At 36.6% G+C, this 72,089-nt stretch overlaps 4 protein-coding genes across 4 annotated transcripts in view; 2 read left to right on the top strand and 2 right to left on the bottom strand.

The window, feature by feature from the left end:
- The first annotated feature begins 808 nt into the window (after positions 1-808).
- Positions 809-15,825, top strand: LOC121427714 (monomeric sarcosine oxidase-like). The gene is made up of 8 exons (XM_041624244.1): positions 809-1,058; positions 5,229-5,298; positions 5,703-5,894; positions 6,467-6,677; positions 9,198-9,364; positions 12,939-13,128; positions 13,969-14,102; positions 14,771-15,825. Exons 1-8 carry the CDS (start codon positions 965-967, stop codon positions 14,943-14,945), a joined length of 1,233 nt encoding a protein of 410 aa, XP_041480178.1. The 5' UTR covers positions 809-964; the 3' UTR covers positions 14,946-15,825.
- Positions 15,826-22,536: 6,711 nt separating this feature from the next.
- LOC121427461 (delta-1-pyrroline-5-carboxylate dehydrogenase, mitochondrial-like) lies at positions 22,537-45,161 on the top strand. Its single transcript, XM_041623860.1, has 14 exons — positions 22,537-22,788; positions 25,663-25,771; positions 28,304-28,396; positions 29,295-29,342; positions 33,722-33,877; positions 34,376-34,603; positions 34,955-35,142; positions 35,397-35,470; positions 37,222-37,418; positions 38,971-39,015; positions 39,835-39,920; positions 41,192-41,380; positions 41,925-42,043; positions 43,233-45,161. Exons 1-14 carry the CDS (start codon positions 22,733-22,735, stop codon positions 43,346-43,348), a joined length of 1,704 nt encoding a protein of 567 aa, XP_041479794.1. The 5' UTR covers positions 22,537-22,732; the 3' UTR covers positions 43,349-45,161.
- Positions 45,162-50,312: 5,151 nt separating this feature from the next.
- On the bottom strand, positions 50,313-57,356 carry LOC121427675. The gene is made up of 5 exons (XM_041624194.1): positions 57,122-57,356; positions 55,615-55,779; positions 54,926-55,066; positions 52,114-52,215; positions 50,313-50,902 (listed from the first exon to the last, which is right to left on the bottom strand). The coding sequence occupies exons 1-5, from the start codon at positions 57,209-57,211 to the stop codon at positions 50,648-50,650; spliced, it is 753 nt and encodes a 250-aa protein (XP_041480128.1). The 5' UTR covers positions 57,212-57,356; the 3' UTR covers positions 50,313-50,647.
- Positions 57,357-64,735: 7,379 nt separating this feature from the next.
- Positions 64,736-72,089, bottom strand: part of LOC121427388 — a 10,745-nt gene continuing 3,391 nt past the window's right edge. Inside the window, exons 2-3 of the mRNA XM_041623755.1 lie at positions 68,001-68,199; positions 64,736-66,606 (exon numbers count right to left, since the gene is read on the bottom strand). Coding sequence (XP_041479689.1) covers positions 66,049-66,606; positions 68,001-68,199 — 757 coding nt within the window. The 3' untranslated portion in view covers positions 64,736-66,048. The remainder of the gene's footprint in view (positions 66,607-68,000; positions 68,200-72,089) is intronic.

Consider the following 72,089-nt stretch of genomic DNA (forward strand, 5'->3'; position numbering starts at 1 on the left):
GAATTTCGGTCAATGTAATGACGTGAAATTGTCCAAGCATGTCGCAAGCAAAGCGTTTGAAAACGTCTTTTATATATATATATAAAGTATGACCCAGCTAGGGATCATCCCCCAGGTCTAAGGACCTGTCTACGCCACTGATAAAAAACAATGAAAATCGAGGGAAGCAAACTGAAGATCTTGCGATCAAAATGACCTCGTGAGTTGCTATGTCAGTGTCTAAATGATCTTTTGTTCATATACAGACATTCTTGACGCCCTAACGAAACAGCTTCGAAACCGACTTGGCCTTTATAGTTTTCAACTCGCTGTCGGCTGTAATTAAACTGGAAAAAAATATGTACAGAATTTCAGCAGATGACGTAATGATAGAAGCATTGGTTCATGAACTACAACGTTGTCACGTGACAAATTCTTATATTCAGTACTTCTCTTGTTTCGCTGTCGACGAACACTTGTACAAGTATGCCATGAGTAAAAAAAGGAATGATTTTTGCCCACACCATTCCCCCTATACATGTCCCATTGGCGGTCTAAAACTTGGTCGGTCAGGGGGGGGGGGCACATTTTCCCTATGACAATTTGACAAGCAAAACAAAACAAAAATAAAAAAAGGTTCTCACCTAAAATTGAATATCATTTCATCCGCGAAAAAAAAATTGACAAGCAAAAAAAAAAAAAATCATTTTCAAAAGGGGGCAACTTGGGTAAAAATGGCATTAAAAATTTTGATAATGGCTCTCAAAAGGGGGCGCAGCCGCCACTGTGGTAAATGACTGTCTGTTAAGCTTCTTAGTTCGAACAAACAACTAGTTGAATGTGTTTGGATTTCATTATCATCAGTCGGCGGTGAAGGTCGGTAAGATACACAGTGGATTGATCTGATTGCAAAGTGGAGTGCTCTCTTTCAGTTTTATAAGCAATCATCTTGTGGTCGTAGATAATATATTTTTCAATTAAAAAAATGGATACAATTCAACAATTTGATTACATCGTTGTGGGATGCGGTGGTGTTGGAAGTGCCGCTGTATACTGGCTATCGAAGAGAGCTGGAAAACGTGAGTATTTTTTTTATTAAAAAATATCATGCTTTAATTCAGGATTGGCCTCGAGTTTCTTAGGGCCTTTTCACACGTGAATCTTGAATCGTCATTATAGTGATTAGTGTTCGTGATTCTAATCATGTTCTAGTTTGGTTTCACACGTGCTCAATATTCGTCATCATTTTTCACTGGAATCTTCATTCAAATTATGATTTTCTAATCGTGTGAAAGGAAGGAATATCTTGTAACCATTTTTTGTTTTGGTGAAGATCTTTATTTTGCGTTATCAATTATGATTTTTATGTTTACGCATTATGAAAAGCGTGCAATAATTATAAATATGAATATCGTTTGTATACTGATATAAAAAAAAAGATAATATGGTAATGAGTCCTTTGAAAAAAAAGCTGTACTTATGCATGCCAGAGCGATCCTTTCAAATTTCCAAAGCCCCCCTCCCCATATTAAATAAAATGAGGTGTGTGTATTTGAGTTTTGTCAGACGTGTATCAATCAGATATGATTATTTACGTCTGGGACCGACCTTTAACGTCACCATCCGAAAGACGTGACCAGGGCTCGAACCTCTGCATCAATTTGTAACTTCCCCACAGCTTGGATTACAGGCGCACGCCACAACGCCCAGTCAATATGTTAATATGCAACCCAGTCAATAGGTTAATATGCATAACAAAATAAATACTCATTGTAGCTTCTTAAGATACAGTTAATCGAAATTCATATTCTTTACTATCTTGCATCCATACCACAGAGGTGGATTATCGGATGGTCTAATACCACTTGGTCTACTTATCAGTTCATCCAACTTCACATAGTCTAAACCCATTTCGTCTACAACCAGTTCGTCTAATATCCAATTCGTCAAATTCTCACTTGGTCTAATATCCAATTCGTCTAATGAGCAGTTGGGCTAAAACCATTTAGTCTAAATTGCAGTTGGTCTAACGCCACTTGGTCTAATTTCCACTTCAGTCAATATTTACTTGGTCTAATTTTCATTTTGTCTAATTGTCACATGGTCTAATTGTCACTTGGTCTAATTTGCATTTAGTCTAATTTCCAACTGGTATAATATCCTCTTGGTATAATGACCAATTGGTCTACTAGCCAAATGGTCTAATGACCACTTGTTCTAATATCCAATTGGTCTAATGCCAACTTGGGCTAATCTTCACTTGTTCTAATAGCTAAATGGTCTAATGACCACTTGGTCTGATGTTAATTTATTCTAATATAACATCATTCATTATTTATTTTATCTAGAATTAACAAATATGGTAATGGATAAATAAATACACCACATCGGTTAATACATGTCGCCAGGATCCGTATAAGGGGTAGAGCCGGGGTAGGGCTGGTGGGCGCAAAACCTCACCATGAAGGACTATCGATGGGACATAATAAGCATTTTTTTCAATTATAATACGTATCTGTCTGGCTAAACAAACAATGCGAGCGCGAAGCGCGAGCTGAATTTTCATATTTATTGACCCCAATCACGGACAGTTTTAGGAACCAAATAAGAGAATACATATCTCACCATACTCATCTAATTTGAGTGCCAAGCGCTTGCTGATTTTGTTAGAATTATATCTAAACACATGAAACACTTTTTATAGTCATTGTAATCATGATTAACATACGCATCTCACTAATCAAATATTGCGAGCGCGAGCTGAAAATTTAGGAAATTCATACCTGAAGAAAAGCATTTTAAGGCTTATTTGTAGGAATTTACGAAAACCATACGTATTTCATTAACCCAATGATGTGAGCGCGAGCTGAAATTTTTGTATATATTGACCCCCAAAACTGGACATTTTAAGGACTTTTTTTTTAATCCATTAAGAATATACATATCTCTCCAGTCATCTAATGCGAGTGCCAAGCGATTGCTGATTTTTTTAGAATAACATCTAAACACATGAAACACTTTTTGTAGTCATAGTAATCTTGATTATCATAAAGCCTGAGCTGAAAATATAGGAAATTCAGAACTGAGGAGGGGCATTTTAAGGATTGTTTGTAGGAATCTAGTAAGACCATACGTATTTCACTAACCAAATGATGGGAGCGCGAAGCGCGAGCTGAAAACTTTTGATATTTAGATTAGAAAAACATACATTTTAAGGACTGATGTTAGGACTGATTTTAAGCATGGACAGGAAATGATTAATATGCAGACCTTAAAATGGGGAAATCACTTTAAGTAGTCATGAAAAAAAGCATATGTCACTACATAAAACAATGATAACTCGAATTGCGAGGAAGTATGTTTGGTGCATATTGCCTTAAAAACAGGACGTTTTAGTACAACATGATTTTATATATCGTTGAACAGATAATGTGAGTACCAGGAATTATGAACAAAATAGGCCCTGAGCAAACTATGTTTCATAAAGATATGAAAAAATAACATAACATATAATAATGTACAATAATTTCTTCTTTCCCACCACGTTTCACTTTCTTTCTCCCTCTTTCACTCTCTTTTCTCCGTTTTTTTTTCGCCAGCCGAATGGGGGGGGGGGGCACGTGCCCCCATGCCCCCTGTAGTTACGCGACTGTGACGACTAACTGTATATTGGCTTAAAGTACAGTAACTCCTTGCGTTTATCTAGCCTATAGTCGATAAGAGGCGCACAGACTAATTCAATATACTCATGATACTGAGATATATGATTACATAGCCTAATCCCCTCAAATTTACATGAAGGAGTTCAGTGGTCAAATTTTGAAATCCCAAGACCATGGAGGTATAACTATCCAGCAACGTTTGATATGAACTCATTTTACGATGCCATTGAATTCATGTCAGTGATTACCCAGTGGGGCACTTCAATTGACGAGTGGATACCATGCGCGACCATGGGGTCTCGAAAAACACCCTAAACACGTATTTTTCATATTCTGAAAATGCACCCCTTAACAATTATTGGAAACAAAACGATACTCTTGGCAAGTATTCCCTGAAATGAACCCCTAAACAAGTACAGCAATATTTTTTTGTTATGTCACGGGTCCGTCGGCTTTACATATCATTTGGTAAAGTACGGCCCCATTTTCCACATCTCGCGCAAATCGGACTCTAAACGCGTAGTGTTGGGGCAAAAAGGACATCCTTTATAAAACATTTTAATTTTGTTTTGTCATCCCCGCAAATTTAACCCTAAACACATAGCTTTCCTAGCGAAATAGATCCATTATTTTTGTGTTTTTGACACCCTTATCACGTTACGTACGTAACGTGCCCTATCTTGAAAAAGGCATCCTTTTACGTGTTTTTTTTTTGGTCGCGCATGGTATCCACTCGTCAATGTAAGTGGCCCCCGGGGTGGTTACAGAGTTGCAAAAGTTGCATTCCCGTAGAACTATCTCCACTTTCTCATCAATATAAGTGGAGGTGCCGTGGTCTTGTGGTCTAGGGCTCCATGGCTATGGCTTGCATGGAAGTCCGGGGTTCGATTCCCGGGCCACGGCCGGTACCTTTGCTCTTTTATCCTGCATCCAAATAAAATGGAATGCCTAACGCATTATTGGTAACTAGGTAAGCATTTGTTTTTTTAAATAAAGTTTTGTCCCTTTGTATAGTATAGGGTGGTATATGTGAAGCGGGGGGGGGGGGACGCCTCCTTATGATTTAAAAAAGGCCAAACAGAAAAAAAGGCCAGAAGAAATATATAGTGCAGCACCCGATTATGTCATGTGATATATGTCATGTGATATATCTTCCAAAATGCTAAAAAAAAAAAGTGATCTAATTTCTTGAGTTTATATATTATCAGGCTCATCAACTCATATCCCATCTTGTAAATAAGAAATGATTATATTCATCATGTTCATTAAAAAATGGATTTATGTATAATAGTCCTACAAGATATATGGGGGGGCTGCTGGCATATGACATCGTAAGTGAAAAACTTTAATTCTCTTATTTTTATGGATTTTCATTTAGCTTTGACCAATATTTTTTCCTGATTTCATTAAAAAAAAAACGACTTAAGTGTGAATTTCCCCGTTCAAATTTTAAGAGGAGGGCTTGTAAATATAACTGGAGAAGTAAAATGGTCGTTTTAGAAAGCCTGTGTCCCTTCTGCAAAATAAACTCTTTCATCACCTTTAATGTTATGTTTTAATTGTTTGTTTATTTGCTGGTTTGTTTAGGGGTTCTTGGATTGGAGCAGTTTAGGCTTGGGCATGGCAACGGCGGCTCACAAGATTGGACGAGGATTTTGTAAGAAATCATTGTACTTAAGATCAGTCATAACTAATGATCTTCGCCTTTAAATTCATTGATAGATTAACCGTTTTGTATCATAATAATTCAAGGATTTTGCAAATGCGGTTGTGCTTTTGATTTATATAATTTTTGCCTGTAAGAAATTATTATGTTCTTGATATATTAGTGGTTGATACTAGTGACAACAAAAACTCAGTTGGAAAGAAAATATCAGTCTCTTGATGGTTTATTCTCATAATTATCTTTGTCATGACAAGTCATATCATGATATCATTACTATGACAAGCCATCTGTGTCATACATTCTTTTTACAGGCCTACTATACATACAAATAACAATTATTCAATAAAATGATGTTTAGAGTGCCCTTTTCTATTTCAACCTCGTCCTATATGCAGACGAATGTCCTACAGCGCGCCAGAGTATATTCCCTTGGCGAGAGATAGCAAGGAAGGTTGGCTGGAAGCGGAGAGGGAATCTGGTATGAAGCTAGTCTATACAACGGGTGGGCTTGACATCGCTATGCGGGGCACCCCTGGCCATAATTGCCTGGAGAAATTCGCTAAATCTATGGAGGATAAAAACGTCGAGTAACAATCTCCACTTTTTTTTATCTAAACCAATCTTATGATATTTAAGGGCTCTCACCACTGGCGTAGAGATGGAAGGGGATTGGGGCAATGCCCCCCCCCCAAAAAAAAAAAAATCACGACCATGAAAAAAGGGGAGAGAAAAAAGCAAAGGAAAGTGAAAGAGTGAAAATATGATACTGTTATCATAATATTATGTAAAAATTATTTTAAAAATAAGTATTTGTAAAAAGGTAGAATTTTGTCATACGCAAGTATGGTGGCTATAAACGTAAAGAACTGATAGCCACGTATACTTAAATACGAATAGTTGGTTTCCATATTCACATCTTATCTCCAGTTAATCTTACATCCATTAATTGATCTTATTTTTAAAAATCATTAGATTGCGTTGAGTGGTAATTTTCTGCTCTTTTTGTCATGTTTGTTGTGTCAGTATCGTGTATGACAATAAATTCGAACCTATAAAAGGTATAAAGTATATCAATCAAATCTAAACATTGATAAATATTTTATTTGATATGTTTAAATCAGTTTCGAATCCCATTTATCTGATTATTTTTTTAAAACAGATTCGAGAGGTACGAAGGCAAGAGTATCAGAAACAAGTTCCCCCAGTTTGCAGCTACTTCCAAATGGATCTCCTTATTTCAGAAAGACGCGGGAATAATTGATGCCGCCTTGGCGAACGCAGTTCACATTCAGCTAGCCCAAAGACATGGAGCAACCGTCATTGAAAACGCGGCTGTTCTGTGCTTATCTAGGGATGGCGACCTAACAAAGGTATTATACATTACAGATTATAGAGAAGATTTGTACGGAGCCTTTAAAGTGCCATCGACTTGACGACTTGGCGAGATACTCTATTTTGCCATGTCGACATAATAACCTAATTTATGCCAAGTCGACTTATAAAAAGTTATATGCCAACATAGCGAGATATTTTATCTTGCCAAATCGACTTATAAAACATATGTCGACATGGCAAGATATGAAGTGTCCAAGGCCCGGCGAGAGTCCAAATATCTCTCCAAGTCATCATATAACCTTTTATAAGTCGACTTGGTGAGATAACGTATCTTGCCATGTCGACATATAACTTTTTATAAGTCGACTTGGCGAGATACCGTATCTTGCCACGTCGACATAATAAGGTTATTATGTCGACATGGCAAGATAAAGTACTTCGCCAAGTCGTCAAGTCCATGGTACTTTAATTAAGGCTCCCTAGATTTGTTGTAGTGATGAAACAAAATTTCCTAATGGTTAACCTAAACAACGTGTCAGAAATCCCGGGTCTAATTGACCCACAGAAACCGGGTCTGTTATATGCCTCATTCCTTTCAGGGTCAAAATGACCCGGAATAAGATCCTATGTGACCATTTCTAGGTCAGATCTGACTCCTTTTTTATCACATCGGACCTTATTCAGGCGATTTTTTTTTTATTTACCCGGAACGTAATGTTGTACCCACGCCCCAAAATTCCGGTCAACGGGATTTGTTATTATATGGGAAAGTAAATTGACGTTTGTGCCTATTGTTCATTTTCTTATCACATTTCAACAATATAATGATATTTTATTTTTTATTTTGATCATTCACTAAGTTAACATCTTCATTAGATTACACGATCCAAAGCTGTGTTCGATCTACTTTGTTAGAAATTTCTATCATTTTCCCCATTCAAATAGCGTAATTGAAATAATTGCAAATAAAGCGCAATAATATCATTCTGATCAGGGGCGGCGGAGCGAATGTGAAAGTGGGTGAGGGGGGGGGACACAGGCCGAAAAGGGGCAACTTTTCTTTTAAAAAAGGGGCGCTTAATGATTTACCTACAGCAATGAGCCAAAAATTTTGTGGGGGCTAGATATATAATAACAATTTACACTCATATCCAACAAGAACATGCAATAATATTCACTTAAACAATCCCAAGACACTATTTGCACATAAAACACTAAGACATCATGGACCTGATATTTGGAATGCATTGCCAGATTCACTCAGGCTGACAAGATCATTTTATTCCTTTAAACGAACTATAAAAGAATTGCAATTAAACCAATACCTAACAAATTGAAAAAAAGAAAATCATTACCATTGTTATCATTATTTTAATTATACATTGAATTTTATCTAGAACATGTATAAATTAAAAATCAAACAACAAAACGTGTTATATTCTAAAATTCCTTGCGAAGGACAAGCATTTCCCTTCCTCTTGCACCTGCACGTTTAATGACAGTAGACATTAATTATTTTGGCTATTTTCCAGGGTTGTTACCTTTTCAAGCTTTGCTTTTGTGATGACCCTTGCAACTACTCTACTTAATGTAACAGGAAATACCACTGAATGATTTTCATTTATGTAAGATATGTTTGAGGATTTATATACAAAACTATTGTTCATTATTTTGATGTCAAGTCTCAGATATGTATTTTCGTGTCCAGAATTTTGTTATGAAAAATGTTGCAAAAACCAATAAATGAAATGAAATGAAATATATCATGTCACGTAAAATCTATAAGAAGTTTTGAGCAAGCGAGCAAAAATTTTGACATTTTTATAACAGAAATCCAATTTTGTGATAGATTTTGACATAATATTCAGAGAATATTATCACATTTTACCCTTCTCTCTTTCCTTTTCTCTTTTTTTTCTTGGTCGTTGGGGGCGGGGGCAAGAGCCCCAAAGTCCCCAATCTGTACGCCATCTACCCCACTCGCATGACTCATGACTTATTTTTACAAGTATAGTAACCTATAATATTGGTAATATTGTTTTCTTGTTTTAAAGTGGCACTCGTTAACTCATAAAACAGGCCCTTCTCTTGTTTTTGCCTGCAAATTGCACTCTTCTAAATAAAAGAAAATGCTTAATTTTCAAAGTGAAATTAGATCGAAGTGGCAAGATTTGACGTAGAATTATGTACTCGCCTTTTTCCTGTTAACAGGCTAACATGATTTTTCTCTCTAAAGAAAACTGGAAGAGATTGTAAAACATGACCAGATCATAGAGCCGTGTATCTTTATAAGGCGAGGGGGCAAAACGACCTACTTCATTTATTTCTTAATGAATTACAGTCATACGACACCTATACCTTCTTTGTAAGCTCTTCTCGGCTTTCTCTTCCCTTTTCTTCCTTCTTTTCTCCCGTCTTCTCATCTCTTTTAACTTCCTGAAAAATCGCAAGGGGTGGCCATGGCATGCCGCCCCCCCCCTCCCCCGCCGCCGCACCGCCCCTTTATATGACGCATTCTAAACCACTTTTTTGGTTTGAATATCACTTTTCTAAAGGTGTGCACAACTCAAGGGGACTTCTTCTGTAAGAAGGTTATAGTCACCTCGGGAGCTTGGACCAATGATGTACTTTCATCGCTTGGGATGAAACTCCCTGTAACAGTCACACAAGAACAGGTCACATACTTCGCCACACCGCACATGAAAGAGTTCACCAAAGACAGGTTGGTGGTCATAAATCAATCTACATTACAATATAAACAATCATAATTCTTATTTTTTATTTTTATCCATGGTTGCCAATACAACTCTTATGACACGTACAAACCGTTCTCTGAGCGGGCCCTGCGTGTAACATACTAGTGATATGTTATCATCATTTCCCTTCTCCATTCTACATGTTCTTGAATTCTTAGAATCGCGAGTGAGCGAGTGAAAGTTTTACCTTTTTAAAGTTATGATATAATTTGGGATGTACATTGACATGATATTAAAAAAATTATATGTCTGTGCATGGGTGCGTCATGCTGTACTGACTCTTGTCTTTAGTGTCTTGGGTTCGAATCCTAGCCAGAACGTGCTTTTCGGCCGTCGGCAAGAAATATGTCCACAATATGCTACTCAACAAAGGTGAGGTGAATAGGTACGCAGCAGGATTAATTTCTTAAATGCACCAAGTGTCGTTGGAACTGGGTAGCTCTAGCTTTAAAGCTTGGGAAAATAAAAGTTGCGCTTTATATCCACCTGCAAATTCTAGCTATATACTATTATTATTTCAAACCTTTTCCCTTTCCTTTCCCCATTTTTTTTTGTCTTGGTCATGGAATTTTTGGAAGGTCCATTGTCCCCTCCATAAACGCCTGTCTATTATACACCAGCGCAAATCTTAGCACACATTAAATAGAGAAACGTGAATCCCCTAGAAAACTCACAAGTCTTGACAATCGGCTCACTGCGTTTGAAGATACCTAGGTTACATAATAAAGCTTGCGTCATATTCATTTTTCATTTCATTATCTCGCCTTCATGTGTAAAAACAAATATGTACAATGTGTATAATGAAATAAAACATAAGGTATGGGTCCCTTAAGAAGCACAAAGCTTGTCAACAGGGGCCCAAACGAATGATAAAGATATGTTTAAATTGAGAAAAATTTATTAGATACAATCATGGGTGTCGATCGGTATTCTTGGTTAGGGGGGATGATTGACACAAATGTTCTTGTGGATGGGGATATTTCAACATTACCCCTACTTAAATCACAAGTTAGGACATTTGGGAGTGGTTGATATGCATGGTGTTCTTGGAAATTCCTTCATTGTTGTAGTGTACTATACTTGTATAATTTTTTTTGAAAATTCAATTTGTGTTACAAATAAGCCTATTCTAAACTCATACCGAGAAAAAAATGACAAAAATCGACTGGACCATGTACATAGTGATCTGTTTATTGAGCATGATGTATACACAGGGGCGTCGATCCATTTTTCAGATGGGGGGGGCAAAATTATGAATCAACGTTCCAAAGGCGCTCGATCACAAATATATATATATATATATATATACATATATATATATATGTATATAACTCATGAGAAAGAGACACATATCTCACCTTCACCAACAATGCGAGCGCGAAGCGCGAGCTAAATTTTTTTAGTATGTCATGAAAACAGGAAACATGTAGCTGTTTAGGTTTGTTTGTAGTAACTCATGAGGAGGATAAATACATGTATCTCACTAGAGAGCGAGCTGAAATTTCTTTATATTCTGATCTGAAAGCTTGATATTCTAAGCATTTTTGGTACCAATGATTAAGATGGGTATCTAGAAGAACAATAGATGCGAGCGCGAGCTGAAAATTTTGATATTTTGATCTGGAAAAAAGGACACTTTAATGGAAGATACATATCCAACAAAAGATTATTGCAAAATCAAAGTTCTTTTGAGGTTTAGAATTGAAAACGGGACATTATATTCACCAATATAATTATTAAAAGTATGGGTTTTTGGTACATGATGCTAGCGCGAAGCGCGAGCTGAAAATTTTTATATTCCAATCTGAAAAGCAGACATTTTGAGCACGATTTTAAATCAAAATCGAGTTGGTATCTCAATCTCGCTTGCTGATTTCAGTGTAGCATTACAATCTTATTTTATTTTTTTAGTTGCACATGCGGAATTATGGGGGGGGGGCAAAACGATACGTTTGCCCCCCAATATTTTCATTGGTGGGGCGATCGCCCCCTGCCCCCCCCCCCACCCAGGATCGACGCCTCTGTGTATACAACTTCTCTCTTAAATCTAACCTAACTGGCAATATCTTTATTCTTCTTAATGCATGATGATAAAATGCAGATTCGGACCAATTAAGACTATTACTGAAAATTACTCCCGTTTATTTTTCCACCCTTTTGAGTTAATGATTTATTTAATTTAATTTATTCACCACTGGTGGGATGGAACACCCTATCAACAAAAGTTGATTTTCGTTGGGGTCCTTTTATGTCATGTGTTAAAAAATATCAGATACATAAACATTTCATTCTTTTTCATCTTGAACCTCCACCCATCTGTTTAATAGTCCTGAAAAAAGAATATTTTTATTGTATAACAATATACACAAATTTCGAGGGAAACAAACTGATTGATGGCATACTATAATCATCATGATCAAACTTTTCATTTTTTCATCATCATTATTATAATTTTTCTACCCTAAATTATTGGGGGGATGATAATACAGGCCACCCCCCCCACTTGAAATATTGGGGGGGATATATCCCCCATCCCCCCGTGATCGACACCCATTGATACAATAGGAAATGATATATATATACATGATACATATTTATGCAACTTACAGATCGATTTTTGACCATGTACCCTACCATGGGTCCATGGCATGACAAATCGAAGCAGGTAAATAATGGTGATGATAAAGACGGACAATATTACATAACAACATTTATCTGTCATGTCTGTAGAACGCTCAAAGACGCTCGGCCCCGAATACAGACTCTGGTATGATGCACTGATTGATTTTTCCACTGACTTATATAGATTCCAGCTGAGAGAGTGGGCATGGGGGCAAGTGACTTCCAAAAGTTCCATTACCAAGACAAACAAATCTGAAGAAAAGGAAAGAAAAGGGGAAAAATCAATGTATATTACAAATACTAGGTTTTCATTTTGAAAACGTTAACATTTTCGATTGCTTCGCTCGCTCGCGATGTTTTTAAAAATAAATTTTGCCCGATATGCCATATTCAGCCTACTCAAATTTTTGGCCCAACCCAAAAGGTAATCAACCTAAAATTTTAGGGGGGACGCAGGGAATAAAAGGGATTTCAAGGAGGCATCATCAAAATTTTTTGACAAGCAAAAAAAAAAGTTAACAAAAAGTTTGGGGCGGGATCGTCCCCCACCTCAAATTTAGGGGGGACACGTCCCCTGCCCCCCGGTTCCGCCGCTTATGCTTGTTGGCACCTTCTTACAAAGGGTAATTTGATTGATCCGATCAACAGCTATATACATGGATGGCCAGCAATGTAAACAGCTAAAATGCAAATTTGTTAAGAATATTGTCTAGATATGATGTATATTCTTATATTTATCATTCTCTTGAAGATTCAGTGTGATTCTATTACGAACGATACATTAACGAAAGAGATTGTGTAAATTTCCTGTATAGAAAAAACTAAGAATGGATGTATTTCCGTACAGTCGAGATTGATTAGATCAATCGTAACTCTTTCTAAGACGGGGCCCTAGCTGTATTCCCTCTCTTTATGAAGGTTCCCAGTAGTCTTTCTCCACACCGGTTACCCGGCTGCTCCCTATTTCTTACCGATCCACGGCAACACCGGATTCAAGACAGGACTCGATCTGGGAGGGCGTGTCGTCACTCCTCAGACAAGGACTTTCGTCCCAGATGAGAGGAGGAGGAGGAAAGAGAGAAGATATGTGGCAGAGATTTGTCCGAAGGTGATGATAAACTCTGTGAAATCCTAGATGATGACGGTGCTGGTGAGGATGACGATGGTAATGCTGATGATTAGGCCGGTGATTGGGATAATGATGATAATGATGATGACAATGATGATGACGACGATGATGATGATGATTATGCTAAAGATGGTGATGTTGGTGGTGATGGTGAAGATGTGGAGCGTTGTGGCCCAGTGGATTAGTCTCCGGACTTTGAATCAGAGGGTCGTGGGTTCAAATCCCAGCCATGGCGTAATTTCCTTCAGCAAGAAATTCATCCACAGTGTGCTGCACTTGACCCAGGTGATGTAAATGGGTACCGGCAGGAAGTAATTCCTAAAAAGGCTGTGTGCGCCTTAATTGGTTGCCTAGCTTAGCCGGGGTGATAATAGCAGTGCGTTTTAAAAGCGCCACGAGCACCGAAAGGTGGACCTGTGCGCTATAAGTAGCCACCATCATTACTATGACGATGGTAATGCTGATGACTAGGATGATCATGATGACGGCAACGATGATGATGATAATGATGACGATCATATTGACAATAATAGCAATACTGACGGTGATTGTGATGGTGACGATGCATGACGATAACGCTGATGAAGATGAAAATGATGATGGAGATGATAACGATGATTATGATAGCAATGCCGATGAAGATGACGATGATGACGATGTTAATGGCGATGGTGATAATAGTAATGAAAATGACGACGACGATGATGATGATGAAAATAATGACTACGATGATGATAATGGTGCTTACCAAGTAGGTTTCCCTTAATATTTCTCTTCATTAAAATATTATTTTTTTTCACAATGCTTGTTTATGTTTAGGCCCTCGGCCCTACCCTTTATACCAAAACGTGTTTGTACGCCCTAACGCCCGATCGGCATTACATCATGGACACGTGTGAGGTGGCTGGATACAGTGACGTCATTGTATTCGTTGGAGCTGCACATGCGTACAAGTAAGTCTAGGCTTCTTAAAATCTCCCCCACCCCCCAAAAAATAAAATGAATATATATGTATATATAATATATATATATATATATATCACCAATTTTTCCAAAAAGGGTAGATAGCTCTGGGAAACCTTGATTTAAGCTACGCCTACCTTATTCTCTTCATCCATTTCTGTCACACAATATATAGAGATGAAATGAAGGATATTGGTGAAGAAAGCTAAACGTTGTGAGATAAGGGTGTATGTGACTAAATGACTTTATGATGCAGATCTGATTGTATAAGAGGACTTTTTGTGTTTTATCGATAATGTTATTATGATTATTATTTTCATTATTTTTTTCTTTATTGGTTCTTCTTTTTTGTCTTAAAAGTAAGTTATGTGATCTGTTCTGTTTGTAAGCATGAAAATAAAAAAATACAAACAGACGAATTTCTTATGAGATGAAGAAATGATTGGACCAAATGGTTGTTTGACGAAATGTTGATGGATGGAATGGCATTAGACTAAATAAAAGCAGACCATGTGGAGAGTGGACGAGTTGGCAGTAGACGAATAAGATTTACCCTCCAAAACAACATATTAGAAATCTATTAGTATTCATATTGAACCGAAAACCATCATATACACAATTTCGAAATCTTTATCTTAATCTGATTTTCTTGACTTAGAATGGCTCCTGTCCTTGGTAAGATACTGAGTCAAATGGCCATCGATGGAAGTACTCCCTATGACATCAGATCGTTTAGCTTGAGGAGACCGGCGATCACCGACCGCGATTACACACCCTGCTTTCAATTAGACACGGCGGTGATCGAAGACGACGTCGTCCCGTCATCCCTCTGAGCAATGAGCTAAATCCACGTTAAGGAAATCGACCTTTTGAAGACATGACGGATTAGTAGGAGGATCTGCGCACACGCCAGGATTACTTAAAATTGAACATCCGCAACAGACGACTTAAATCATAATCTTCCGCCCCTTTTTGCTTTCTCTTCACCCTGTTTTCGAGGTACACGTTCGTTAATTGTTATACCGAACGTTCGTTATATCGAAGATTCGTTATATCGGATATTCACTATTCTTAATGTATCATGCTAATTGTTATTCCGTGTACGATATTCCAAGACATGCTCATTAATGAAAATAGGCATTTTGCTCGTTACTGATTCCGCAAAAGGTGGGGTTTGTTCATAATCCGAACAACGGTGGCATTATTCCGAATATTTGTTTTTTTTTTCGAACGTTCGTTTATCCGTACATCAAATAGGGTTTAAAATATTTTTGAAGGTTCTATAATCTCACAATAAAATAATGTTCGTTAATCCATAGATTTTAACTACGAAAATAGCTGATGAAATATGCGAAACTTAAATAGAGCATATACTTTATATTCGAGCTCTCGAATTCAGAACTTGATTTCAGTTTTGGATCAACAAATCTTCGGAATGTTTTGCTTTTGGAAAATCTTCGTAATAACGAAAACCTTCGAAATATCGAACCTGAAGTCGATTATTCGAACCTTTCGATTGACGAACTGGAACCATTTCAGGAACTCACAAAGGACGTACTCTAAGGGGTAATCTACGCAAGATTGCGGGTCATCCCCTTTCCTGTTTTGGATAGTCGGAATGGGATTGGAAAACTAAGAAATTATTAGGTGCAGGAGAAAATTGAAAAGAAAACTGACAAGGGCTAATGAGGGTGGAAAGATAGAGAGAGAGAGAGAAGATTATATTCATGGTTTGTTTTCAAAAACATCAATACACATACTGCGGCCAATGGCTGAAATGTATGCGTTTACAACAGGTTCACAAATAAAAATAAAAGTAAATAAAAACAAATCACATGATTGTAATACATCCGGTAAGATTGTAAAAAATCGCAAACATGAGTAATTAATTTGAAACTGAACTGATGGAGGGCAATTATGTCATTAAAGGACAAGTCAATCCAAACAAAAAGTTGATTTGAATAAAAAAGAAAAATCCATCGAGCATAACACTGAAAATTTCATCCAAATCGGATGTAAAATAAGAAAGTTATGACATTTTAAATTTTGGCTTCACTACATGGTCGGTATGCAAATAAGGAGACTGATGACGTCATCCACTCACTATTTCTTTTGTATTTTACTATATGAAATGTGAAATATTCTAATTTCCTCCTCATTGTCAAGGGAAACGACAATTAATTCTCTCTTCCATAGTTCAGTCGATGGTTCTTATTTGGAATATGTAAAATGTGAAATATTGTATAATTCAAACAATAAAAAAACAAAAGAAATAGTGAGTGATGGACATCATCGACTGACCCATTTGCATGACACTGAGTTGTAAATATAACTGTTTCGTGAAAAAATAGGCGAAACTTTAAAATGCCATAACTTTCTTATTTTACATCCGATTTTTTATGAAATTTTCCGCGGTATGTTTAATTTTTCTCTATATTCATTCAAATCAACATTTCCTGGGGTGGACTTGGTCTTTAATTATTACCATAATTCACTTTTAAACAGATATTGACAATAAAGGGAGAGAGGGGTGGTGTGTGGGGGTGTGTGTTGGGTGCATGCGTGGGTTTGTGCTTGAGTGTGAGGGGGTGGGGGCAGGGTGGAGACGACAGAGCAAGAATTCATTTATCACCAGGGCTCCGTAACACAAAGGTTTGCATGAATTGCCAATATGAAAGAACTGCACTGATTGGTCCCTGGTCAGTATTTTCAAGCAAATGCGCGTGTAACGTTGATATTGATTGGTCAGTTCATTTAGCGATTGATAGCTAATCTTTGTGTTACGGAACCCTGGTATAGTAACCATGATAATTCGAGCTTTTGAAAAGGAATAGCTGATCATATATTTAAAATCAATATAGTCAACAAAACTATAGTGAAAAAATGAAGGAAAAGATATTTGTAACGATGATTTTGGTCGCTCATATCAGATGCGATCAAACGATTTAGACTCCCTCTGTGTGAAGGCATATCTGTAGAAAACAGAGAGGAAATAATATTTTCAAGCAACTTGAAATTAATTTAGAAATTCGAATTTTGGTTCCATGATGTAAATATACCCGTAAATATTTATGATACACAATGTCAATTTTCAATATCAGGAAAATTTTCATTGCTTGTCATCTAATAATGTTATTCTAAAATGTTTATTTGTCTTCATATACGTTATATGTGAACTTTTTGACGAGCATTCCTTTGCTGACATGTATATAGTCAAAAAAAGTTTATTTTCTGTATCTGTTTCTCAAACAAAATATATAATGAATTTGCATTTGGCTCTTTTCAAAATAAATAAATTTGAATTTGAATGAAAAAACAAGATTTCTTCTGACTCATTGTGTAACTGCGTTTTTCTGTCTGCCCATTAATTCAAGCAGGGGAGGGGGGTCAGAAAAAAAACGTAATTTGATTTGATTTGATTTATTGTTTTCTTCTGCATCCATAACATTCGTATAATACATTTTTCATAACATAATATGTTAGCACTTTTGGCATAAATTGTAAATAAAGAGTACTAAAAAGATAATTCCAGACAAAAACGATTAACTATATGATGTTCACAATATGCAGGAGAAGGATTGTCATCATAAGCAGATTGCTTGAAAAAAATGACAATCCCCACTTACAACAACACTTAATTACAACGACCGAAACCTTATGTTGGTCTATTTGGCTGCATTAATTCGAATCAGTTTGGGTGTGTTTTTTTTTTTTGGGGGGGGTCTAAGCCGTCTGGGGGAACTTATTCACTGGCATAGCTACTATAAAGCATCGGCTTATCTCGCTGCACCTAAGAATTATAGTAATTTTACTATTTTTCATTCGAATTCACAAAGTGTAATACGAACTATTACATTTACAAGTGGTCAAAAAACCAGCACATTGCCATCTTGAAATGGGTAGGCCATATAGGCCAACTCCATGAAAATATTACGATTTAAACAGATAATACCGGGAGATAAAGTAAAATCAGACAAAAGAAATAATGAAAAAATCTTCAAAACCGCAGGACTAAGAAAAGAAGTAATGATATTTTCAGGTCATGTACCTTTCGGTGAAACAGTTATATGCATGTCTTAATAAATATGCAATGAGGAAGATTTCATGTCCCTCTCACTCTTTTAAATACTCCATTTTTGTCAAGAATGAAAAGATAGTGTGTGATTCGAAGTCTGGTGTCAATAGTGATTCGTATAATGGAAGAGTGAACAATGTGGAAGTCTGTTGAATATCGATGTTGTAAAGTTGATTAAAGTGAGTAAACACCTTGGAGGTTTCGGAGTTATTAATTTTTTTAAAAAGTGCGATAAAATTGCTTTGTTGATATATTCTGAATTTGTCTAAATGCAGATTTACAGAAAAGAGAAGGGAAAACCTCAGGTTCTTTTACAAGATGATGGTAGTTTTGTTGTAAAGAGAAAACTTTCCATTTCCCTGGCATTATTTTATAGCAATCTAACAATTTAAAATACTCAGTGAACTTTAACCCCTTTCCCTTCGCTTCCCTCCAGCGTACTGGGCGTTCAAATTCATCTAACAGAAATTTTAGTGAATCCCTTTTCTTTTATGTTTGGTTTATAAATAGATTTTCATTTAAATGTGATATATTGATTGTTCCATTAGAGACTTATTGGTAATATTTATTTTTCTTTCCAATAAACCATGTTTATAGAATGTCCATCAACCAATTTGACACTTCAATATCAAAACATTTCATATCAAAATTACAATAAATCAAAGGTGTGCATATAGCAAACAAACAAACTGACCGAGACTATGTTTGCAATGAAGTAAACTTGAACTTTTAAGATATACTGTACAAAACTACGTTTTTTTAATTTTTGCCAAATCTTTAGAAAGGTGTTCCTTCCCGTTTGTTTTTGGACACACCGCCTGTATTTCTCGCATACATTCGTAATTCCGAAGGTTCGGTTATTCCGAAGGTTCGTATTTCCGAAGGTTCGTAATTCCGAAGGTTCGTAATTCCGAAGGTTCGTCAATCCGAAAACGAAATAAGGTTCGTAATTCCGAAGGTTCGTCAATCCGAAAACGAAATAAGGTTCGTAATTCCGAAGGTTCGTTAATCCGAAAACGAAATAAGGTTCGTAATTCCGAAGGTTCGTTAATCCGAAAACGAAATAAGGTTCGTAATTCCGAAGGTTCGTTAATCCGAAAACGAAATAAGGTTCGTTAATCCGAAAACGAAATAAGGTTCGTTAATCCGAAAATTAAATAAGGTTCGAATTTCCGAAAATGAAAATAATTCATTTTGGTAACAAAACGATGTTGTCATTACAAGATTACACGATATTATGCAATGATAGTAATAACGATCGATGATACATGCGTGTGTTGGGGCCAAAGCATGTATTTCATTAAGAATATAGGCGCCCTGATCAAGCATAGGCTAATTTCGATTTTATCTGAGCAATTACTGCCTATAAGCAAATGGTTTAATTAAAGATGCAGGGGATCAAGTGTGTTGGAAGCGTGCGAGCAACCTCTAGATAATAGGATTTGTATTGGAAGGGATGTCATTTTTAATAACAGCTTCTGCTGGTAATAAAAATAAAAATAATACTAATAATAATCCTTGTGAGATGTTGAAAGCGAATCGCAAGCTCAAACTAGTAGACATTTCATGTAACAAGACGTGAAGTAAGCATTCAGAGTATTTTTTGTAATCGTGAGAAAGATGTGTATCTTTCTAAAGAATTAATGCGAGGGCGAGCTGTAATTTGTTTATATACTGACCTGGGGCCCGTTGCATGAAACTTTTTACCTGAGAAAACTCAGGTTGTTTTTACAGGAGTTTTTGCCCTGTGCTAAAATCAATGGCGGAAATCAGACTAACCTTAGTTTTCATTTTTTACCAGAGTTTTCTCAGGTAAAAAGTTTTATGCAACAGGCTTTAGAAAGTAATCTTTTAAGGACTGCATTTAGTAACTCATGAATAGAATATATATATCTCACGAACTAAATAATGAGAGCGCGAACCGCAAGCTTAAATTTGTGGTATTCCAACCTGAAAACTGGACATTTCATACTTCTTTTTTGTAACCAGGAATAGAATGAGTTCCTCAATAAACAATACTTGATGCGAGCGAGAAACGTGAGCCAAATTTTTCCGATTTTCCAACCTGAAAACTGGAAATTCTAAGCATTCTTGTAAAAAAATAATAATAGCTGGGAGAATAGTTTTCAGAACTGAAGTGGCTTCCCTGGGTAAATAATATCTGTATCAATATCATTCTAGGCCCACATGAAATTTCCAAAAGTTTGAGCACGTGATTCGCTCGCAACATCTCACAAGGATGCCCTTTTAACAGTAATTGACCAAAAAGGTGAATTTTACATCTTCAGATTTGACTTTTTCCCCAAAACCGCTTGCTCTCTACGCTCGCAGAAATGAAACGTAAATATATAACTTTAGTGATCACTTAAAAAATTGTGCTTAATTTAGTTACTACAAAACACACAACCTCTTTACACAATATCCGTTTGCACCAAATTGCCCCTATTGGCCCCTTTTTTGCTTTGCCCCCCCCCCCAAAAAAATACGTTCCGCCGCCATTGGTTAAAACACGCATCGTCTTCATGGCTAACTGCAAAAAGTTCTTAAAATGTCCCCTTTAGATCAGGTCAGAGCTTATATATTTAAAAATTCTGTTCGCGCTTCTTGCTAGCAGTTATTGTCTAAATTTAGTTACATAGGCATCTCACTTTGAAGATCACAAACATATTGCCCATCATATTAACAAAAATATATAGCTCGCGCTCGCATTATTTAAAAAGGGTTTATCATGTTATTACATATTTACTTTATTTTATAAGGATAAAGCTAATTATTGACTGTTAGGACTACCCTTTCAAAGAAACAAACAAAAATCAACTTTAAACTGCCGATCAAGGAAAATATGGCTAAAAAAATTGCCCCCCCCCCCCTCTATTTGACGAAAGTTGGATCCGCCGGGAGGGAGGCAGGAGGCATCAAAAATGAAATAAAAAAACAGGGGAATTAATATTTTCCAAAATGGGAAAGTTCCTTTTTCAAAAATAAATATGCCGTTTTTCATGTTTTTTTTTCGAAATAAGATACTCTTTTTAAAGTATACAAGTTACATTAAGTTTTCAGGCTGGAATATTGAAAATTTTCAGCTTGCGCTTCGCACTCTCATTGGTGAAATATGCATCCTAAAAAGGTCACTAAATGCATGCTTTCTTTAACAGATTCCTTTTCTGGTCAGTATGTTTAAGCTCGCGTTTTGCGCTCGTGTTAATTTTTTAGTTAGATGCACATCTTTTTAAAAACTAATTTTCATTTTTTATTGAAATAACCTAAAGTTTTAGGTTGTGATTCACGCTCGCAACACCTCGCAATAATGCCATTTTAAGAATAATTGACTACAAAAAACGTTATACAACACTTCACCTTTGAATTTGTTTTACCAAGCCGCTCGCTCATTATATTCTCTCCCGAAAAATAAAGCCTAAATATACATTTTGCCATAATAAGAAGTCACTTCAAAAAAGTTTTTCTCTACTTAATCACTATCAAACACACAATGACTTCAAGCAGATGATAATCTTAAGGTGAAAATATCACCAAAGTGCCCATTTTGACGTATGAGTTTCATTTTTTTGCTTTACCCCCAACGAAAATTCGCTCGGCCGCCCTTGCCTTCCCATCCTCATAATAATTGAACGGCAAAAGTGTCCCCCCCCCCCTCCCCTTGCCTCTGCCTCTGCTTTCCCGGTTTTCATTTTTCGGATTAACGAACCTTATTTTGTTTTCGGATAAACGAACCTTATTTTGTTTTCGGATTAACGAACCTTATTTAGTTTTCGGATTAACGAACCTTATTTAGTTTTCGGATTAACGAACCTTCGGAAAAACGAACCTTATTTCGTTTTCGGATTAACGAACCTTCGGAAAAACGAACCTTATTTCGTTTTCGGATCAACGAACCTTCGGAACAACGAACCTTATTTCGTTTTCGGATTAACGAACCTTCGGAACAACGAACCTTATTTCGTTTTCGGATTATCGAACCTTCGGAATAACGAATCGTCGGAATTACGCCACAAATGTTCGGATTAACGAACCCTTTTTCGTTTTCGGATTAACGAACATCGAGGTATAGGCAATTTACTTGTTTCGGAATTACGAACCTTCGGAATAAAGAACCTTCGGAATTACGAAGTGTAACCGTATTTCTATGCGCCAGGTTTTGGCAGAATTATTTATTTTGTGAACAAACTTGTAAACAGCTTATTTGTGAATGATTACGCAATATCGAGGGGTCAGGGATAAGTATTGACCAATAGGAAAGGCGGAATAGGTCACCGCCTTCATTACGCCCATCTTCGCTCCTCTGCTGTGGATGTGCTGCGCGCAAAATCGCATGTTCGAATGCAATGCAATATGCATGCCGCATCGCAGTACAGTACCACTAGATAACTGCCAAAATAAACCGTACCGGTACGTCACTGCACTGTTAACGACGCCATAGACGTTTTGCCGGAAGGTGAGCAAACAGGATTCAATCATTACTTCGCTCTATTACTGTTTTCGAGATCTTTTAGTTTTGGTGGCTGGAGATAGAGTGAGATTGTCAACATGCTCCCCGTGAGAAAAGCTGCAAGTCTCGGATTGTTGAACAGAATTCTTTCTACGTAAGTATACAGGATATACGGTACATCATGATGATTAATTAATTGACACTCACCTGGCCTGGCCGCACACATATGCGAGGTTAATTCGCACAATGCACAACGCGTGTCGTTTGACAATGGATTTTGATGTTGATGATGTTTTCCTTCATCACACGAATGTCATGAATGTGGGGGATTAAGGGGATTGAAACGCCCCAAAACTGTCTATACATACTGCATTACTTTTAAGATATCTGATAACTAGTGCTAAACTAAAGATACATTAAAATTGTTTTTCTAAATGATTTTTTTTTATAAACTTATATTGCCAATCTCAGTCCAAATCTTGGCCAAGAACCTCCAAACTAAGAATAGAGTAAGATCCTGTGGTGGAGTCACGCAAACAACAAAATGTGAATGTGATAACGTCTGGGGGGGGGGAGTAGCAGAGGGACGTTTGTAAGATGAAAATCATTCTCTAAAATTTAAAAAGTAACGGGATGTTATTCTCTTAGGCTAGATACCAGCGGCTGATGGCACGTACAAAAGGGTCTTTTATCCGACCAAGGACTGTCTTATGTCATGTATGTGTCGGCCATCTTTATGATGCACTGCCTACAATCCCCTCCATCTATCCTAAATGACGTCACTAGAATTGACCCCCTCATACTCGCATCCTCAATTCTCTTCCCCTCCCCTCACACTCCCTGAACCTGCCCTCTTCCTCTGCTTCATCTTTGACATGTCACTGCTTAAGGAACCTCGGGCGAAGTTCGTGCAGGCTCCACTTCACTACCCCTACACTACGCTCCACCTACACGAACTTCGCGACGGTGAACTCGATCGGATATTCCGAGTCACAAAGGTGGGATGGAAATCATGTTTATTGTAAAAATTAAAGAAAAAAACGAGAAAGATAAATAACTTTTGTATTTTACTTTACACCCGTATTTCACTCCGTGTCCATCCTCCGGTTATTCTCAAAATTTGTGATTTTGGGCAAAGTTCGGGTAGTTGGAGCGTTGTGTAGCGGTAGTGAAGTGGAGTGGAGCCTGCACGAACTTCGCCCGAGGTACCGTATGTTTAAGCCTAAGGTACATCTTAAAAATCCATGTCGACAAAGTCATCTAGAAAGGACCTGATGAAAGAAATTTACAAGTACAAGTACTGTATGCGGATATTTCTGAAATTTATGATAAACAAATGAAATTCGTTAGCTAGGTTTTGAATTAATTTAATGGGATATCCCATCATATTATTCACAAAGATTTTGTCAGTAACAGATGAATGAAATATGTTTGCATTTAAAATATGTTTCACATGACAAATTATAATAAAATGGCAAAATGAACGATGGTTCTTGCAAATATCCTTTAGTGAAATCATCCCATGGGCACTTGTTTGTATCAATCACCTGTCCCCTAAAAGTAACTGCATGTAAACTATGTACAACTCCAAAACTATTTCCCGCCAGCAGACCATATTGAAATTCAAAATGTCATAAATGTTATTCCGCATGTTCTGACAAACTGATCAAAATCTTTTCTTTGCGAAATGCTATACCAAAAGTCACCTCGAGAAATATTTGCTGAACATAATTGGTTGCTTATCATGTGTTGGCTGGAAGATAAATTTGCCTGGCTGGTGATTCACCAGAGGATTATTGCTTCCAGTGACAATAGCTACACTTGTAAGATGGCGGCGGAACCATTTAAAGCAAAGTTTTCTAGCGACAGGCACAGATCCAGGAGGGGGCCGAGGCGGCCCCACCCCCCCCCTCTTTTTTGACAACCTGCAGAAAAAAGTGTACTCTTTATTTGATAGAAACTACGAAAAACAGAAAGAAATTGTAAGAAAGAGGTATTATACCTATGATGTGTAATTTACAGCCTTGTAACAGCCGTCCCGACCCCAAAACAAGAAAAAGGTGAGGGGGAAGAATTCGAAAGTAGACTTTATTAAAAATTTTCACTCGCGCTTCGTGCTCGCATTGCCTGTGTAATGAATCCCATTCAACAGGATTAAATGCCACTTAATATATCCAGTTCTGAAATCAATTTGCACACAATATTTTAGCTCGCACATCAAGCTTTCAATATTTTGTTTGATTTACACAAATTGTTAATATATATCAAAATTATCAGCTCGCGCTGCACGCTCGCATTGTTTGATATGTGAGATACCTATCCTCTTTGGAAATTCTTACCAAAATTTGTCAAAATGTTCCTTTATCATGTCAGTATATCAAAAAATTAAGCTTGTGCTTTGCGCTCGCATTTAATTGTTTGAGACAAGTAGCTTGTTCTTTATTTAAATATAAACGCGCTTAGACTGTCCAGTTTTCAGGTCAGAATATCAAAATTTTTGAATTCGCACTTCGCACTGTCATTATTTAATTGGTGATACTTTATCCTCTTCATTAATAACTAAAAAGAGTCCTAATTCAGTCCCTTTTCACGGTACTATAATAAAGTTTCGACTCGCACTTGCATTGTTTTGTTGGATGTAATTGTTCATAAAAGCTGCTCAGAATCTTCAGTTCTAAGGACAAAAAATATCAAAGCATTTTGAGCTCGCACTCGCATTATACATGTATATGTATAAGACCACATGAGATATCTTGTTTATAACAATAAAAACTAACATATACTTAAAACTTCAGTCTTTTGTTAGGACTACCCCCTGAAACCCCCCCCAAAAAAAAAAAATCAGATTATAGTGTCCAAACAAGAAAAATGTTGATGAAAATATTTTTGCCACCCCTCTGAGCGAGTATTGGCTTTGAAGTTTAAGGCCAGTGTTATGAAAGTGATTTGCTGTTTTTTTTTCTATTTAGGAAATGAGTAACAGCTTTATAACCATAACCTTCTTTTCCTTGATCCTCTTTTTTTGCAGGAGCAAGTCCAGACTTTCACAGCATGTTGCTCCAGCAAGCTTTACTGCTGTGAATGAACCAATCCTTGACTATGCACCAGGTAGCCCCGAGAGGAAAGCAGTTGAAGAAGTAAGTGCAGGGTCCCCTCTTACAAAGAGTTATGTTTGATCCAATCAACCTTAACTACATGTATATGGTGGTTGTGGTGGTGATTTTTTTTTTTTACCTGATTGCTGAGAAAGCATGAATGCTTGTAAGCAAGCAACCAGAGGACCGACGGCTTAAGGTCCTCTCCGAAGGACCTGGTACTGAGGATTAATGCCTTACCAAAGGGCAGTAGCGCACCAAGTGGGAATCGAACCCGGGTCACTGGAATACGAATCTCCCGCTCTGCCGACTGAGCTATCGCGCTTCATATGGAAATCAATCCATGACATAATATTTCCTACAGGAAATATGCAAATTTGGAAAATATCCTGTACACAAAGAGCATTCTAGATTGTCATAAATATATGAATCCTCACTATAAAATACTAAAACAAACATGCATTTTGAATGTTGATGTTACTGACTTTCCATAGATTTTTTTTAAGATCGAATGAATCACAACCCCTTATAACAGGGGCCAGGAGTTCTTTCCATGCACAGTACCTCTTTGCAAGCCCTTAGGAGCAATTTGGGTAGTAGTAGTTTGACATTGTCACATATTCTGTTTTATCAACAAAAACTTGGCAACCAGGTAACAAAACTTAACAAACATGACGAGTTTTGTCAAGAGTGTAATTTTCCAATATGTTTGAAGATTGTCACTCAAATGACTCAATTGATGAAAGCCAGTATTCAGATTTTAGAAGTGGAAGGCAGCTCAAGCTAAAGTGTGAGTAGTACAAGTAATAGTGCACCTCAGTATACATGTACATTATTTGTAGAGAGAGGGTGCTATGTGAACACTTATTATGCAAATATTAAGATATTTTGTCATGTATTCCAATTTATGTTGATTCTTTTTATTGCTTCTTTGTTTTGTATATGCATGTACATTGTATTGTCTTTGAATCAGATTTAAACAAAAATGGTGTGCTAGAGTTCAGCTTTTTTGTTTGCTGAACATTCTGTAATGATGTTACCAGCTGAATCGACAAAATTTGACCTGGGCATATCCTGTTCCAGGTCCTTTCCTTTGATTATTAAAAGCCCTCTAGTTTGGGATATGGTACTACATTTGTACACAATGCCCGGGGGAGGGGGGGGCCACTTTCATTGACGAGTGGATACCATGCGCGACCTTGGGGTCTCGTAGTACCCTAAACACGTAACACGTAATTTCCATATTCTGAAAATGCACCCCTTAGCAAGTATTGGCATGTGAAACCCTACCCTTAACAAGTATTGGAAACAAAACAAAACCCTGGGCAAATATTCCCTGAAATGAACCCCTAAACAAGTACAGGAATGTTTTATTGTTACGTCACGGTTCCTTCGCCTTCGGTCGTACACATCATTTGGTTTAGTACGCCCCCACATCTACACCTCACGCAGATCGGACTCTGAACACGTAGTGTTGGGGCAAAAAGGACATCCTTTATAAAACATTTTAATTTTGTTTATCATCCCCGCAAATTTGACCCTGAACACTTAATTTTCCTAGTGAAATAGATACCCTTTTTAATTATTTTTGTGTTTTTGACATCCTTATCACGTTACGTATGTAACATGCCCTGTCTTGAAAAAGACATCCTTTTTATGTGCTTTTTGGTCGCGCATGGTATCCACTCGTCAATGTAAGTGCCCCCCGAGACACAATGCCAGTCTGTAATTTTGAATGGTGGAAGGTTCTGTCTTGTGCAACTGATCATCATGAGGATATGTGCTGGGCCCTGTCTTACAAAGAGTAATACCTTGGTCACATTTGTTCTACGGCGGCCGTACGGCGAGTCGAAAACAGCCGTTTTATTAATCTTAATTCAAACCACTATATGCAGCTGGTACAGAAATTGTTAAAACGGCTGTTTTCGACTCGCCGTACGGCCGCCGTAGAGCAAATGTGACCATGGTATAACAATTGATCCAATCAATCGTAACTATGGAAATCCATCAGTGTCATAAATTTTTCTACGGGAAATTTGCACAATGTCCTTTGTAAACAAAGAGAAGCACACTGAATTTTCAAGAAAACAATGAATGCATGAATATACAGTATACATCATACAGTGTATACATGCATAGTAGATGTTGACGCTGCTGGCTTTCCATAGTTGTGATTGATAAATCACATCAATCTCTTTGTTAAAGACGGGGCCCTGGTCTGCACTGGCACTCTGTGTCTTATAGCTACCAATGCCTCGGCCCAGCCTAACAAAAAAAAATTGTAATGAATTTAAAACAAACCCAGATGATTGCTCATTACAAATTTTAGCACAAATCTCAGTTTGAGTTTAATTTCAATCTAATGCTCTTACATGCAATTAGGCTGGCCACACTCATATTATCCCCCCTTGTCTTATTGCCTTGCCTGCATTTGATTGTATTCTGTTAAATAATGCCTTGGTACTTGGCACTTGGTTGTAGTTCCTCCAAAATACTCCTGATTGAATTTTAACTGGAGGTTGTGGTGGTTGAGGGTGGATTCAGGGAGGTTTTGAATGTTTTGTTTTTTTGCAGTCCCTTAAAAGGAGATGGGGAACTCAAGAGGACATACCATGTGTGATTGGAGGAAAGGAGATCTTTACTGGAAACACAGAAAAGGAAGTAGCTGTAAGTCTTTGCCCATAATTTGAGAATTCTGTAGTCATCAGGTTAAAGGGATGGTCAAGGCTGGAGATATTTATATCTCAATAAATAGAGTAAAATTCACAAAGCAAAATGCCGAAAATTTCATCAAAATCGGATAGCAAATAACAAAGTTATTGAAGTTTAAAGATTTGCATTATTCCTGTGAAACAGTTCTAGGCATGTCTTTATGAATATCTTTAGGTGGGCTGATGATGTCATATCCCCATTTGTTCTTTTGTATTTTATTATATGAAATTAGGTTCACTAAAAATTTTTTTACCAAGAACCAAAACAATGGGATTGACAACTACTGCATTTGTTTCTTATTATATCATAATGGAGACACATCATTTACATCATGTATGAAAAAAATGAAACATATATGATTTCATGTAATAACATAGGAAAAAGGAAAGTGGGGATGTGACATCGTCAGCCCACCTAATGAATATTCATGATGATGTGCATATACATGTAACTGTTTTCACAAAATATGGATGAACTTTGAAATTCAATAACTTCGTTATTTGTTATCCGATTTTGATGATATTTTCAGCCCAGACCATCCCTGCTAGACCTTGAATTGAGGATGTACCCTTTCCTGCTGCCTAGCCGTAGACTATTATCCCAATGGTAATGTTCACCTTTACCCGGCTGGGGTATTTTGTTTGTACTCCGGGGGGGGGGGGGATGGAATAAATCAAGACATGAATTGATAAATAAACCAACTTGTTTTACGAATTACATGTAAAGTGCACGAGTGAGTGGGATTAGGATATGATTGTATTTCCCAGGGAATCCATGCAATCTCTGATAAGTCAATGCATAGGCCTACATCATGCTTTGAAAAAAATCTTATCTTTCCATTTTTTTCTTTCAGCCATTTGATCATCAACATGTGCTTGCCAAGGTTCACTACGCAGACAAGGTGAGATTGTCTTTGTTTTTAAACTGTTTGAAACTATAGCATGGAGTATCCAATGATAAAGGGCCAAGACGATATGAATGTGAAGGCATTTTTTTTCTCCATTGAATTAAATAGAGATAGCCTATCATAGAGTTATTTAGCGCATATCTCTCTTTTTTACACTCTTCTTTTTCTTAATTTTCTTCTTTTTTTACCACTCCTTGAAAAATGAGGGGGGGGAGTACTCGCCCCCTGCTCCACCCTTACTGTAGATCTGCCATTGAACTACATGTATGTCAACATGCAGTAGTGATTAGTGTTTGCCGGGTATTAAAGTAATTGCTGAGAAATGAGAAAAAAAAGCATGGAATTCCATAAAATGTCAGACTTTTGCAAGCAATTTCCCTCTGTCCCACGTATGCCTTTTTGTGTTAGTTATTATCAGAATTATCATTTTTCAGCTAAGATTTCATTATTTTTCAAAGATAAGATGATTTCAATGCACCAGATCTAGACCTATGCTAATGTACATGTAGTGATAATTAACATTGAGTTTAAAAGCTTTCTTATGAAATGATTGTTTGCTGCAATTACGTTCTTTTTTCTTTGATAAAACATATATGTGTATCACAAAGCTGCATGATATCAAATTTTGCTGCCAGATTTAAAGCTTACATCCAACTGGATATATTTACTTCAGTAGCTTATTACAAGCTTCTGTGAAAATCATTTCGTAAAATGATTTCATAAGCTGGTTAGAAGAGTTTCCAGATTGTGATTTAAATATTTTGCACCTGCAATTCTAGGATATGTTTACCCTCTTTTTGTACTGGTACATACTCTGATTAAAAAAAAGTAAGGGTAAGTGAGCAATAGACCAGTTCGTAGTTACTTCATGGGCAATTTTGGTCAAATGACCTTTCATTTCTTTCATCATGATAGGCCGATTTCAAAGCACGATATTACGTAAGCTTGCCTTACATAGCAGGATGAAGAAATTGAATAGACCAGGTGACTAGAATAGCACACCAATGAACACTTAATGAAGGTACATGTATCTGTTGCATTCCTACTTTGAATGCATATCTTAGCATGTTGCACAATGTACATGACAAACTGTGAAATACCAGTCGTTCGTGGAAGCATTGTTTTCTTTTTGTGGATGTAAATGAAAACGACAATTCAAAAGAATATATGAATAATCAAGACATCAAAGTTGATGCTTATCTCATTAGATTTTAAACCACCATGTCACTTTAGTACAAATGACCTTCTTCTGATCATGCGTAGAATCTTTTGATCATGCGCAGAAAGGAACTACGAACTGGCTTATTGCTTTCCTGGCTATTTTCTACTCTTCACCTCTTAAAAGGAAACCAAAACCCAAGAAGAGAAGCAAACTTATTGGAAAGAGTAAAATGAGAGGAACATTTTAAAAAAGTTTCATCAAAACCAGTAATGAGATAAGCAAGTTATGGACATTTAAAACGTCTTGTCTATGGGGATCCTCAATTTGGCAAATGTGCTTCAAAATGGCTGATTTTGTGGACAACTCTCCATTTGTTTTGTACACAAATTTTCAGATTTTCCTCATCAGTATCTTTCAAAGTGCATCTTGCCTCCTTCTGAGCACAACATGTGTCATGGGAAAATATAATTCACACCGTAAAATCAGCCATTTTGAAGCACGTTTGCCAATTTGAGGATCCACATAGTAAGTACAAGACTTTTTAAACGTCCAAAACTTGCTTTAATATTTCATATAACCGATTTCGATGAAACTTTTTTAAAATTGTTCCTCTTGTTTTACTGCATCCAATAAGATTGCTTCTCTTCTTGGGTTTTGGTTTCATTTAAATTTATGATGAGTAGTGGTGGCTCTACATAATAAGCCAGTTCTTAGTTCCTTTCTGTGCATGATGAAAAGATTCTACGCATGATCAGAAGAAGGTCATTTGTACTAAAGTGACATGGTGCTTTAAAATCTAATGAGATAAGCACCAACTTTGATGTCTTGATTATTCATATATTTTTTTGAATTGTCGTTTTCATTTACATCCACAAAAAACAACAATGCTTCCACGAAAGACTGGTATTTCACAGTTTGTTACTTTGTCAAGTACATTGTGCAACATGCTAAGATATGCATTCAAAGTAGGAATGCAACAAATACCTTCATTAAGTGTTCATTGGTGTGCTATTCTAGTCACTTGGTCTATTCAATTTCTTCATCCTGCTATGTAAGGCAAGCTTACGTAATATCTTGCTTTGAAATCTGCCTATCATGATGAAAGAAATGAAAGGTCATTTGACCAAAATTGCCCATGAAGTAACTACGAACTGGTCTATTGGAATAAAACTGATAAAAAGTTGTCTTTTATTGTTGATGTGAGACCTCATTTATATTCCACTCGTATAATTTGGTGTCTGGCTGAGTCCTAATGTTTTTTTTTTACTGATGATTTTTGGCACCAAAGGGTCAGTGAAATGAATAAATGCAATAGAAAGTGAGTGTCCCTAAAGATTGTGAATATTGGCCACTTTAAGACGTATATTTCCTAATAAGTATGTTAAAACTTCCAAATGATATTGAATTTCAAACAATCAGTTGACCAAATACTGTAGGACTCTAGAATAAGATTGCTTAGCACGATTTCTTGGTTGAATTCATTATCCTGTAACATGATATCATTGTATAAGTTTTTTCTCTGTTCATGACTATTAGTCACTCTTACTGCAATGATACTTTCAGAAATTGTTTCAAGAGATTTGCAGGTTTTTGCCTGAGAGGGAGACTAGACATGTCACATGATATTCCAACCTTGGAACATGTACTGATACCCTCACAACAGAGCTGATATCATGTAACTCGCATCTGTGTGTAGCATGCTAATGTTGACTTTGTTCGTGTAAGTGCATGAGTGGAAGCTCTTGGCTTTATGTGGTTAGAGGTTATATTTGGATCATTTTTGTCCATTTGAGAATTAAAGGTTCTCATTCAAGGGGCGCTGAAGTTCATTCGAACTTTCATCGACAGAAACATTCAAGTCCCAACTCTCTCACAGACACCAACAATTGAATAGTGTATTATGCTCAGGGCCATGTTGTACAAAGAGTTACGCTTGATCTGATCAATCGTAACTATGGAAATCCATCAGTGTCATAATTTTTTATATAGTAAATTGGCACAATGTTCTTTGTAAAAAAAGAGAAGCACGGTGAATTTTCAAGAAGACAATGAATACATGAATATACATCATAGGTGGAAAATATTTTGAACATACATGAATAATAGATATTGACGTTGCTGGCCGTCCATAGTTGTGATTGATCAGATCAATCGTAACTCTTTGTAAGACGGGGCCCTGGAGTACTATTCCAATTCTTCCATCCATTCATGATTACATTTTCTTGAAGCACCATGAACACCAAAAGGCGTTCCTGTGTACTAAAATAAGTATTACGTAAGTGTCGTTATGAAATTGAAGCAGAGGTCACTACATGTATGTGCATTTAGATGTGAACTATCGAATTACACCTTTGAAAAATGAACACCTGTTGAATTTCCTAAACCTCATGTAATAAATATCAGTATATTCAATCGTCTGGTAGTACACTGTATCACTTAATACAAAGCAGCAGTATTCATGAATAATGGCTTTGATCAGGTCATTTCAGTTTCAACGTTATTCAATATGGCTTTCAGCTGAAATGAAATTAAGTACACATACTAAAAATGAATTATTTAAAGGTCAAATCCACCCCAGAAAGAATGTTGAATTGAATCAAATAGAGAAAAATCCAACAAGCATAATGTTGATAACTTCATCTAAATCGGATGTAAAATACTAAAGTTTCCCTTATTTTTCACAAAATAGTATATGCGCAACTCAGTGACATGCAAATGAGAGGGTTGATGATGTCCCTCACTCACTATTTCTTTTGATTTCTTATTGTTTGAATTGTACAATATTTCAATTTTTACAAATTTGATATTCAGAACCAACTTGACTGAACAATAAAATATTAAAATTATTGTAGTTCCACATATTCAGAAAACAAAACTTCTTTCACATTACCGTGAGGCGAGAATTAGAATAAGTCAAATTTCATATTAATATGAATAATACAAAAGAAATAGTGATTGGGTGACGTCATCAGTCCCCTCATTTGCCTACAGACCAAAGTCAGCACTGCTGCTATATCGAATATATTTCAGGTGAGACTGCCAGAGGGATTCTACTTAAAAAAAAAAAAAATTCATTCACGTTTTCAAAAAGTTAACAAAAAACAATTTTGATCCAAAATATGATCGTGGACCAGTTGCAGGGTGTGGGAAGGCTGTCTGTAAACTGATCGCATGTCTTTAAAAAAAAATGTTTACTGGTATCTTTTTCCAGATGGTGATTGAGACGGCGATAAAAACGGCGTTGGAAGCCAGGGAGGAATGGGATAGGAGACCGTTGCAAGAAAGGGTTGATATACTTGTCAAGGCTGCTGACCTGGTGTGTGGGAAATACAGAGCGGAGCTGGCCGCTAGCTGTATGATGGGCCAGGTAAGTTGAACCTTTCTGCGGAAGTGCCATGGTCTAGTGATTTTGACTCTTGCCTTTCGATTAGTTGGTCGTGGGTTTGAATCTCAGCCATGGTGTTAATTTCCTTTTGGATGATATTCAACCACATTGTGCTGCACTTGACCCAAGCGAGGTAAAAGAGTACCAGCAAGAAGTAGTTCCTCCAAAACCTGTGAGCATTGAAACTTGCAGCATTACTTAGCCGGGTCGAAATACTACTTCAAAGCAGAGATAATTATTTTACTTTTCTGTTAATCACGATTTTGTTTGCCATATTTGATTTGATTTCCACATTTCATAACATCAAACTTTACGACCATTAACAAAATCAAGGAGCAGAATTTTGGCCTGAAAGAAGAAAGAAAATAGTAAAGAAAAACACATGAAAAAATGATTTTTATTATGATGTGTCATCTGCTTTCTTTTGTTAACATTGGAAAGTATGAGAAATTCTGCTTGATTTTTTTTAATGTTATGCAGGCCAAGACCGTCCTCCAAGCTGAAATTGATATCATCTGCGAGCTGGCCGACTTCTACCGCTTCCATGGCATGTACGCCCTCAACTGGTTGGAGAATGCACAGCCCATCAGCACATCTGAGTCCACTAACACCGTCCATTGTCGAGGTCTTGAGGGCTTCGTGGCAGCCATTGCTCCTTTCAACTTCACAGCCATCGGAGGAAACTTGGCGGGTACTCCGGCGATGATGGTGAGTTTGATCGAGGTTTCAACAAATTATTTTTCATTTTATTGATCTATTCTATCTATACAGTAGGCATAACGCATGCAGCATGCGATAAACAGAGAACTTGTCTGCCGGAACAATTCTTAAAGATATGGCGGTCCTTTATCATGAACTCCTAGATACCTTGATTTACAACTGACCTCTTGACCTTGAAAGTTCTGACCATTTCTGTCAGACCAAAAGGATTGCAATAGTGAGAATCTGCAGCTGAATCGGTGACTATATCTTTGAATCCTGAACAAAGTTAGTTGTTTCTTTCTTTCTTAGTTCTTCTACTGTTGAAACAGCTGATCTATTGTTTTCCTGCATTTCTAGGGTAATGCTGTTTTATGGAAACCAAGTCCGAATGCCGTCTACTCATCGTACGTTGTCTTCAATATCTTAAGAGAAGCTGGAATCCCAGACGGTGTCATTAACTTTGTGCCGGCCGATGGACCTGTGTTTGGGGATACAGTCACAAGCAGTCCTGATCTAGCTTGCATTGCTTTCACCGGCAGTACCGGGTAAGTCAGTGGTTCTTTTCAGTAGTATAGGGTAAGATGCTTATAAAAAGTAGGTCTACAGTGGTTTGAACTTCAGTGCTTGGCTTTTCTTGGAATCACTTTAGTTAGTAATTATGCTTTGCTTTTCACTGGTAGTGCTACTTGGTAAGTCAGGAATTACTTCTTTAACTTGTACAATTATGATATTGTTTCGGAATGTCTCTGATTAGAGTGCCATTAAAATTCCTTGTGTCTCTACATTTTGTTCTCAACAGAACGTTTAAGAGGTTATGGCAGCAAGTTGGTGACAATCTGAATATCTACAAGACCTTCCCCAAGATAACTGGAGGTGAGATGAATTTAGCATGAGCAATTTTGGATCTGACATGTACTTACAAGATGTTGCGTAATTTTGGAAACGTGTACCAGGGGTCTCAAATTTTGTCTTAAAAATTGCGCAAGACTTGAAAGAAAAGTGGCATGGCGCGGTGCGAGCTTTTCGTGTTACAGACTGTTCATTAAAAAAAATTTAAGGCTTAACCCTATCTAGGCCGGGGGGGCCTCGGAGGCCCCCCCCTCAACAAATCGCGCAATATTTTCGCCGCCACTTGCTGACTTTTTACTTTCAAGTCTTGCGCAACTTTGCGTCCTCCGGGTACGTGGTTCCGAAATTACGCAACATTATGTAAGTGCATGTCAGACCGAAAATTGCTCAAAAACGTGATTTCGTGTACAAAGTCAATGCAAATAGTGTTTTCAACCAAAATTCATAAATGTATGATTATTTTTAGTTTTGCTGCTCTAAATGTATTTATTTTATGCTTTTTATGATCACAGAAGAGTCCCCAACAAATTTCATTGAAAAAACAATGAAAAACAAAAGGTCAAAAAACAAAGAAATACATAAGAAATTGCAAAAAACAATAAAATACATAAGAAAATGATTTGATATCGCAATTTTTTTCATGTACACTTGCTAAGAACACCACAAAGAGTTTCTATACCAAAAATTAGTACATTTGGAGCTTTATTTAGGGAGTTAGAGGATAAAGTATGATTTCGCATACTAATTACGCATAAATTAGCATAATCACTTAATAGCGACTCCCACGAAAAAAATTACTATACAATCTTGGAGATTATGTCCCAGGCAACCAGCATGCCAATTTTCGGCGTGATCGCGCGGTCGACGGCCGAGATCTTAGGGGGGGCCTGGGAGGCCCCCCCCCCCGGCCATATGAACTCCCAAAATACCCCGGCCTAGATAGGGTTAATATATTCTGACTTACAGGTATAGAATGTTTGTCGATTAGGATTTACCAATAATTTTTTAAAAACAAATATTATAGGAGGAAGCTGGCTCCATTGATAGGTTTCTGCCTGTCAAACAAATGATCATGGCTTTGAGCCTTCTCCGGACAGGTGACTTAAGCATGTGTTAATGTTCCCCTTCCCTGTAACACTCTGTGCCTCAGATTGGACATTAGATGAAGGCCTCTTGTCGAGAAGAGTCACCATCTTTTAATGTTATGATCCCACTTCAGTATTTGTAGGGGGAAACCCTGGTGTAGTGGTCCACCTGAACACCTCCAATAGTTATATCTGGTTCTTGGGTTCAAGTTTAAGGTTTTATTCCTATCTACATTTGGGCTATTCCACGGTCACTCACGTTACATTTGGAGACACCTTGACTCATACTTGGAGCTGTAACCCCATTATTATTGATAGGAACTAAACATCTCAGACTATCCTTTGTATAAAAACAAAACTTGGGAAATTCTATTATGCTCCTGGCAAATCTTTGGAATGTGTTGGTTACTGACGTTACATGATTTGGACCAACCTGTGGAATTGCCCCTTTCACTTTTCTTTTACACATCAACAACTGAATACAAACAATACCTTAATAGACTGAACATATATCTTTATAAACAAGCGAAAATAAATCTTTTGAATTAAAGAATTATTATCTGGAGGAAAGATCCGCAGGTCACTGTGATTCACTTCTTTCCTTGTATCCCAGGCAAAGATGACACCAAAAGAATTGTAGTCATTTATTAGATACCTTTGAGACAACTGTCTAATGTCTTCTCCATTCAGAATGTGGTGGCAAAAACTTCCATCTGGTCCACCCGACAGCCGACGTGGAGTCCGCAATCATCGGGACGCTTCGTTCTGCCTACGAGTTTGGAGGTCAGAAGTGCTCGGCCTGCTCAAGACTCTACATCCCTCAGAGCATGTGGCCTGCTTTCAAGGAAGGATTGGTCGAGAGGCAAAAACAAATCAAGCTGGGATCGGTAATTTTTTTATACACAAATGGTGTTTCATAAAGCCGTTCATAAGATCATTGGATCTAACTTGACCTACTTCGAAACAAAAACCTTATTTTTGGCAAGTATCTATTACATCAGTGCCCCCACTTTGCATGAAGTTGTGATTGATCCTGGAAAGCCAGCAATCCCAACATCTACTATCCACTGTTTGTTCAAAGTATTTTCTAGATATAATGTACACTCCTGCATTCATCTTTCTCACACATATCGATGTGTTCCTCTTTGTTTCCAAAGATATCTTGTGTACGTTTCCTTAATAATTATGACATTGTTGGCTTTCCATATTTGACATTGATCAGGGTCCCGTTAGAAACAAATGGCAAAGTTTTGTGACAAATTCACTATCAGCCAATCAGATTGAAGGATTTAGTAGCTTTTAACTGTTATTATAACGATTTTTATAAAACGGGCCCCCGATCAATCGCAACACTTCGTAAGAAAGGGTCCTTGGGTAGGGATGTTCAATTCTCCATTCTTAGTAATTATGACATTGTTGGATTTCCATATTTGACATTGATCAGGGTCCCATTAGAAACAAATGCAAAGTTTTGAAACAAATTCACTATCAGCCAATCAGATTGAAGGATTTAGTAGCTTTTAACTGTTATTATAACGATTTTTATAAAACGGGCCCCCGATCAATCGCAACACTTCGTAAGACAGGGTCCTTGGGTAGGGATGTTCAATTCTCCATCAAGTTCACGAGCCTTTTACAAGTCACACACGATTTATGCACGACTGGTGACCCTCTTGGCCTCTTTGGCTACATCAAATTCTCAATAATTGATATTCCCATGAGGTAAAGTTGAGATCTGGGGGTGTTTCACAAAGATTTAAGTATGACTTAGGTCGCACTTAAATGTCGATGCGTACATGATATGCAACGCGCGATCTTATTGATAGATACGCATTAGTGCGCGTCCTCATGACACGATCTGACCAATGCGGTCAAGCCTTTCATACCGTACGCAACTCGGTATTTAAGTGCGACTCTAAGTCATACTTAAATCTTTGTGAAACACCCCCCTGATCTCTTCAGATTCAAGTTGTTTTTGTTAACAAGAATTTTTGTACACAGTGTGTTTCTTGCCAAGATTTGAATGGAATTATAGAAAGTTCATTTCTGTTATGTTCACACAATGATTTGGCACACAAAAAGGTCACAGTGTCCTGCAAAGTCATGTGTACAATATTCATTGACAGCTTTGTGAAATGACCTCAGCTCAGAGAATTTCTGAGAAGTTTGAAAAATTGAAAATTGTATACAGTGCAAAGATTCAGGGTAGAAGAAAAACTGTTGGTTTCTTCCATGAAGGCAGGAAATACCATCCTATAAGAATGATAATATTCTGTTTAAATGACGTAATTTTCAATTTCAATGATTATACAATAGTAGTGTATTATAATGAAAAATCATCAGTGGTTTGTCATACATATATTTATGTATTTTTATTTTTAGAAACATGTGCAATAGAAATGTATGTTTCATTAATGATTGTTTACTTCTCTTTTGCAGCCCCTTGATTTCACATCATTCCTCTCTGCTGTCATTAATGAACCGGTAAGTTATGTTTTCTTCTAAAGAAATAATTAGACTTGGGGGCGTTTTGTGAAAGGACTTGTCGGACGTTTCATCCGACAAGTCCCATTTTGTCCAACAGTTACAATAGGAACAGTGCCTCTCAGCCAATCAAAATCATTGAACAATATCCGATCTGACAACTTGTCGAATGAAAATATTGAGTGAGCGTCTCATGAAAGGACACGTCATCCAACAAGTCCCATTTTATCAGACAGTTGACATGGAAACGGTGCCTCTCAGTCAATCAAAATCAGGGAAAGATGTCAGATCTGACAGCTTGTCGGTTGAAAATGTTGATGAAACGGTCCTCTGGGGACTGTTTCACGAAGCATATTATCAGTGATATTTACTGACAAATTTGCTCTGAGCCAATTGGATGCAAGGATTTCAGTAGCTTATAACAAATTGTCAGTGAAAATCAGTGAATGTTTTCATCTTTTCATCTAAATATTAAAGACTTATTTTGATTTGCTTTTTCAGCACATTAAAAAAATACTCTGCACCTTATCAGCAATGTCATATATTTTCTATTTCCAGCGTGATAAACTATTTCATTATTTGCAATAGATATAATGTAGTTGGAGTGTCTGAGTTCAAATGATGTCAATATTTTGGTAAGCTATATGTATTATTATAAATCACTGGCCAGTGGGGATATTTTTTCAAAGTCTGATAATACGCTGCTCCAACAAGCAAAATTAGCTTAACCTGTTGTTTAGCATATAGTGTCTTTGCATGCTTGTATTTGCCCATGATGTCTTATATCATCAGGATATTGATTTATTTCTTATTTTCCAGGCTTACAAGAAGGTGAAAAGCTATGTAGACTATGCAAAGAGTTCACCAAACATCACGATTCATGCTGGTGGGACTTGTGATGACCGGTAAGACCAAGTATATCACTACAAGATCTAATAATAATATTGAAATAATAAACAAATATTTAATGTACCAGTTCATAGTTACTTCATGGACAATTTTGGTCAAATGACCTTTCATTTCTTTCAGTATGATAGGCAGATTTCAAAGCAAGATATTACGTAAGCTTGCCTTACATAGCAGGATGAAGAAATTGAATAGACCAGGTGACTAGAGTAGCACACCTATGAACACTTTATGAAGGTTTGAATGTATATTATAGCACGTTGCACAATGAACTTGGCAAACTGTGAAATACCAGTCGTTCATGGATGCATTATTGTTTTTTGTGGATGTAATTGAAAACACAATTCAAAAGAATATATGAATAATCAAGGCATCAAATTTGGTGCTTATCTCATTAAATTTTAAACGACCAATTCACTGTAGCACCAATGGCCTTCCTCTGATCATGCACAGAATCTTTTGATCATGCGCAGAAAGGAACTACGAACTGGCTTATTCTCTTGTGGTGCAAAATAACGTATTGTAAAACCATATTAGGTGTTGGTTCATTCGTAACAGCAATATTGCCTCAAAGTGTGATGATTTTAGCAAGAGATTCTCCAAGTTTGTTTAGTTTGTGTTGTTTTGGCTACAAGATTTGTTGCCCACAGTAATTGAACTTGCATGCTTGGTTACAGCGCACTGTCAAAGAAAGTTAAATTTGTGCATGTTATGGTTTGAACATAAATCAGTTTACAGTTTGGAATGAATGTATCCACTCTTTGTGTACATCAAATATAATAAGGAGAGACTTGAAATACATGTATAGCAGCAATGTGTTATATGTATCAATGCTGATTTTATCGGCCTATTTGGCTAAAATGATAAAGTTGAATTGAATAGTGATGTGCATGAATTCAGTGCCCTATGACTACTTAATGCATGGGTTCATTAGAACCTTTCTCAAAATGTACTCAATGAATATGCTTAAAATCTGCATTTTAAGCTGAGGGATGTAGGTTCAATTCCCAGCCATGGCGAGTTTTCCTTCAGCAAGAATTTTACCCACATTGTGCTGCACTTGACCCAGGTGAAATGAGTACAAGCAGGAAGTAATTCCTCAAAAAGGTGTGAGCACCAGAACTGGTAGACTAGTCTAGCTGGAGTAATAGAGGAGTGCCTTGAGCACCTACCAAGGTGGCTAAATACGTTATATAAATCCTATATTTTTATTATTTATAAATCACAATGCCTCCTAACCATAACTTGGCCCTTTTTTATATCTAAACAGAGTTGGTTACTTTGTTGAGCCAACATTGGTTGAAGTTTCCGATCCATCTGACCGTATCATGAGAGAAGAGATCTTTGGACCTGTCGTTTCGGCTTACGTTTATCCAGATGATAAGTTTGACGACATCGTAAAATTCATTGACTCAACATCACATTATTCCTTGACTGGTGCCCTCTTTGCTGGAGACAGGTTAGTTTTTATTCAATGTCTTCTTTTTTAGCCATTCTTGGCGGAAATCAAAATCCTTTTAGATAGAAGACTGAGAAAAAAAATGGGAGAGAAATAATCAAAGATGGTGGTATTTCATGAAGCACAACATTACGTATGTTTGTAAATATTCAAAGGCACTTTGGCAGATTACTTTGCACATGTGCCAGGCTCCATAAATTCCTAAATCTTGTACGTTGTCATTCATCGCAGAAAACGAAAAGTGCATGTTTTCCTATATTTTCAGGTCACCACCAGTGTGTTGAGTCATGTAACTTTTGAACAGCTTTATTCATATATATCCCAATGTGAGAATGGTGATGAAGATGATTTTGTTGATGATGATGGTGGTGGTGATGGTGGTGGCGATGGAGATGATGATGGTGATGGTGATGATGGTGATGATGATGAAGACGATGGTGATGATGAGGAGGAGGAGGATGGTGATGATGATGATGATGACGACGATGATAATCTGATGATCAAGGTCACCTCATATTTCTCTGGGTTTTTGTTCTTTCAACAGCAAAGTAATCGAGGACACCTGCTCCGTCCTTCGTGAAAGTGCTGGTAACTTCTATGTTAATGACAAGAGTACTGGCTCAGTTGTAGGTCAACAACCATTTGGAGGTGCCAGGATTTCAGGTAAGAGACTGTTGGAGTCACAGTAGGGACAAGTCTTTTTTATTTGAAACAGAGGTCATGCATACATGCCACCTGTCTTCTTTGTAATTGAAAGAGAGGTCACTTCATGCAGTGTGTCCCTTTTTTGTTTAAAAAAAAGTGTGTCCATACCATTATGTATAGGAAATTCTGTAATGTCCTTAATTTGCAGCCTCTGTCTTTCCATTTGTCAATTTTGTTTCTTGGGCTCAAGGTTGGTGTGGGTCATGCCGATAAGGCACCTTACGGTTAGATCAACTTTTCTCAAATGACCTTTGGTGTTTTTCATGAGGATGAGCACTGATGTTATCAAATGAAGATGTTGCGTAAGCTTTGCGGGCAAAGCATTTAAATTCTAAGAACCAAAGGCATTGTATAGACCAAGTGACTACAATAGTACAGCGCTGGTAAAGCTTGGAAATCTGTTTGTTTTATTGTCTGCTTTTGCTCTGCCATTGTTTGTGCTACTGTCAAATACATGTACCATTGAGTATGAAGACTTTTTAACTCTTTAACTTGGATGTGATGAAAAGAATATTTGAAAAGGAATACATGAATAATCATCAAATCACAAATGCGTATGACAGGGAATTTGAATACCACCTTCATGGTCTATCTCAAAAGACCTTTTACTGCTCATGTGCAGTTTACAAGCTTACGAGTAGGAGACAGGAACTTGAAAGGCTTTTGTGCTTTATAAAAGGCTTGCTGGGTTAAAGTCAGAGCGATAATCTCCAAAGTTCTTTGGAAGTATAGAGAGAAGGCAGCTAATATTTGATATGTACTATACAAGTAGAAATGGTCCAGATTGGAGCGAAAAGTGAAAATGATCAATCATATCCCAATCGAGAGAGTATAGGCTACATAACACAATAATGCAATTTTCATGAATGCATTTTCATTGTGTGGCAGCTCAGTATTAGATTAGCAGGTTTTGAATGTCGACTTTATTATGCTTTACTGGCCTGAATTATGCGATGCCTTTCTGTGTCAGAGATTTCTTAGATTAAAAATAAATGCTACTCTTGTTTCACTCATCATTGTAAGACCTCCACTAGAATATGGACAAATTCACTTTTTTTCATTTATTTACAGTAAAATACGCAGAAAAGTTGTTCCGATGTAATAAGCACTGTATTAACGTGGAGCTTTCGATCTTAATCTTCTTCAGGTACAAACGACAAACCAGGAAGCTCGCTCTATCCTCTCCGCTTCGTGTCGCCGCTGACTGTCAAGACCACCCATAATCCCCTGCGAGAATGGCGCTACGCTCACATGAAGGAATAATCAAAATGTAATGGACTTTTGAAACTCTTCAGCTCTTTAAAACCCTGTGTAGAGGGTCCATCTTCAAGCATCTCTTTGTGAGAGATTCTTCGTTAGGGACCCCTAGCACACTTGAGATGTGACCAGACAATAATGAACACATATCACAGGTGTGCAACACTTCATCCTCAGTTCGCTGTCTTGATCCATGTAAGCCTTATTTGTTAACATATTAAATATGAATTTAAAATCCATTATTACATCATATAATGTTGATCTACAAACTTACACGTAAACTCTCGAGTAGAGTCGTGATCAAGTTACTTTATTTGGAGTTATCCTACCTTTGTTACTAAATATTTCCTGAATATTTATGTAACCTGTTTCAGTCTACAAATCAGTCCCTAAAGGTGGTCCAAAATAAGGATCTTAAACTTGAAACTCAATCATGACTCTTAAAGTTTTTTAATTTGTATGTAACCTAAATGCAGTAATTCTTTTTATTTTTTCTTAATGATAATGTAAGTTGAACAAAATATATTTTACAAAGAGGAAGTTGCATGAAGATGAGGATGCAAACAAGAAGTGAGAACGGGTTTGTATAATGGTGTCAAAGGAGGAGATCTCATGTTTGAAATAAGAAGGTTGGAGTCTCAGCCTGTGTATCATGTAATGAGAACCAGAGCACAACTTCTTAGTGTAATGGAGTTGGGCCTGAGCTGTGCAAGCCATTGCAAGTTGCTTAACTGCCACTCATCCTTGTGTTTGTGTGGGAAATCATGAGTGAGATTTGTGGAGGTTTGATGCAAGATACATTATATACATGTGAATCTGCCGAAGTAAAATCTTTTAGGACCACCGAATCTGTTCCACTTTGGCAATATCTGATTTAGAAGATGAAAATTGATATGTTTTTGCATCTTTTTTGGTCCGAAAAATACCCTGATGTTGATGAATATTTGACTTATGGAAGGTTGCTGACTTAAGCAGAGTCTTCTGGACCATTCATTATTGCATGTGTGTCTATCATATTCAGGAGTTTCAATACATTGAGTAATTACAAACTTGTTCCATTTAAAGGATGTCCAAAGCTGCCATCAAAAGCTACTGTATGTCAGGCGTGTGTTCTGTCGAAGTTTAAGGATGCGCAGACAAGATTACATCTGATTCGAGGCCATCCAATTACATTATGAGCAAGGCAACCTGATCTGGAAATGAGTTTACTAATAATTGCCCCAACAAAGAAGATAATTTCTTTTTTGCCTGGGGATTTGTACTCATGAGATATTTTATAATCCTATTTTATTTTGCTTAGAAAATGAGAATGGCATGAATGATTTGAGATCATTTTCAACCCATCTAAAGTCTTTGCAGACTGCAGAGTTAAGTGTTTTTAAATGAGAAAAAATATGGTCACATACATTTCTGAGACTTATTTGATATTCTTCATTTGCCCAAACAATTTAATTTGAATTCTGTGAATTCAAAGCTTATTTTTTGACACAAAAAAATCAGTGTACAATTTACTGTATATGTTTCAAATGAAATGGTTTCAGAATGATAACATGCGTACATGTTTTGCATTGTATAATAGTGTAATAACTTAATCAATATATTTTTTAAACATTAAAAAGATTATCATACAGGATCTTCCATTAGAGCTGCGTCATCTTTATTTTGGAGAGGAGGAATCAAAAGAGGATCAAATCTTATTTTTTTAATCAAAAATAATCTATAGCAGTTTTAAATTAGTCTCTTAAAGGTCACGTCCACCTCAGAAAAATGTTGATTTGAATCAATAGAGAAAAATCAGACAAGCACAATGCTGAAAAATCGGACGTAAAATAAGAAAGTTATGACATTTCAAAGTTTTGCTTATTTTTAAGAAAATAGTTACATGAACGAGCCAGTTATATCCTAATGAGAGAGTCAATGAAAATGTTAAAATAATGGAATTCCACATGTTCAGGGAGGAATGAAACTTCATTTCACATGACAATGACGAGAAAATAAATATATTTCATATAATAAAATACAAAAGAAATAGTGAGTATTGTCATCTGTTCCCTCATTTGCATACCGACAGAGATGTGCATATAACTGTTTTGTGAAATGAAGCGAAACTTTAAAATGTCATAACTTATTCTATATCCGATTTTGATGAAATTTTCAGTGTTATGCTTGTTGATTTTTTCTATTTTTATTCAAATCAATTTTTTGTTGGGGCGGACTTGTCCTTTAAATCCTACACTTTTCTCTTTCATTTCATCTGCCTTTACACACCTGAATTTTATTCTTTGAATCAAGGAAAGTTTTGTTTGCGTTTGTGTGTGTGAGAGAGAGAGAGCAAGTAAAATTCCCCAACGGATAAAAATATAAAGGGCAATAAGTTGTTGAAATCAGGAGTCATTTTGATCATAAATTTGGTCTGGTTTACTGCAGAATATTACTGAAATTTGAATAAACAGTTTAGTGTTATTATTTACATCTGTATTGTATACAGCATTGTTACGTAAGAATATATATGTGTCTGTTGATACAAGTATAGATGTAGTACCACTATCAAGTTTTGTATTTGTTTTATTGAGGTTTTATTTTCAGTGCTTGCGATTTATTACTTGCATCTTTCCTACATGTAGTTATTGACCTGATCATCATTCATGGGGTAAATTCACTTCAAAATTGTCAAAAGGGTCCTTGAAATTATGAAATGATAATCATGGAGGCACTATGGTGCAGTGGTTCTGACCCTCATCATCTCAAAATCAGAAGGTCATGGGTTTGGATCCCATCAAGACACTAGTGTCCTTTGGGACGATGTTTATTTACTCTTATATGCCACTCCCCAGCGAGGTCATTGAATGGGTAGCTGGTAGGATGTGAGGGTCCTTGTATTTGTCCTGCTGGAATACTCCTCAGGGAGTAGAGGATGTGCATGGGCAAAAATGATTGAAGAATGTTTGTCAACCTTAGTCTATCAGACTTATTTGTGTCCAAGGCCTTGGCATCCAGAATATTAATTAAATCTTAATATAATAATAATGATGATAATGAAACGTTTTTGTATAGCGCAAAATACATAAGCAAGGTTGGCATGTCTCTAAGCGCTTTTCACAAAAGGAGTGGAGATGGAGGGGAGAGCACTGGGTTCTTACATTAATTGTTTACAAAATGGTGAATAAATGTGTTTTCAAGCTATTTCTAAACTTTTCGTATAGTAACAAAACATTGATGTAGAGTTTATTGAGCTGTTTAAACCATAGTGTAAACTGTAAAGTCTTTTCCCTACCAAAAATTCACTTGTGTTTTTCGAGGCTCAGTGTTTACTAACTTTCTCAATCATGATTGAATATACATATGTTCTCAATCATGATTGAATATACATATGTTCTCAATCATGATTGAATATACATATGTTCTCAATCATGATTGAATATACATATGTTCTCAATCATGATTGAATATACATATGTTCTCAATCATGATTGAATATACATATGTTCTCAATCATGATTGAATATACATATGTTCTCAATCATGATTGAATATACATATGTTCTCAAAGAACTTTGGCCTACATGTATTTATAGCATGATAAGTGTTTTGTGTTTGATGTGGATTGATATTCAGTGGCATATCTTGTATTTCAAGGGTATTTGCTCCACATGCCAATGGGGGATGCAAAAATGCAATATTTAGAGGAAAAAGAACGAAACTCAGGAACCCTTTTGAAGATTTAATCTCAAAATAACCAATGAAGCTACCAACAAAAGGGGTGTTTCAATGCTATACCCCTTTGTCATGTAGTCGGATATTGAAAGGGGCCCAAATTTCGCTCTGGTGCTTTATGTTGCTAGATACGCCACTGTTGGTATAACCTATATTTGTAATATTGTTTGATTTAATTGGCATATAATTTTGAATCATTAACACATCCTCACATTTGTTCTAATAAAGTCCCTTCTGAGCATGTTGACTAACAGTAGTTTACAGCATACCTTACATAATTGCTTAGGTTTTACTGGATATAGTTCTCATGGTACTTGTGATGAGGACTGCAGTCATTCAGATTTGGAGAAAAAGTTTACCTTAAATCTCAAATCAGCTAGACTTGGAACTCTGGTAAACTCTTCACCAGGTGTTCATTGAAAACAAAATAAATAAAAGCATGTATACCAATGACTTTATCAGGTGTGTATATTGTAGTCTTATGAATATCAATCATTTCATGAAATGCCAGATTGTTCTTTCATATAGCAATATTTTTTAAAATAATGAATGAGAATTCAAATATGTGGTTTAGGTCACTATGAGCCTACAATATCATGTAGGCTATTTTTGTGCATAATTCTGTTCATGTATTAAATCTTACAGAATTTATGATGGAAACTGTCTTTGTGCTTTTTATTGCTCCTTGAATTATAAACAATGTTTAAAATAATGAGTCTGAATTGACTAGATGATGAAAAGTTTGGTTTCGCTTTTATTTCAGTCATATTTGACTATTTTCATTTAGTCACAATCGATTAAAACAGTCACTCTTGACTAGAATAAAGTAAGAGATATGACTAAACATCAGCCACACATAGCTTACTCCTGAACTAGTCATTTCAACTTGTTAGGTTTAGGGTTTAGAGTGCAACGTCTTTCCTCGCACATGTTAAAGCGAGGGTTAGGTGAGAGGTACGTTAGAAAGCAGGGCCCGCGGAATGGTTTTCAAAGTTGGGGGGGTCTGACCACGCTAAAAATCACAATCATATGGTCATTTTTACATTTATGTACACGGTTTTAGAAAAAAAGTGAGGGGACTGAACCCCCGGTTCCGCGGTCCCTGGAAAGGGATGGGATTCGAAAGAGCACAAAAAGGTGAGTTTGATATAAAAAAAAATGGAGTGTGATAGATGGGGGTGTAGAGAGATGGGTAAGGACGGGGTTTTACACAGTAGAAAATATAAAGTCCACCCCATTATACAGTGGAGCTGATTTTTTAAAAAATAGGTTATTAATGCGAAAGTGATGATCCCAATTCATGGTTTCTTTTGTATTATGTTGTATGAAATATTTTGTTGCGCACCTCAATGTAAAACGGAGTTTAAAGTGGAAATCGTCATTGCTGAAATATATCGACACTCGAATAATTTCCTATCTTGTGAAATCTGCAAATAAATCCGAATAATCACATAATTAAAAAAACACGAAATTTTATGTGACGTCATCAACTCGCTCACTCCCCATCACTGTGTTGTGCATATGGTCGTTTTGTAATGAATAAATAAATATGTAAAAAAAAGAATAAGCGAGAATTTAAACGACGTAACTGTCTTACTTTACATCTGATTTCGTAGTTAGACTTGACTGATTTTTCTCTTTTTATTCAAAACAACTCTTGCTTTGGGTGGACTAAAGGATCGATGACCGTTGATGAGTTGAATCAGGTTCTATGAAACGAACAATTTCATAAAAACCAGACTCTTATTTCGAATGCAAATTATCGACCTTAATTGTCGACGGTGCAGCATGCAACGGTTGGGGAAGACGAAAAACGCTCCTGATTATTTGAAATTGAACACTTTGCGGACAAGAAAATAACAAAAGTCTCCATTAACGTTGAATATTGTTTTACAATCTAGCCTTATAAGATTGAGCGTTTTATTCCAATGAAAATAGTTTTTAATCTTTATAGAATCACACATTTTGTTGATAAATCACAGACAAAATACATCACACAGAAAACAAAGTATATGCCTTTAAATCTACATTCACACACATAATAACGACAATTCAATCTCTCTCAAATTAAGCATACGATTTCATCTGAGTATAAGTCTCGTTTTTATACTCGTATAGGCGTTTAGAAACCTCTCGGTTAATAAAACAAAATGCATATAATTCATGAGCATCTTATTTGGTTTCTCATCTTTTCATGGTGTCCGTACGTACAGGTTCTGCAAGTATGGGGGAATTTAACCTCCACGTCAGTTTTCATCATTTCTTTCGATTGCGTTTCAAAACCGTCCAGTGAGTGTTTCATGAAAGGGCATATCCGATGCTTTATCCGACAGATACCAAAGTTGTCAGATCTGCTTGACAATTAGTCGGACAAAAATGTTGATGAAACGCTCTCAGGACTTTTCAGGTAATTTCATTCTAACCCACCAAACCCTCTGCCGCCACAGGCTACATCAGGAGGAAGTGGCTTGCCTGGCGATTTAAAAAATAGTAATAAAAAGGTACTCTTAATTGCATTTTCATATACCATGGTATTGTATTTTCAAATGTAATTTTCATCAAATAGATTAGCTGATTGATTCTAATGCATTCCAAACCTATAAGTATGCTTCATATACTGTAGAGCGCTTAGAGACTTCCGACAAAATAAGTATTAAGTGCTATAAGCGAGTATAATTATAAGTATCATAAATAATGATCTATGGCTTGTTTGCTTCACTCATTCAAAATTTTACCTCTGCTTTCAAAGCCACCATCCCCACTATAATATTGCCCCATAACGCAATTGTTTGTCGTCCAAATAGAGAGGGTACCAAAAACGATTTGACAGGTGGTTTTCCCTATTTCAAAAATCTAGCAGCATTTGTGCCCATGATACATCAATCTAAAGGAAATCAATAAGGAATAGTATGTACTGCTCATTCAATGCTTGCATTTCCGTAATTTCATGAAACAAACTCCTTGGTACTGATAACTTCATCAATAGTTATAGTTTTTTGGTTTCAATTTTTTTCACGGGACACATTGAATTTGTGTATCTTTTGGCGATCGAGCATTTCTATTCTTTTAAGAACATATGCATATATGCTTTCCCAAAGTTTTCCGAAACTATAGTAGGTTTTCACGATTGCCTAATCAATAAATCCTATTTTTGTTCGATTTGGTATGGGGGCACACACTGACACAGCCTTGTCAATTAAACTCTGAGAATCCAAAAGGACACATTGTACTCCAAATCCAGTTTTTCATCACGGCCCAGTCTTATACTGCATGCGTCAAACAACAAACTCAAAGATATTGCCTGCGCCGATCACGCGCACAGAGAGGGAATTGAAATTTGATATTTATTTCTTTTCCTTGTCTATTCGACGAATCAAGGCATTATGATGCATTATATTTCTATTCACTGTGAAATAAGCCCTTAATTTGCTCGCTTTGTCCCGGCGACCAATTTTAGTTGAAGTTCAATTGGTTCATTGGCTTAATTGAGAATATCTGATTACAACCGGCATATAATGCCAACACAAACATTGACGCAAGCCAACCAGTCATTGATGAATAAACGCCGATGCTCCGCGAGGCAACGCCCATCTATTGCTGGGAAGTTGTAGTTGTAGTAGTGGTAGTAGTTGTCTTTCCGTCTGACGTGGTGGTAGTGGTAGTTGTAGTAGTGGTATGAGTATGATGGCGTACCGTTCTCACTCTCGATGACGCATCGACCGGTTCGACCCAATACGTCTCGAAATTGGCGCAATGTAAGGCAACGACCGGTGATGTGTTGAGGCGCAAGAACCCATCCGGGATGACCCCGCTTGATGTAAAGTTGCTCCCGGTCGTCTCAGGAAGCTGTACGAAGAAACAAGGGTAGAAATATTTCAGGACGTTCTAGAGGAATATTAATATTTCGTGTCATTTGGCAGAGGTCATTCTTAAGTGTGTTTCTGTAAAAATAAAAATAAATAAATAAAAAGATAATGAAAGGAATCTGACTATAAATCAGAAGATTAAAAAACGAAAAAAAGCTTCAGGCTTAGACAGGTACCCTACCAGAAGCTGCACGAGCGAGACAGAATGGTCAAAAGGATCTATTTATAGCCATTAGTCAACATCTTTTCTGCTCTTAGTCATGACAGACATTTATAGAAAACCTGCCCGCCACGAGGTAAGGGGGGGGGGCTATAGTGAAAAGAATATGATCTTAAAAATAGAATGAAGGGTACGAAAAAGTCAGTGCAGGGTAAAATAATGCGCCCTTTGGCAAGTCATCAATCTACTCTTTGCTATACCCAGGTGTTAAATCGAATGTGCTAGGAAGCTCCTGCGAGAATACTTCCCATGGAGAGGTGAAAGTGAAAAGGTGCATAGGCCTATCATAAATGTGTGCGGAAAAATATGAATTCTGGGGTAGCATATCCGCAAAATATGCGAGCGAGGGAAGTGAGCGTTTAAACATTTCGACATTTTTATTATCGTGCAAAAATCCAATTTTGTGATGATTTTGATATAATATTTGGAAAATAATATCGTATTTCCCCCTTCTCTCTCTCTCCTTTACTTTCTTTTTCTTGGTCATGAATTTTTTTTTATTTGGGGGGTCACCCCCCCCCCCATCTGTATGCCACTCAAGGAAATTATATTATGCAAAACTATTAGAGTCGTTTTTCCCATTATAAATGAAGGGTGGAGCCTATGTTCTTTAAGGGTATATACATGTACTTGTCTACTGCATGTGAATATTCCCCGTTGATTGGAACCGGAACGTAATAAACAAATGTTTGTTGATTGAAAATAATATTTCACCAACAAGCAAAACAACGAAAGATACAAAACATTTCATGTTATATAATATACAAATAATACCATCAAAAGGGGACAATGTCTTATATTAAGGTCAAATAAAACAGAAGCATGCATTGATGCTATAAATATGCTACGCACAATAATGGTGGTGTTGGTGGTGGTGATGATGATGATAATAATGACGGTGATGTTGTTGATGATGATGATGCTGCTGCTGATGATGATGATGACAAGCATAAGAGGGGTTGTACTCTTACATTAACTGAATCACCGTCTTGAATAACTTCGACATCAATGACCTCATCAATTACTCCAAGAAAACATATCTGCTTCCGGGTTAGCTTGTAAGTCATTAGTCGCTATAAAATCAACGAGAGATATAAATCGATAATTTTTACTCTTGATATGACAAAGGCCATCTTTATTTTTCCCATGTTGTCAGAAGTCATAAAATCTTACCATTTTGTGAAAATGGGTGAGCCCATGCAATTACGCTAATAATAGGGTGCGCGGGACCAGGGTGGGGGAGGGGGCATGAGCCCCGCCCCATTTTATTTTCAAAACCGTGTTCAAAAGCGTAAAAATTACCATCAGATTCTGATTCTGATTTTTTTCTACTTTGACAAACTAACCATTTTGTACTCTCTGTCAAAAAAAATGAGCAAAATTTGAGAAATATTCAGGCCTATCATCATATAGAATTGTCAGATATACTCATATGCGAGTCCCTCCTTTCACGATTTCGGTTCATCATTAGCCCTCAAGGAAACCAAAACCCAAGAAGAGAAGTAATCTTATTGGAAAGAGTAAAATGAGATGAACAATTTAAAAAAAGTTTCATCAAAATCGGTTATGAAATAAGTAAGTTATGGGAGTTTGAAAACTCTTGTTGTACTGTCTATGGGCATCCTCAAATTGGCAAACATGCTTCAAAATGGCTGATTTTGTGGACAACTCTCCATTTGTTTTGTACACAAATTTTCAGATTTTCCTCATTATCTGTCAAATTGCATTTTGCCTCCTGAGCACAACATATGTCATGGGAAAATATAATCCACACCATATATGTCAAGGTCAGGATGAGATAATATGAAATATGTAAAATAAAGGGGAAAATCTGAAAATATGTGTACAAAACAAATGGAGAGTTGTCCACAAAATCAGCCATTTTGAAGCATGTTTGCCAATTTGAGGATCTACATAGTAAGTACAACAAGACTTTTTAATCGTCCATAACTTGCTTATTTCATAACCGATTTTGATGAAACTTTTTTTAAATTGTTCCTCTCATTTTACTCTTTCCAATGAGATTGCTTCTCTTCTTTGGCTTTGGTTTCCATTAAATCAAGATCGACCATAACTTATTCGTTATCTGGCCTTAAGTTGTATTGTTAACCCCGGGTGTTAACCTTTACCTCGATCTTAATCGTAACCGTCCATAATCATAATAACCACGGTCATGACCAACGATGCACAGTGGCATAATGAACACACAAAAATAATAAGGGGGAGAGAATGGCGTATCGGGCATAATTTATAAGAAGTTGCGAGCGAGCGAGAAAACTTTCGAAATTTTTATTACAAAGATTTAATATTCAGAAAATGCTAGCATATTTCTCCCTTCTCTCTTTCCTTTCTCTTTTTTTTCTTAGTCGTGATTTTTCAAGGGGGGTGCCCCTAAGCCCCCCCCCTCCTCCCTCTCCGTCTGCACGCCACTAAAGATGTATTATCATTATGCTTCCCCGGCACTTTAAAAATGTAAAAAGATTGAAAGTGGACATTTTTAAATGAATTGAATTAAATTGAATATCATATTATTGCCGAGCTATTATTTCAATCATCATGTATATTTAGTAATTCGTATATCAGCGACCGTCGTCGTTCTAGACTAGTCTGTAAGCACAGACCCGTATTTGACATTTTAACCAATAATGTCTAGAATTAAGGCTAGACGCGATCTGTGTGCGTCAAATACCCGGGGGGGGGCCACTTCCATTCACGAGTGGATACCATGCGCGACCATGGGGTCTCGAAAAGCACCCGAAACACGTAGTTTCCATATTCTGAAAATGCACCCCTTAACAAGTATTAGCGTGTGAAACCCTACCCTTAACAAGTATTAGAAACAAAACGATACTCTTGGCAAATATTCCCTGAAATGAACCCCTAAACAAGTACAGGAATTTTTTATTGTTACGGGTCCTTCGGTCGTCGGCTTTACCTTATTTGGTTTAGTACGACCCCAACTTCTACACCTCGCGCAAATCGGACTCTAAACACGAACAAAAAGGACATCCTTTATAAAAAAAATTATTTTGTTTTATCATCCCCACAAATTCGACCCTAAACACGTAATCTTCCGGAGCGAAATAGATACCCTTTTTTCATTATTTTTGTGTTTTTGACACCCTTATCACGTTACGTACGTAACGTGCCCTATCGTGAAAAAGACATCCTTTTTACGTGTTTTTTTGGTCGCGCATGGTATCCACTCGTCAATGTAAGTGGCCCCCCCGCGTCAAATAAAGGCCACCGCACACCTTACGACTGTTCGCGATCCGATTTTGGAACAAATCATATTATTTTGCTCATTTTCTGAAAATGTGACTGGAACATAGCATTTTTTAGGTTAAAACTAATTGAAAGAATACTAATATAACCATTTTGAAAGAGTGCAAGTCTTATTTTGGAGTAAAGGCCAAATTAGTTTCAAATCGTAGCCAATCGTATGACTCAGCTATGACGTCATTACGACTGGATATTAAATTTGCTTTTATTCTAAGAAGGATGATAGCATAGTCACATATTTGAACAGAGGCTTTGATACGATGATTTCGAACACTACGCAGTAAGATATTCCAAGTCTCAATATTAGCATCAAATTCTACCACGTTTAATTCAAAATTAAGTCGCAGACCAATCGTAAGGTGTGCGGTCGCCTTTAGAGCCACACACAGTAATGTCTCACTACTTTAGTCTCACTACTTCAGACTCTACATTATTCACTATGCGAATTGCAAAAAATCAAGGGTCTGTGCATGTAGACTAGTTCTAGGCCTCTGTACTCACCCGAGAGAAATCATAGATTATGGTTGCATTCTCCCCGTAGCCGTCTCCTTTCAATTCCACAGATAGGATGTTAAGGGTATGGTCATAATGACAGTTCTCGTCAAAATGATGATGGTTGTATGTTCCAACACGATGAAAAGACTATCCAAAAGGAAAATTTGAAGAAAAAAAATTAGTTGCATATTATGAACAATCATTTCAGCAGCATGCACTGCATATTTCGTTTATATTTTCAATCGTGAATAAAACCAAACCAGATCGAATGAGTTAGCTCGAAGAACCCAGGTACGTTAAAAGGGGGTTGATTTATTTTGATTGAATTCTGACTTCGAAACTTCCAACTAATTCCCATCATGTCAGACTGGTTTAATACAATAAATTATTGCCGAAATGGGGGTATTATGATCGAGCGTTAGCACATTGCCTCGTTTGTAGTTATGGAATAATCCCATATCCAAGATGCCAACCTTTATTGTGCGTATTCCTTTACAAGAAATGAGACGGATTTTCCTATACCAAACAAGGAGAAAAAAAATGTCCAACCTTGCAGCTCTGATTAGACCGTTCCCATCAAGTCTTTCACTTGATTAATTGGCTTATAATAGTTTCATACGTTTATACACACATTTTGGAAATGCTCAGAAGCGCGACACGCAACTATTGGACAACCGAAGTGACTTTCTCCGTACCTTATCTATGGGAGCTGCAGGAGTGGTCAGGATTCCAGGTTGATCCATCGCATCACACGGTGGTTCTCGGGTATAATTGCTCAGAACAAAGAGAACGAATAGAGCGAATAATAGGTTGAAGAAAACGGCTAGAAAGACAACAGGAGACTTCAGAACGTTACGAACCTTGAAATGAATATAAAAAAAATCCACATTTCAGTTCATTTCAATTCCAGTATCTGTTTCCAAATCATGTGAAATAAAACATGCTATGAACAAAATGATTATAATACCCCCAAACAAAAATTTTGAAACACATGGCAACTTAACATCAACACGACATACATAAGTTTTAATAAGAATAGGACTGTATTGGATAACCTGAAAGCTTAAAAAACCTAGGCTTGTCAGACATAACAACATGATTTATACAAACCCCCAAACAAGAAAATTTTAAAACATTTGAATTGAACATAAACACGACATACATTTTAATAAAAAGGACTGTACTTAAAACATGAAAGCTTAGCCAACCGAATGTTGACAGACATAACAACAGAAATATATGTTAATTACATTCCAATTAGGTCTTTTGTACAATAACAGGTTGTTGTTGTTGTTGTCGTCGTTGTTGCTGTTGTTGTTGAAATATGGTTCGTTCATCCAGCACAAAGAGTATTTACGCTAGGGCGGCATATTTTTATGTGAGGGATCAAGACAATAAAATTGTGACGTCATTTTAGATAACAGAGGTAACACGATCCCGATCTCCCTTTTTGATTAATCTTCGTCTTCTTTTTTACCTTTTCTTCATATTTTCTCACTCTCTCCTTTTTTTTCACCTCATGATAAATCATATCATCAATATATGAAATAACCAAATAAAGTAAGTATTAATATAATACAATTGTTTTGAACCGTCTGCTCAGTGAATGAACACTTATAAGCGAATTTTCACCCCCCCCCCCCCTCGGAAAAAAAAGTATTTTGTCATCATAATTGTATTACACTTTCGACAGCATTATTTTTATCACTGAATTTTTCTTAAAATCTTACGTTTTATCTTAGTTTCAAAATGATGATAATACCATTAAAGTGTTTTATTTACCCAGGGTTGCAATTTCAATTTATTAAATCGCTCTCCCAGCCGGCCCTACAACCCTTCCCCAGTCGAAATGCTGAGCGCCAATCAAGAAGGCATAAGATGTATTTCAAATATTTTTGTTATTTATTCCCGTTCAAGAGGCCGACGCGTCGGCCTCTTGAACGGGAATGTCCTGACGCTCTACCATGCACTAAACCATGAATGAACTTCGTAATATTTCCGACACATCAGATTTTCTTACAATATGAACTATATCAATTAAAACATTCAATATCTATTTTGGGACTCGCTCACTTTGCTCTCATGCACGCCAAATTTTCGAAATACTAGCAGTGCATCGTAAGTAGTATACCATGCACTGTGCCTATCCATTAGTTTCCCCATTGCGCCACGAAGAATAACATAAAAATAAAACTTTCTCACCCTTTCTCGGCGTTGATCCTCTGTCCGACTTCCATTTTGAAAGTCGACGCCTGGCGTTAGGACACTGTAAACTGATAGAGGAACAGGCATCTTCGCTTCAATCTCTTTCCAGTCTCAAACCTAGAATGAAATAATCTCACAAGTAAAGACCTCCTGTTTTGATTTTAAGGTGATTATTGTAAACTTTTCACGAGTTGAAGTTAGTTTTGACAGCTTTTGAGTCCTTTCCGACCAACCTGGTTAGAATATTTCCTGGGTAATTTCCGCGAGACCTGAAATAAAACATTTCCGTCATGAAATATAACCGTGTTTGATGAAAAAGGGGCGGGGTGAGTTGACTAAAATTATCATTTTTCATGAGAAAATCAAAGGCGGGGACGGGTGGGATAATGGGCCGGCTCCATCATTTTCCGATTCAAAATATAAACCTTACTTTGAAATCAATTAGCTTATTGCGATTTCAAAAACTCCACCTGATCAAAATTTTGTTTTACATTTTTATTAAAAAACTTTAATCACGTGATGGTATGAAATTGAACAGCTAAACTTTCATAATAATGTGGCCGACATGACTAAGCCGTTGATTAATCCAATTACCACTCAAATTGATTTATCAGATCAAGGTTTGAGCTCACGTCCTTCGGGTGGTGACGTGCAGGGTCTGTCCTCAATACTATAGTTTTATCTAGTTAATATCCTTTCTGCGGCATTTATCGAATCATAAACGCATATAGCATATAATTATGTCACTTCTGGAGTTGAAAAAGTGATAAAGTATCGCAGAGTCCGTGAAGTATACAGGAGGGGCTCGGTTTGGGTAGGATGGCGACCCTCCCCCCTCCAAAAAAAAATGTAGGCCTGGGTCGTTTATTTCTCGTTTTATTGTTTTGATTTTCAACATTAATCTGAACACGTAAATCGGTTCGATTTACCCCCCCCCCCCTCATTTTTTTGTTTAGTTTTGTTCTATTTAATGCATGTCTGGTACAAAATAAAACATTGCCCATCACACCAATAACCCCATTAATTTAAAGTGGCATTTAAATGGATTTTTATTTGTTTTCATATGTTTCTTCAATAAATAAAGATGAAGATAACGGAAGTTTCTTCCATGATTCTGGGTAGGTCCATATAAGGTTTTATATAGGGCTAAGGATATGGGCCCGCTAGTCGCAAGGGCTATATTTTTCAGGGCGGCAGTCAGTGACAAAATTAGAAAAATCTTGATATGAGCATGGACCTACTAGCAAGTAGGTCCATGATATGAGTGACAGCACAATTACTAACAAAAAGAGGTATATGAAGTCACTACTCCACTCCCGATAATAACCGGCAAAAAATGTTCAATAAAAAAAAGTCATCGAAATTCTTTCAGTCCCCCATCCTCCCGTTCAGGTAAGCTTGTTAAAGCGATATTGTCTGGCTTCGGTACATTGACGGTATAGTCAAACTATCCATCGAAATCAAATCGTCCGGAAACCTTAGAGTCAGGATTGATAAAGAGGTCAGGGGTATAAACATTCAATGAAAGGTCAGCCTACCAATTTGCAAAAACAACTGACTTTATATTTTAGTCATCAATGCATTGGTGATTAACACAAATGAATCCTGTTATAAGGTACTGAAATCCTTGCATCTGATTGGCTCAGACCAATTTACCTGGTGAAATTGTGAAATGCGCCCCAGGTCAGGCGTAACCCATTTTCGGGGTTAACTCTGGTTTGCCGATGCCTCTCCCATAAAATTAAACAAAAATCCAATTTATTATATACCGCATCAACCGTTTTTGTTCATCGCCACAGAAGTATAGGTTCAACGACATTTGCTCCGCTCTAAATTCCACACTAATCGAATGAACAACTTCAACCCTGGGTTTAACGCTTTACCCTGCCCTAAACCTAGCATAAAACCCTAAATTTAAACCCTAATCCTACACCTTGGACAAAATTAAGCCAGGGGCCCGTTGCAGAAAGAGTTGCAATCAAACGCAACTCTAAAAATCATGCGCAACTTGAATTTTCAACCAATCAACAGCGCGCATTTGGGACTTGTGATTGCTTTTTTGACATGCGTTTAAACGCAACTCTTTCTGCAACGGACCCCTGGAGTAATTGTCGCAGGAGCAAATGTCGTGTCACCCAAATATGATATTGTCAGGGGAGCGTTTCATGAAAGGACTTGTCAGACGTTTTATCCGACAAGTCCTGTTTTATCTGATAGTTACTATAGTAACAGTGCTTCTCAACCAATCAGAATCCAGGAAAGTTGTCAGATCTGACAACTTGACGGACGCAAATATTGATGAAACGCCCCCCTGGGTGAAAAGAAAGGGTCACTCCCGATGATCACAAGCTAATAACATCCCCCTCTCTCTCGCTGATGAAGTTTATGATTTGATTTGATTTATTTATTTCCACATTCCAATAAAATCCAAGTGAAATCATTTTTTTTCTTAGCATATAGGTAAATGATATAATTAATAACATATACATATATACAATCTAATAATCTAATCAAAATATATTTATACCTGATATATTTTTTATTGTTACAAAAAATAGCAGAAAATATCATCAACATAGTACATTTTGAAATGTGGGAGACCTTTATCTTCATGATGATAGCGATGATGGTGATGGTGATGATGATGATGATGATAATCGACGAAGATGATGATAATGGTGACGATGATGATGATTATGATGATGATGAAGAGGATGATAATGATGCTGCTGCTGATGATGATGAAGAAGATGATAATGGTCATGAAAATGATTATGATGATAATGATGATGATGATGGTGATGATGATGATGATAGGATGATGAGGATGTGAAAAGGTATTGCGATGATGATGGTGAAGATGGTGATAATGGTGATTATGATGGTGGTGGTGATGATATCAGTATTTCTCCTCCGACTATTGTACAGCTCCGAGGAAAAAATCATCTCTTACAGTATGGGTATAATGTTACCTCCTCTACTCAAGGGGTGACTACATGTTTCTTGCCTTAAACTAATCGTTATAATTGCATGTTACTGAACAACGACAGCTCGATGTTTTCAATGTGATCATTAATCCATCCACTCATCCACAAGCATAAAAATCGTTGGCCTGGAAACATGTGTAATTAGACCCATCAATTTACAAAAAACATAATCATACATGGAGCTGATTTCTTTTCTATTAGTCTACAACAGTGTAGCCTCAGTTGTTCTGGATTATTAGTATAACATAGACTTTGGGCCAAATTTCGCTTGGGTGAAGTACGCCGACCTTTGAGAATTCGGGCCAATTAGTCTAAAAGCTCGTTTTCGTTTTATGAGTCTCCCTTTTAGATAGAGGTGCACTATTCACGCTTGATATCCTGGTCAGAAAATAAAGAAATATTGGGGTGGGGATTGAGTGTGTGGGTGGGTGTATACAGTACAGGGGAGGTGGCAGGGATGGCAGGGTGTTTTGGTAAGGGGGGGCATCTCATTTTCCCTTTTACCTACACGAGAGGGTAAAATTACGAATTAAAAAAAATCGCACTAAAAGCTGTCATCCTTTAAGTTAAATAAGGGGAGCATTACATGAACATGATGAAGCAAATATTCTGTGATTCATTACTAACAATGTTATAGGCTACTGAAACCATTGCACCTAATTGGCCGAGAGAAAAATTGTCACTGAAAAGCAATGACAAGATGTTTCATGAAATAGTGTATGATATTTTTGCGCTGATTGGATTTCAATTTATTATCAATAAAAAGGAGGGGAATAAGAAGAGAAAGAAGAAGAAAAGATGGATTTATGACAGCATATTTAGCTAGAGAAGGAGGAGGAGAAGAAGAACATCAACAGAACAACAAGAATAAGATTTTACCCCGACTTAAGCTGAGGCTACCACATATCAGCCTCCATGAATAATTTTTCATAATGATCTTTTATACTTAATTGCAAAGTAGCCACTGAATATTAAAAATGAAATGTAATATGAATTATCATGGCACAGTGAAAGTTTAGTGCATTTAATATTTAGGTGGTTTCTCCTTAAGTTTAGCAGTTGCATTTTCTACCGTTTCAAATTGATAAATGAGAAATCTGCAACGTCACCAAGGGATGGTCCGGTCTGAAAGTATTTATAGCTTAATAGAGTAGAATTCACTGAGCAAAATGCCGAAAATTTCATCAAAATTGGATAACAAAGTTATTGAATTTTAAAGTTTAGCAATATTTTGTGAAAACAGTTGTCATGAATATTTATTAGGTGGGCTGATGATGTCACATCTCCACTTTTTCTTTTGTATTTTATTATATGAAATTAGGTTTATTCAAATTTTTCCTCCAAGAACTATAAAAATTGGATTGACAACTGATTTAGTGCATTAGACATTTATTACAGCAACTTATTTCATTATAAGGGAGACATATCATTCATTTCATATGAAATAAGGAAAAAATATGATTATATGTAATAACATAAGAAATCGGAAAGTGGAGATGTGACATCATCAGCCCACCTATTGAATATTCATGACGACTGTTTTCACAAAATGTTGCTAAATTTTAAACTTTAATAACTTTTTATTATTTGTTATCCGATTTTGATGAAACTTTCGGCATTTTGCTCAGTGAATTCTACTCTACGTATTAAAATATTTTCAACCCGGACCATCCCTTTCATGATGGTTTTAATTCTAATTGGCAGCCACTAAAGTTATGCTGTTGTCGACAGATCATTATCAATATGCTGTTGTATTCAAATCGATATAGGCCTATCAATACACCTGAGAACCATAGTTCCCCCTTTTATTTTTAAAGAATGACGAAATTCAGTCAGCATTACTCTTGAAATATATCTCCAGCACATTCAAGCATGATAAATACCACACTTTTCAAACTAACATTAATTGGGGAAAAGAATTAAAATAGCGTATGATTGGTAACTTTAATGTATTTCCGCTCCTGATATTCATTCATGCGCGTTTCACACATATCTCCACAAATTAATGTCAGATATTTCGGGGCAAACTACTATTTCATAGGACTGATATTGATGATGAAATTATCCAATTAATGCATAATTTCACATTTTTTAAATTGTTTAGGGGAGCATTTCATCCATTTTTTTTATCTGAAAAGTTGTCAGTTTTGATAACTTCCCTCGCTTGTAATTGGCTGAGAAGCACAGGTGTCCAACTGTTACTATGGTAACTGTTGGATGACAACTAATTAATGTTGACAACTTTCATGAAATGGTCCCCTGGTGTAATATTTTTTGTACTTACCGGTAACTAAAACATCATCAGAGAAAAACACAACTTATAAAAAAAAACATGAGAAGACAAGACAAGTAAAAAAAAATACACCACACTCCTGTATCACAGTATGAAAAATGGTTTATTGCAGCCTGAAAAAAAGAAGATCATAAAAAGTTTGTTTGAAATACACTGACCTCTTCGGATATTACACAACACAAATTTGCCAAAGAATGAAATATCCTTTTCACTGGACAGAGCTTAGAGCTTTCGGTATCAGTTCTAAGTTACACAGAATATAAGGTTCGATGGCACAACGACGTACCAGATTCTTACAGGGAGGAATACAGTGAACATTTCTATTAATCAATGCCAATCAAAATTCATCAATATATTGTGCCGGAAAAAGGGGGTTAAATTATTCTGAACGTCTGTTCAATTTGCTTTAGCTACCATTACAAAGATCAAGTTCAATACCCTGTATAGTTCTGGTTTGGAAGGGTAAAAATATCATTATTAGCAAGTGCTTTCCTTCTATAAAGCAGAAATGAGGATGGGCACTTTTTTTAAATAATAAATGAATAATTCCTTGAAATGATCAACCTTTTTGTATGTCTGAACCCCATTTTTCTCAAGATTTGCTTCACTTCATAAACTGACCATGTCATGATCCTTTGAGAACATTACAGACTGTCAAAAGAACAAGAAATCTGAGACTGAAAATGTCATCAAGGTCCTACATATAGAGGGTCGGACTACATATTCTATGGAATTGCCCAAATGTTATGGTCACTTTTTGATATATTAGCAATAATTTAGCTCCATTGCTAAATAATGAGAATGAAACCAGAGCTTGTAAAGCTTAATTTTTTGTTTTCTGCATAAAAGTGCGAACACAACCTATCATCAATAAAAGAAAATGCTGCAGATGGATAGGACAGCAAAAAAAGATTCAGGACAGGAAAGCAATTCTGGGTGCTTAAAATGTGCAGGATGCCATAGTTACTTCACACTCCCCCAAACAAAATAAATCAATTTTTTTAACCCTAATTCTCCGGGGGGGGGGGGCCATTATTGATAACTTTCGCGATATATCTGCTGCGCAAATTTTTTTGACCTCGCCGCTCACTGACTTATTACTTTCAAGTCTTGCGCAAATTTTGAGACTAAATTTGTGACGCCCAGGTACGCGTATACGACATTTCGCAACATTATTTAAGTGCACGCCAGACCCGAATTTGCTCATAGACGTGATTTCAAGCACAAATCCAATGCAAATTGTGTATTTAGCCAAAATTCATAAATATATCATTATTTCTATTTTTACTGATTAAACTTCATTCATTTTGCCTTGTTTGTGATCAGAATTAAGTCTGAAACGGTTTCCATCGAACAAAAAGTATAAAAACAAAGAAATACACAAGAAATTAAAAAAACAATAAAATGCATAAAAAATCTGTCTTGGTACCAGAATTTTTTTCATCCACAATTGATAGGAATGCTGTAAAAAATATTTTCACCAAAATACCATTCTAGGAGCTTTATTTTATTGAATCAGAGCAAAAAGTATGATTTCATGAATAAATTAGCTTAACTAATTCATATAAAATAAAAATATATGAGTTTAGTGAAATTTACCTATGCAACTGCATAGATTGCGTCATTCTCTACCATCATGCAAATTTTCGTTGTGATCGTGCGAACTGCGGCTGAGATCTTAAGGGGGGGCCATAATTGCCTCCCCCCCCGGTAATGACAAGAATCAAAATACCCTGGGAGATTTAGGGTTAAGACTGTTTTAAAGAATAGCCACACCTTGCCAGTGAGAAGGGGAAACAAATTATTTCAAACATAAATTCCATACTTCATAATAGTCAGTCACAGGGTTGATGAAAATACAAAATAGATTTGTACCTCAAGAAACTGATGAAAGTGAATTTCTGATCGGTCATTGAGGTCTGGGTATGCTGGAATAAGAACCTACCCCTCCCCTATACCCACTCCCAGACCCTAAAGGCTAGAAATAAATGAACAATGTGGACACTGGCAGATCCAGGAGGGGGGCACAGCCTGCCCCACCCCCCTTTTTGAGAGGCACAATTAAAATCTTATTCTGTAAACATGCTGTTAAAGCTGAAGTGTGCCCCCTTTTGAAAGTGAAGACCTGTTTTTTGGCTTTTCAAATTTTTCCTCGGGAAAATGTGCCCCCCCCCTTAAAAAAATTCCTGGATCTGCCCCTGAATGTGGAGTTTGATGTCATAAATACATATATTTAAAAGCCCCTCACTCCCCCCCCAAAAAAAAATCCCAGAAATATTCATAAAGTTATATTAAAAATCTGATAACAGTGGGATTTTTTTCTGTATCCTCATAAATTAAACGACATGATTAAGGATTGAAATATCAGCTTTGCTATATAAACCGGAATCCCTAACGCATAGATTCGACGTGCCCGTAAATGTTAATTATTTAACCAGTTCTCCTGCTGAACTCCCCCCCGTAGATAGGGTTAATGATCACAAGATTCATGGCATTATCTGATCAATGAGACTGTGGGTGGGGTTTTTAAATGCAAGGGCCCAGTTTCATAAAACTTTATCACAAAATTCTGTCAGATTACACATTTACAGGTAGATGACACCGTATTTAGATACCGGTACTTGAATGGTAGTTTACAATTTGCAAGTAATAACAAGGTTCGTGAAAACAGGGCATTGCAGTGTAGTATCACTGTGACATCATTACCACATGAGATTTTCATTACAGTAAGATTGCACCAATGACCACCACAGGGGCTTGAAATTGTCTTGAATTCAAAGTCTAGAGACAACAGGGCCATACATTGTCACTATCACCAACCAATGAGATAACTACTGTACATGTCCATGTATACATCTGCAGAGAGAAAATTGGCCTCACTTGTCTAGAATAGAGCACCGAATAGCTACTTGGTCTATTTATTTTACGGCCATTGGTATCATTCCATGTGGTAAAAGCACCTCAATTTAATTAGGCCAAATTGAATACTTGCTTTCCTTAACAGGAGCACTTTAGAAACAGGCAAGTTGTTTATTCCATTTTTAAAAGGTAAATATGTGTACCTTTATGCATAAAACCTACAGAATTTAACTACCCAAGATCAAATCAGAATGTGAGGAGAGGTTTATAACAAGTTTTGGGGAGAATTATAACAAGTCTTTTTTAAATATTTCATTTAATTCTATTTTTTTAGAGAGCAGAGATGATGATGGGGATCATCCAAGAACATCACCAGATTTTAACTTCTCTAGCGCATTGATAAAGGAGGAAAGTGCAAACCCTAAGATTATGATTGAATTGTATGAAGATACTTTAACAAGGAAGGGCAAAGAATTTTATATAAAGTTCAAAGGTCAACTAAAAGTTGGTACAACTTATGTGGTAAAGTACCAAGAGCATCAAGAAAAATCATGTTTGTGTTTGAAAGAATATGGGTTTAAGAGAAATAATCACTCAAGATGTAAGAAAAAGTAGAAAACGTATTGTGGAAAGGTCAGCAAACTTTTCATCTTGATACTTTTTCTTCTCGCATGTCTAGGCTGATAACTTATCACAATAAAAAGATGAAACACCTCCTAACTGGAGAGCCTTCTAATATTAGTACCGTGTTAAGAGAGAGAGATAAAAGCACAATCTTTTTCGAGCTAGTATGACCCTCCCCTTTTGCTTTTCAACATCGGAAATTTCGACCTATCCCACGGAACTGGCATTTTAGGAGACCTTCTCAATGGACTTTCATTCATGTAAACTTCTGTGACGACGTAAAGTGCAACGCAGACCGCCACGATTAAAAAACCGATAATAAGGATGGTATAAATAGTAGCGTTTGTCTGCGTAGGCTGTTCAATTTCCCGTAAATGTGCTTCAGCCGGCTGGAACGTGGGGTTGAGGTCGAGGGCGTATCTGAAGTGAACCCCCGCCTCGGCGTATTTCCCAAGTACCTTGAATATCTCACCAAGGGTAAAGTGCTGGAGCCACGAGTTTTGGTCGGGAGTCTTAAACTGAAGAGACTTCTGCGTTAGATAGAGTGCGTCTGAATGATACTGGAGATTAAATAAGACCCTCGCTAAGTTCAGAAGGATGTCTGGATTGGTGGGTGAAAGGGAAATGGCTTTGCGGAAGCACTCAATGGCCAGGTATGTGTTGCCTTTGATCCGCCAAAAATTACCTACTTGGTTTAAGACAGCTAAAGATGAAGGATTCTGCAAATAAAAAAAAACAGAATGAATATTTCTTTACAAAGGTTAATAAAATAAATTTGATTTAGAATTAACTGCCTTGCATGAGATGTATACTTAATTTCAATTTCACTGTAGATTTGGCATTTCAAAATGAGCTAACATTAGTAGGCCTGTACAACAAGTCGGACATCAATCACGAAATACAAAAAAATTAATGAAGAATTGGATTGTATAGACTTCTTCAAGTTTGACAAGTCAATTTCAGAATTTAACTTCAAGTTACAAGCCTTAAAAGCTCTTTCAACAATCAGGCTACGTGACTTCTCTCAGCAAGTAGTCAACCTAAGGAATGGTCAATTTCAGATCCAGGTTGGGGCATATCCAGCCCATGCCCCCCTTTTTGAGAGCCATAACAATCTTTTGTTGGGGGAATATCGTACATTATGCATATCAAGTGAGGATTATTTTTAGCTTGTCAAACTTTTCCTGACATAGATCACTATTAATTCGGGGTGAAGACCTTTTTTTTTTGGGGGGGGGCTTCTTATTTTTTTCTGGAAAATCCTTGATCCATCCCTGAGAATGATCTACCTACTGAGGCTGTGATAGCGGCAGTAATGCCTTCAAATCAAATCTCAAGAGGGCCTGGTAAACCAACAGTTTCGACCCAGACACAGAATTCTTGTGACATGTACCCACACATACCCACGCATGCATAGAAAATTTGTTGACAACAGTGGAGGACAAGTTCAAAGAAGATGCACGAGGGCCAGGAATAAGTCTTGTATATTTTATGGCCAACATCATGGTAAATCAAGGTAAATGGACTTTAATCTACTTGTATAAAGTAAGCTCACTAATGTAAACAAAAGTTCACATGATTTGGTAATTTAAAAAAAATGTAAATCAATGGGACACTGTATTCAACTAATCTTAGGAATAATAAGAAATGATAATTTATTGTAATGTTGTCTCTCATTCAAACAGCAAATGAGCAACATGTATTTCTGGGGAAAATACAAATTTACTAAATAAAGGGTACATGTGATGTATCTGAGTAATTAGAATGTCCAGTGTTTCTTATCCATGCTACATGTACATGTATAAAAGTTTGATTTCTAAAGAAGTGACTGATAAGGAAAAGAAATGTCATTTATTTTGTTGATACATGTATATTGTAGGTAAATCATTTTTTATATTCTGGATATTAATTTTGTGAAGACATACCTCACACATGTATGAATTTCATAATTTCTACTTTACACTGTACTGCTGTAGGACAAATATGCAAAGAGTGAAAAGGTGATATTATTCAGTATTTCCAAAATTGACAATAAACTTTTCAAATTATGGCAATATTCAACAATGGTATTTCCATTCCATTCACAGACAACTCCGTAATGATTGGTACTTACAAGTTTAATGGTTTCTCTGAGAGAGTTTTCTAGCAGTGACATATCGACCTGATCCGAATCGCTTCTCTTAAATATGAGGGCTACTTCTGGCTCTGGTATACTCGGATGTTTCCAGCGATCTGCTATACCATTTAAACTATCGTAATCTGTCTTGTTGGCATGCTTTCCACAGTTCAATGGGTCGGATGGATTGCTAAGTCTGTGTTCAGAAGAAACAAGGTGAAGAAAAAAAATGAGGTGAATAACATTGAGCAAACATGCAAAATGTAAAATACAGATAAGATTCCCACACATTTTTTGTCATTTATAAACAGAATATTGATATGATTGAAGAGGAGGTACTGTTTCATTTGAAAGAATAACTGGACAAAATGAGAGAATTTTACTTAAAAAAGAAAAACATACATATGGCCCAAGAGGAATTCATGATGATAATACTAGTGTAGCCTTTCTTATTCTAATAATTTTGAAATGATGATTCAAACACAATATTTTTTTATATAGAAATGCAAATTTAATTCATAAACATGCAGTTCATTCCAGTCATGATGTAGACCCGCATGAATTTTATTAAATTTGGTGTTGTCTTTGAAATAAAGTTATTTTCATTTTTTTAATAGCAGTTCTAATTCTGATTGAGCTTTCACATCATGATGTATGATAAAAAAAAGTCAAAGAGCTGAAATTGAAAAAGCAAAGTGCTGAAGCTGAAATATGCGGTGCAACCTAGGCTACACTACAGTAATTTGTATATCATCATGAATTCTCTTGGGCCATACTTTAGTTTAGAAAGCTGGTTATGTCATTCCAAACTGACAAGTTAAGTCGTATTAATTTATTGAAATTGGCATTCATGATGATGATGATCATCATCATGATCATGTTTTTTAATTAATTGAATTGAATTCATTGATCAAAAATCAAGAAAAATAATGAAGACGGGGCGCTGTTTGTACAATGTCTTTCAAGATGTAATTTTTGTATCCCTTGCTTTGAAGCAAAATTTCGCCGTGTGGATTTGTGATCGAATCTCCTGGATTTACAGAATGTTCTTTTGATATAATATACACTATCCTTATATAACAATGGATCCTTCAAAGAGTACACGTCAGCTGGAAAACACTCCAAACAAATCGTCCCCGCTCTCCAAGAAGCCGAAAATTGTTGACTCTAGTCCCACCGCTTCCCAAAGCCGTATGGTAACGAACGCGGACGCTGTTCCCAAAGGTCAGTACAGAAATGATTCGGCTACGCATTTGGCTTCGTCTAACACTAGCGCCAGGCGTTCTCTTGGTTTAGAGTCCACAGATGCTCCTCCTACCTGGTTTGTCACCTTTTTTAATGACTTTGAATCAAGATTTGACTCACGCATTGAAGCTTTGTTGGATAAAAAATTGAGCGACATTTCTTTAAAGGTGTCTGATCATGATGAAAGAGTCAAGAGCATTGAGTTTGATATGGGGTCCCTGAAGGATTCTGTCAAGCAGTTAGAGAAGGAGAAGGAGGTGCTCATTGCCAAATTGGATGACCTAGAGAATAGGGGAAGGAGAAAGAACATTGTTCTGTTTGGGATTCCTGAACATCCAAACCAAGATCATGAAGATTGTTTGAAAACTGTCACCGATTTCTTACAACATGCCGATGTCTCGAAGGATGATTGTTCGCAGATAGAAAGGTGTCACCGTACCCCCACATATCGATCTGAGACCAGCTCTAGGCAGCCGAGAAGAATCCACATTGCCTTTTCTTCCTTCACAACCAAAGAACGGGTGAGGAAAGCGTGCGTGAAGAAGCTGAAGGAGTCCAATTCCAAATATCGGGATCGAAAGGTCTTCGTTGCTGAGGATCTATCAAAGAGAGTCCTTCAATTACGCCAGAAGAAGCAGGAGAAGTTCAAGCATCTACGATCAGAAGGAAAAAAGCCTTTTTTCGCATACCCAGATAAAATTCGGTACAGAGACCCAACCACTGGGAAAGTCTTTTCAGCAGATTGATCCTATTGTATTACAGAATGTCTTTTTCAAATGAAAACATCTACTAATGGATCTCATGAACACTCTTCCACGTAGTTCTACATGTTTAAAGGTTGAATTGAATGGACATGCGTTATCTTTTTTAAGTGATATTTATGGACTCTGAAATTGTTTAATCTTGTATGATATTTCATAATTTTTTACCTTTTAACAAGTAGAGTGAGAACAGCTGTTGTTATGGCTCGTCTTATCTGTTTATGTCTTTGAATACAGGCTGTTTAACTGACTTATTTTTGATACTGATTATCTCTCATCTATCTGTGCACAGGAGTGAACTTTATTGTTGTATTGATATATATTTTTTGAAGTTTACCTGTACAGACACTTCTTTATCTCATGTGTAGATACTACGTGTATCAGTGAAGCTTAATTCTAGTTTTTATCTCCCTTCCATAGTGACATTTTTTTATTACATTTATAAGGTAATGTCTTTTTCATATCTTTTGAAAATAATGTGCACATGTTTTAATGTTTTAATTCGTAGGATGAGTGACATGTACGAGTGTTTTGATTTCTGTATTGGCTACTGACTATTGCTTGCTGATGATATATTGTGTGTTTTTTTTTATTATGCCCCTATGTAGATCATGATTTATATGTGATTCAGAGAGTCCATTTTGTTTGTTTTTGTGGTTACACGGTGGATTTTGCTCAAGGCTGTTTCATATTTCTCGTTGTATGCACCTTTGGACCAGGGCTGAGACTGATTTGAAGTCACTGGCCACTATTCTTGGTGTCATTTGCACCCTCCTATCGATTTTACCTAATTTGTTGTTGTTGTCCCCCTCCCCTATTTGTAATATGTTTAAATTCAAAGCAGTTAATTGCTCACTTTGTTTGTATACAAGCTCTTATTTGCTAGATATGGTATCTTGTGATTTTACATGGTGGCAAGCAGTCATGTGCCTTTTACAGTGTTTTTTCTTATTTCAATTTATCGTGCAATGCAGATACTTCAAAGAGTGGTATGGAACCAGTGATATTGTAGAATTTCATTTATGTCATTAAAACTTAGCACATTTAACTGTCGGGGTATCCAAGATTATGTAAAAAGAAGAAAAATATTTCATTACTTGAGGTCAATTGACAGTGATATTATTTTTCTTCAGGAGATACATTCCTCCCCAGAAGACGAATCATTTTGGAAACAGCAATGGGGGGAACATGCTTGGTTCTCAAGCCATACTTCCAATAGTCGTGGTGTCGCTATTTTGATTCGTAATCATGTTTCGCTGGTAATTCACTCCTCGTTCGCCGATCCAAATGGAAGATTTTTGATTTATTCTGTAACCATAAACGGTTTATCTCTTTTACTTGCAAATATTTACGGCCCCAATAACGATGATCCAGATTTTTTTCTAGATGTTTTTGCTAAAATAGAGCAGTTTAATTATACTTCATTAATCTGTGCTGGTGATTTCAATGCAGTGTTGGGTCCTCTGGATTACCGAGGTGGTAGACAAAGACATGCTAATGAAAAAGCTAGTGAAATTATTCAAGTATTGATGGAAGAATACAATTTATGTGATATTTGGAGAAACTTTCATCCTCATTTAAAACAATACACTAGGCATCAAATTAACCCAAAGGTTCTCTCCAGATTAGATTTTATTCTTGTTTCTGAAAATTTTGTTAACAATTGCTTGCAATCAAAAATAATTCCTGGGATTCAATCAGATCATTCTGTAGTTACCTTGAATTTTAAAGATGCTCATCCTCAGAAGGGACCCGGGTTTTGGAAACTCAACTGTAATTATTTGCATAATGATGCTGATTTTGTAAAAACAATGAAAGAGACAATTAATTATTTTAAAACAGATAATTGTAACAGTATGTGCAACCCACATATTATGTGGGATGCCCTCAAATGTACAATAACAGGTACTTGTATAGAGTATAGTTCCAGAAAGAAGAGAGAGAGGAAAGCTGCCAAAGATAAATTGTTCAAAGAAATAGACAATGTAAAAATGCAAATAAACAATGACCCAGATAATGTGATTCATATTGAGCACCTAGAAAGTTTGCATAGTGATTTGGACAAGATATTAGAATATGA

Source organism: Lytechinus variegatus, chromosome 14 (genome assembly GCF_018143015.1).
Source record: "Lytechinus variegatus isolate NC3 chromosome 14, Lvar_3.0, whole genome shotgun sequence".
Lineage (NCBI taxonomy): Eukaryota > Metazoa > Echinodermata > Echinoidea > Temnopleuroida > Toxopneustidae > Lytechinus > Lytechinus variegatus.

What these genes read in the sequence shown, in the direction of transcription:
- LOC121427714 (XM_041624244.1), top strand. Translation starts at nt 965, where the DNA reads ATGGATACAATTCAACAATTTGATTACATCGTTGTGGGATGCGGTGGT. An exon ending in ATCGAAGAGAGCTGGAAAAC is followed by an intron (nt 1,059 to 5,228) that starts GTGAGTATTTTT and finishes TGGTTTGTTTAG; the next exon opens with GGGTTCTTGGATTGGAGCAG. An exon ending in TGGCAGAGATTTGTCCGAAG is followed by an intron (nt 13,129 to 13,968) that starts GTGATGATAAAC and finishes GTTTATGTTTAG; the next exon opens with GCCCTCGGCCCTACCCTTTA.
- LOC121427461 (XM_041623860.1), top strand. Translation starts at nt 22,733, where the DNA reads ATGCTCCCCGTGAGAAAAGCTGCAAGTCTCGGATTGTTGAACAGAATT. An exon ending in ACACAGAAAAGGAAGTAGCT is followed by an intron (nt 28,397 to 29,294) that starts GTAAGTCTTTGC and finishes TTTTTCTTTCAG; the next exon opens with CCATTTGATCATCAACATGT. An exon ending in CTGCTGTCATTAATGAACCG is followed by an intron (nt 39,016 to 39,834) that starts GTAAGTTATGTT and finishes CTTATTTTCCAG; the next exon opens with GCTTACAAGAAGGTGAAAAG.
- LOC121427675 (XM_041624194.1), bottom strand. Translation starts at nt 57,211, where the DNA reads ATGCCTGTTCCTCTATCAGTTTACAGTGTCCTAACGCCAGGCGTCGAC. An exon ending in CTGCAGCTCCCATAGATAAG is followed by an intron (nt 55,067 to 55,614) that starts GTACGGAGAAAG and finishes CCTTTTGGATAG; the next exon opens with TCTTTTCATCGTGTTGGAAC. An exon ending in AAGACGGTGATTCAGTTAAT is followed by an intron (nt 50,903 to 52,113) that starts GTAAGAGTACAA and finishes TTCTTCGTACAG; the next exon opens with CTTCCTGAGACGACCGGGAG.